Source organism: Corapipo altera, unplaced genomic scaffold, assembly GCF_003945725.1.
Source record: "Corapipo altera isolate COAL_440 unplaced genomic scaffold, ASM394572v1 61129, whole genome shotgun sequence".
Lineage (NCBI taxonomy): Eukaryota > Metazoa > Chordata > Aves > Passeriformes > Pipridae > Corapipo > Corapipo altera.
The window spans coordinates 442,032-497,798 of record NW_020884955.1 but is presented as its reverse complement, the minus strand read 5'-3'; the positions used below and the strand labels follow the sequence as shown (position 1 = coordinate 497,798).

The 55,767-nt window shown below is 41.1% G+C and overlaps 2 protein-coding genes across 3 annotated transcripts in view; one reads left to right on the top strand and one right to left on the bottom strand.

The window, feature by feature from the left end:
• The window catches only part of DGKQ (diacylglycerol kinase theta), an 88,553-nt gene extending 87,053 nt beyond the window's left edge, over positions 1–1,500 (bottom strand). The window contains exons 1-2 of the mRNA XM_027663692.1: positions 1,399–1,500; positions 303–443 (exon numbers count right to left, since the gene is read on the bottom strand). Of these exons, the coding sequence (XP_027519493.1) occupies positions 303–443; positions 1,399–1,500 (243 nt within the window). The remainder of the gene's footprint in view (positions 1–302; positions 444–1,398) is intronic.
• Positions 1,501–16,912: 15,412 nt separating this feature from the next.
• Positions 16,913–54,018, top strand: ACO1 (aconitase 1). 2 transcript variants are annotated; one of them, XM_027663662.1, is made up of 21 exons: positions 16,913–17,017; positions 28,537–28,657; positions 30,451–30,619; positions 33,611–33,748; positions 35,756–35,825; positions 35,934–36,117; positions 38,781–38,920; positions 39,888–40,059; positions 40,504–40,604; positions 41,576–41,692; positions 42,929–43,088; positions 46,319–46,454; positions 46,939–47,023; positions 47,305–47,461; positions 48,031–48,155; positions 48,409–48,513; positions 49,187–49,329; positions 50,726–50,873; positions 51,292–51,414; positions 52,388–52,573; positions 53,314–54,018. In XM_027663662.1, exons 2-21 carry the CDS (start codon positions 28,561–28,563, stop codon positions 53,425–53,427), a joined length of 2,670 nt encoding a protein of 889 aa, XP_027519463.1. In that variant the 5' UTR covers positions 16,913–17,017; positions 28,537–28,560; the 3' UTR covers positions 53,428–54,018. The 2 variants fall into 2 exon arrangements, with proteins under 2 accessions (XP_027519463.1, XP_027519464.1); XM_027663663.1 differs by lacking the exon at positions 16,913–17,017 and adding an exon at positions 17,291–17,409.
• Positions 54,019–55,767: the final 1,749 nt, after the last annotated feature.

Here is a 55,767-nt window from a genome sequence, read left to right as displayed (position 1 = left end):
ATCGACGCTCTTCCGATGTGCGGGCTTTCCACAGTCTAGCCACCCTCTCTGTGGAGGAATTCCTCCTGATGTCCGAATTCAAACTGCCCTGGCACAGCTTGAGGCTGTCGCTAATTGCCTGGGAGAAGAGGCCGACCCTCACCTCCTTTCGCGTAGTTGCAGTGAGTGGGAGGTACACCCCGAACCTCCCTTTCTCCAGGCTAAACAAACCCCGGCTCTCTCAGCTGCTCCTCATGAGACTTGTGCTCCAAACCCTTCTTTGCTCTCCTCTGGACTCAGAGGTGAGACCTCCAGTGTCTTACCACAACATTAAACTGGAGAGTTTTGCTACCCCGTCCTCGTACTGTTTTAGAGCACACAAAGCTCCACGTCAGGATTTCTGATCCTACACTGGGAGAAGATGATTTGCCATAGGGTTTGCCTTCTAAACTCAACATCTCTGCCTTTATGAAAAGACATAAGGGGTTCTGGTGAGCAGTCTCCTTCCTCTGAAACATAGGGGCTTTTGTCCTTTATGTTCCCTTCTTGTTGCTAGTTTGGAAAGCATTTACAGGCCCGGATGTTTCTCTGTCACTAGTGTACGGAATGCTTGTTTCTTTGAATGTTATTACATTAGGCAGATGGAGTAGGTTGGGACAAAAAAGGAGGCTATGCCTTTGGATTTTTTGTATATAGATGTATGCTGTCCATGTCTGTGCTCGTCTGACTGGGTCCTTGATCTCAGCTTTTGACAATCTCTTTTGACAATCTGAAACACGTCCAGATACATTCATTAAGCCATGAAGGCAAGAAAAGAGTAGTTAAAATTTTCATTCTTGGCTCTGACTTATTTGTATTTTGGTGAAAGGTGTAATAAACCATCCTGTTGTCCTGTAGACCAGCAGTGAAGTCCTTCTAAAACTTCTTCTAATTCCTCCTACTCTTATTTTACATCTCCTTTCCATGTTGTTAATATGAATGTATTTATGATCAGGAGGATTTGACCTTCTCAAGGAGAAACAATAGAAACAACTTAAGTGACCAAAAAAAGCATAACATGACCTTTTATGGTTGGAGAAGGAGTGAACAATTAGATACAAAAGCTTTGAAATATTTCTAATTGCTCCTAAAAACATAGTTTAGAAAACATACCCAAGATACTTCAGAGATTTATCAAGATATACAAGAGAATAGGGAAGAGGGAAGCAGTGTGAAACCTTTGAAGGTGTTTGCCACCTTCAAAATGAATGAGCCAAAGCCCTTAATGACAGGTCCCATCTTCCACAAACTCAGCCTTGCTTTGGTCTTTGTAAAGGTCATAGTGCAAGGCCTCTTGGAACATTTCTGGGCACACAGAGGAGAAGACGATGAGGAGGAGCCAGTGATGGATTTGCCAGCAGTCAGTGATGCCTGACCAACCTGATTGCTTTCCATGACAAATGGATAAATCCGTGTAGGAGGAGACACCAATGGATCCTTGACTTCAGCAAGGTTTGTGATTTGGTCTCCCACAATACGCATGTACCCAAACTGTTATGGTCCAGCATGGGTGGACAACTATAAGGGTAAAAAACTGGTTAGATGGTTGAGCACAGCAGGCAGGGGTTAGTGGGTGAGTGAGTCTGTCCTGGGACCTATTGCATTGAGCACCTTTATCAAGAACATAAAGAAGACAGTGGAGAGCAGATCTGAACATGACACCAGGCTGGGGGAACAGTCATTACACTTTTATGCAGAGGGACCTGAGCAGGCAGGAGAGATGAATGATATCGTAGAATCAAAGACTGGTTTGGGTTGGGAGGTACCTTAAAGATCATCTGACTGCATCTGCCATGGGCAGAGACACCTTCCATTAGACCAGGTTGCTCAAAACCCCATCCAACCTGACCATGAGCACTTCCAGGGATGGGACATCCACAACTTCTCTGGGCAACCTGTTGCAGTGCCTCACCACCCTCACAGTAAAGAATTTCTTCCTGATATCTAATCTAAATCTACTCTCTTTCAGTTTGAAGCCATTCCTCCTTGTTTTATAACTATGTGCCCTTGTAAAAAGTCCTTCTCCAGCTTTCTTGTAGGATCCTTTCAGGTACTTGAAGGTTGCATTTAGGTCACCTGGGAGCTTTCTCTTCTCCAGGCTGGACAATCCCAATTCTCTCAGCCTGTCCTCAGAGGAGAGGTGCTCCATCCCTTTAATCAGCTTGGTGATCTCCTCCGGACTGCTCCAACAGGTCAGTGTCCTTCCTGTGCTGAGGACCTCAGAGCTGGACCCCAGAGTGTTCCAGGTGGGGTCTCACCAAAGCAGAGTAAAAAGGCCCCTCCCTCACCCTGCTGGCCATGCTGCTTTTGATGCAGCCCAGGATACAGCTGGCTTTCTGGGCTGCAAGTGCACATGGCTAGCTCATGTCCAGCCTCTCATCCACCAGCATCTCCAACTCCTTCCTGGCAAGGCTGCTCTCAATCCCTCCTTCCCCCAACCTGTGCTGATAGCGTGAGTTGCCCCAACCCAGGTGCAGCACCGTGAACTTGGTCTTGTTGAACATCATGAGATTGCCATGGGCCCACTTCTCAAGCTTATCCAGATCCCTTTGGGTGCCATCCTGTCCTTCAGGTGTGTCAGCTGCACCACTCAGCTTGGTGTCATCTGCAAACTTGCTGACAGTGCACTCAATTCCTTCATCTGTGTCATTAATGAAGATATTAAATAACACTTGTCCCAATATGAACCCATGAGGGACAGCACTTGTCACTGATATCCACTGGGACTCTGAGTTGTTGACCACTACCCTCTGGATACCATCAATTTCTTATCCATCTAACAGCCTACCCATCAAATCCATCTCTCTCCAACTTAGCAAGAAGGATATTGTGGGGGACCCAAAGGCTTTAAAGAAGTCCAGATAAATGACATCTGTAGCCCTTCCCTTGTCCACATCAGTATTTGGTAATTGAGAGATAATGTATTGGCTCATGCAATTAAGTGACTCATGAAGTATCAGCTTTGTAGGCAAGAGAAGTTTCAGATTTGTAGCTTTTTTACCTCTCCAAGTTGGTTGATGATCAGCAAATCCTGATCTTCATTTAAATAGGATACCTTTTTTTTTTTTTTCCCAAAAAAATCTCACAACTGAAGAGATAAGGAGAATGTTAGATCACATTTGTGCACTCTTTGTCTGCAATGGAAAACAAAAGACAAATTCAACTTTTTATACCTACACTACAAAAAAGTATAGGGAGGTACCTAGTATGTTTTCTTTTTTGCTTCATAGTAGCTTTACTTCCTGAAAAAAAATAATTCTTTATGACAGCTGTTCTGATCACACTAGAAATAAATCAAGTACAGACTTGTTAGGTAAAGGCACCAACAACTGCCCCTGACTAAGAGAAGCAAAAGCTCTATATGGAAAGCTGACACAAAGTTCTGGCTCAGTTCCAAGTTATGCAGTAAGATAGCTGGTATGTCTTTCAGCGTTTTATTTATTTTTTTTATTTATCCTGATTAAGAGATTACACCTTTTTAGGTAAAAGGTATAATATAGAACACATTAGACTACACAATCTAAAAAAAATATTACATATTAATATTTATATATCATATATATACCCAGTTTTCACATGGGTACAAGAAGAAAATGCTCCAATTTAAATTCATCCATCTCCTGTGGGGAAAAATCATTATAGTCAGCACTAGTAAATATTTAACAAAAACATAGAGAAATTTATCACAGGCAGACGTAACTGCTGAACTCATATAATATTTTAGCATTTACACTTCTTGCTATCACAGGAGCTTCTCTCGTTCTGCTAGCAAAAGTGGGATTTGTCAATAATAAGCCTTATCAGAACTGAAAGTAAAGAAAACTATGTAACAAGATAGTGAAGTCAAGAGGCTGAAGTTTTATGTCCAATCAGCTAGCAAATATGATGATATGACAGGCAAGCTATTTGTGCTTCAAATACACTGATTTTAACATTTAATAGCTTATTTCCAGCTCTTGCATTTTAGAACAAATAAATTTCTGACAAAGAGCATAAGAGATTTGCTCAGAATTAAGGAATCACTTCTCTGGGAGAAAAAAAAACAACCAACCAGCCAAACAGAAAACCAACTACAGTTTGTTTTATTTATTGTAAAGGATTCTCAGTTTAATTTGTTTGATCATGTTTTTTCCCTGGACTTAGGGAACATGTAAGCAATTCTTGTGAATAGAGTAGCTTAGTCAGTGCATTTTGAACTGCAAAATATGCAGAAACATCCACATGTTACAGATTTTTGTTAAGGTTTGGTAAGGGTTGTGCAAACTGAAAATAAAATGTCCAAGTCTGATGTTGTTAGAACCACATAGCAGCTTCTGATTCTACACTCTAATCATGTATCAGACACCCAGTATATGAAACACCATTTATATATATATATATATATAATTTCTTTCATATATGTATATACACACACATGTATATACATACATATACATATTTATATGTAGCCTTATTTCTCTTTATGTCTGATAGAACCTGTCAGTCCACAGGATAAAAGTACTCCTTCACCAGCAAGCATATAAGGAAACACCGCCTGTGCTAGACTCCAGAGCGATGTGGTCACACATGAGACACTCCTTTGGCTGTGTCACTGGTGCCCACATGGCTGACAGGAGGTGATGGTCTAAGGGCTTGACAAAAGCATCCCAGACTAAGGGTCCTGGCAAACAGCAAACCTTTTGAGACAGCAACTATGGTCAGTGAAAGCAGAGTCTGCAGCCACCATCACTCACTCTGTCCTCATGAGGGGATATGTTTCAGGCTCAGATGCCTTTCCTGACTGAGCTCGTTTCCATTTAACTGTTCTCAGAGTGTTGCACCTGAGTGTCCTCAGTTCATACCTGCATGAGCAAGAGGAGCCATTCTCCTCTTGCCAGGAGTGGCAAGCTCCTAACCTTCCCACCTTAGGAGTCCCTGCCTACTACAAACCCAAGCTTGCCCTTTAGCCATCCCACTTCTTAAGCAGCTGTTGCAGATGAATTCTTTCAAGAATTCATCTTCATGAAGTTTAAGGGGTTTATTGATGATTATAAAATTAGAATTAAACAGCTATTAAATGATAATTAAATAGTAATATGATTAAAAAACAGCTGTATAGGAGAGCTCAATGGGCTCAGGGTGGGGCTACAGATGTCTATAGCGTAATGAGATGGATTTGTAGTCAACTTGCCTAGGTGCAGGAGTACAGCTAGAGGAGTTGTAATTTTGTCTAGTCCCAGCTCAGGTTGATTCTGTCACCTCCTGATAAGCTGTGGCCTAGGTTCCTTGGTTCCTAAGAAGATAATGGCCCGTTACAGTTCTCTAGGTTTACGCACCAGGGCTGATTTTGGTTGGACCTGCTTGTCGGTGCTGCCCGAACCGAAATGCTCTCACTCATTCAGAGCACATGCACCTGCCACCACAGCACAGGGCTCCAGCACTCACCTCTGCACAGCTACCTCCTTGGAGCGATCCTGTTCTCCTGCCCATCTTTGTGGTTGTTGGGACGGACTATGACATGTAATATTCAGCAAGGAAGTTTATTGGAAAAGAAAAAAGGAAGCAGCAGCAGCCACAAGCTGCAATTTACAGCCTCTTAAATGCAGCTCTTTTGGTACACGTATATCACACAGATAGGTCAGCTTAAATACACAAACTACAATTCTCACAGCTAATAGGTAGATTTTAGCTGGACTTTCTCTGGACTTTCTCAGTCCTACTTTCTCACAACATTTCTGTGCACCTGTCCCTGTTTTCCTTTGATGTTTTGTGGCAGTAAATCTGCATTATATGGGAAAACTGTTGTTTAAACTTGTCTTAAAATGGCTTCTGGTGGTCTCTTTGCAAACACATGCTTCTTCTTCCCAACACCCCCCATGACAAGTGTTATCCCATGCAGGAATGTCCTGAGAGATATCCTGAGGTGTTCTCATTGGCCCCTTTTAACCCCTTCCTATTGGTTGTTAACCCCTTCCTGCGACCTGTAGTTGGTTACTCTGTGAATCCTCCTAAGCCTATAAATGTAAACCCCCCAACAGTAAACTCCCTCTTGCCTCCTCTCCACGCTGGTGTGCTGTCTCTGTGCCTGCCATGGGGCCACGTGGGTGGAGAGAGAGGAGAGCACCTCTCCCCTCCAGGCTCAGGACCTGAAGAAACCCCTGATGCTGGAGTTCCCTTTCCCTATCCTTCAAGACGTCGGAATGGTTCCTCAGATGGAAAAGGAACTAGAACTGGGTCGCCCCACACCAGGGGGTAAAAGAGACCCAGAATGTTTATATTTTTCTCAGTCACTCTGTTCAAAACAAGTCCTTGTTCTCGTGAGACAGTGTTCCCTGTTCCCATGGGACAGCTCTCTCCTGCTGCTCCTCTGCTCTCTCAGGATGCATCAGTACGTTGTCAGGACCAGGGCCTCCATTCTCAGCCAGTTTCTTGTTCCATACCAGGGGTCCCGGCCCAGCTGAAATTCCCCACACATCTTCTCTGATGATGTGTGGTGTGCTGACCCCGTCCCCATAGCTTCCACAGCAGGCAGCCCTGCACCTCAGCCAAACCTCCGCCTCCCCTGGATGAGGCCAGTATCACCCTGGGAAGATGGACAGGCACTCCATATAACCTCACACCTGGAGGGCCTCCCATCTTCTTCCGGAGCAGCATTTGGGCTGGTGCTAAGGGGCATGCTGTCGTGCTGGCTTCAGCTGTCCTGCACTGTCTTCAGCAGTATGTCTGTGTCTCTTTGGTGTTATGGGACTGCTGGGCCAGCTCCCCTGCACCAGCTTGATCACTACTCTCCTCTGGTACAGCTGGATGGAAACAAACACCCCCTGACCAGGAAACCACTGATTTGGATCTGCTGTGTTTCAAAATAAGGAAAACAGAAGCAGGAGTAGAAGCATATGTGAACAATAAAAAAATGATCTGTTAAGTGCTAAGTCCCTATTTGCTCCCCCTGGTTAACATTACACTTCCTCCTTCTACTCTGTAATAAAGTTTATAGCTAAGGTGGATTCTGTTGATTCATGGAAAGATACATCCTGTGAGTGGTGCTGAAAGCACTGGTTTTGCAGGTATCTATTTCACTGAATAACACAGGATAGGAGAGGACTCTGGAGCTCAGAGCAAGGGCAACCTCAAAGTTATACCCAGCTTCGGTATGAAAGCAATTCCCTGCTTTCTGCCAGGAGGGCTGCTGACCTGCTCTATCACCCTGTTACACAGACAAAACTTTACAATGTGTAACTCAATTCAAGATTTCAGAAAGAATGTGAGTTCTCCAATCCATGCTGCAAGTAAAACAATTAAAAAATCTGCTTGTGTGCCTTGTGATGTAACTGGGTGAGACAAGCAGGCGATTGTGGATAGAAACTTTAAAGGTGTGCAGGGCAGCCAATAGCTTGGACAACAGCAGGGCAGGCAGGGGAGGCAATGTGGCAGTGACCCTTATCCCTGCGTAGGCTGATGTCTTCAAATACCCTACAGGCCAGAGGAAATGAACACCCAACTTCAAAAAGTAGTCCACTGCTAGGTTAACAGCAATTCTGCACCAGTGCATTACTGCCTGGGGACAGGCACCAGCACCTCCAGCACCAAGGCTGTGATGGGCCTGGAAGCAATTCCTGGGAGAGTAGCTGAGAGCTTTTCTGCTCAGCCTAAACCCAGGGACCCATCTGCAGGCTGGTTACAGGGCAGAAAAGCCATGAACCATGCAGATTCCCATCATAGATCACTGGCATTATGGAAGTCTAAGCACGGGAGTGCTGAACTGCATTAAAAAAAAAGTGAATGAGATTTCATTGATGGAAATGAAGCATTGAGAGGCTCATAACATACAAATTAATGTTTCACAATAAGTCCCATTGGATAGCTTTCTCTTGACACAATCACTGCTTTTGATTAAGGTCTGCGGTGAATGAGGCAGTCTGTTCACTGAAACAGAGATTAACAATGGAGGTGCTATTTGCACATAGAGCAGTAGTAGAGGATTACCCATTCTCATGGCATCTAAATGTTGTGCTAAGAAACAGGGTAAAAAACCACACCAACCTCTGTCTCCTTCGCTGTGTTATCCTCGTGTTCTGTGTGAGCCCTGTTGGTTGGTGCAACTACTGAAGTAGATCCTACTGCAGGCTTAGTTGTATGGAATGGTTTGAAATACTTGCAAAGAGGCAAAAAAAGACAATTTGTTGAAACAGAAATAGTATTGCAGTACCTGATGTGATGTGTAATTTAGCTCTGTGCTCTCACCTTCATTAGGAGGCAGGGATACATTTACTATCTGCCCTCAGAGGCAGGAAAATATGTCAGGGAAACATCCATCCTGACTGTCCCATATCATAAGTGATCTGGTTTGGTCTGGTCAGTGGAAGCCTCAAAGAAACTAAGTGGTATATTCTCAAATTATAACTGCTGTTTTTATTCAGCACGTTAACTTGCTGCAGGAAAACTGAGAAATCAGAAAGCAAAGTACGAGTGCAAACATTTTTTGAAAAATAGGCAATATCCAATTTTTCATTGAAAAGTAGTTAAAAACAGGTAATCAGTCATGTTCAGGCATAAAGATAGGCAAAATATTATGGACAAACATAGTCTACCATTAGGGTGGAGCAAAGGAATTTCTGATGCTTTTCTCTGCATCTTCACTCTTTGAGCAAAACATACAGATATAGGCAGTATAAACTACGGAATTCTTTTCAAGAAGCATGTTTTTTAATGCTTTCTATAATGTACCAGTTGTTTTTTACAGCTATGATTAAGTGTTTTCTTTTCATATGGGTGTCAATTTACACTCTTTGAAGAAATTATTTCATCAGCAGTTCTTCTGGCATGAATACGTAAGTGGATAATCACAGGAGAGAATGGAATCCTGGAAAGTTAAGAATTTCAGGTTGAAAGCAAGTTTTTCTATCACTTCTCATACTTCAGAGAGATCAGTGAGATTTATTTTCAGACGCTTTCTTCTCCTCCTCCATCTCCATATAAGTAGGAAGCAGGAAAGAATAGTGAGCATTTGCTCTTAGCTCCTGCGCTGAATCTGGCTCCACTTTCCTCTCAGTTCTGGAAAAAAGAGTTTGGCACAATTTTCTATTATGAATGAATGAGTTGCCCAAGGGTAAAAATCATATTTGGCAAATAAGGCCTAAATAAGCACTGAATTGAACATCAGCACAAGGTGTCAGCACACAGATGAATGACACCTAAGGAAAGTGAAATACTCCCTGCTGCTGTCCTTGTGTCTTTCATTATTAATGTGGTAGCTTTTATTTGTTATTAGAGCAAGACTTTACTGCTCCATTTTAGTACTATTATTATCCACAGGGACTCCAGAGGTCATATATAAATGCAGAGCCTTTGCTAAGTTAGTAAGATACATCTGGATGTTTTTTCTGATCAGAAATCAGGAATCAGAGATACAGGAAGAAGAACACTGTCTTCAGGCCCAGGTGCTCAAAGGTTTACGGTAAGTTTTGTACATAATTTTGTGCAATAAATCCCTCACTGTAAGGTAAAATATCATCTGAGCAGTCTGTAAAAGGGAAAAGTGACAGTATGCCTTGGTTGGTGTAAGTCACAACAGCTCCTCTAAAAGCAAAGTAGCTACAACACTGTGGATCTTATCAAGTTGAACTACAGACTTTGAGTGTTCAGCTGGCGCAAAAATAGTCAATATTTGTTGAATTAATTACTATGAGATTTCTCCTTAGTTTATGGCTAGTATGGAGGTGAAGAAAGACACAACTAATGAAGTATCTAGGACTCTACCAACCCAGATTAGGACAGCCTTTGAGATTAGAGACTGCACTGATTTCAGCTGCCTTGCTAAAGGTAGGTCACAAAGGTTCCCTCTTCTCCCTGACTTTGGGATTAACTGATGCCTGAAAATTACCGTTTCTTAAAGGGAAAAGGCACAGGATTTTTCAAGTTTGTGTGCATTTGTTCCCTTGTGGAAACAGCACATCACTTTGGCTAAATGTGCAAAATTATGCAGATCTTGTAAGATATTCTGAAATACCAGCCAGTCCTAACCCATGATGCACACATCATTACAGAGAACTTTGAATGTGAAGTTGTACCTGCATTGCAGCAAAAATGTAAAGCAAAGTGTTATTGTTTCTCCCTGCTATTTAAGTGGAGTAACTCCTGAATTGTGAGCTATAAAAAAGAAATTCATCATCACTTTACTTCTTAGAAGGGAGAGAACCTATTGGAACAGGGCCCATGAGAAGTGGGTAAAGCAAGTTCCAAATGTCAGGGCAACTACAAATGATTACTAGTCACAGAATCATAGAATCAACCAGGTAGGAAAGACCTCTGAGATCATCAAGTCCAACCCTTGATCCAACTCTGCTGTGGTTACCAGACCATGGCACTAAGTGCCACATCCAGTCTCATCTTAAAAACCTCCAGGGACAGTGAATCCACCACTTCCCTGAGCAGCCCATTCCAATGTCTGATTACTCTCTCTGTAAAAAATTTCTTCCTAATATCCAACCTAAACCTCCCCAGGCACTGCTTAAGACCATGCCCTCTTGTTCTACTGCTGGTTGCCTGAGAGAAGAGACTGATGCCCATGTGGCCACAACCTCCTTTCAGGGAGTTGTAGAGAGTGATGAGATCTCCCCTGAGCCTTCTCTTCTCCAGGCTGAACAGCCCCAGCTCCCTCAGCCTCTCCTCACAGGACTTGTGCTTGAGTCCCTTCACCAGCCTTGTTGCTCTTCTCTGGACCTGTTCCAGCCCCTCAATGTCCTTCCTGAACTGAGGGGCCCAGAGCTGGACACAGCACTTGAGGTGTGGCCTCACCAGCACTGAGTTCAGGGGAAGAATCACTTCCCTGGACCTGCTGGCCACACTGTTCCTGATCCAGGCCAGGATGCCATTGGCCTTCTTGGCCACCTGGACACACTGCTGGCTCATGTTCAGCTTCCTGTCAATCCAGACTCCCAGGTCCCTTTCCGCCTGGCTGCTCTCCAGCCACTCTGTCCCCAGCCTGTAGCGCTGCAGGGGGTTGTTGTGGCCAAAGTGCAGGACCTGGCACTTGGCCTTGTTGAACCTCATCCCTTTGGAATCAGCCCAACTCTCCAGCTTATCCAGGTCCCTCTGCAGAGCCCTCCTGCTTTTCAGCAGATCAACATGCCCCCCCCAACTTGGTGTCATCTGCAAAATGGTACACTCAATCCCCTCACCAGATCATCAATAAAGATCTTAAACAGAACTGATAAAGATATTAAACAGAACAGTAGAGGGAATGTGAGGGTAGTGCTGTACAAATGCTTGAGGCTGTTACATTTACCAGTCACCAAATGCATGCAGTAGGAAACAGATGCCTCTCAGGTGGAGGTTAGTGACTGTGTGCAAGTTCTTTAGGCAGGTACAGCAGCAAAGTGAAAGCAGGTACCTTGGACTAGCCACATGGTAGATGGTAGAGCAGCCTGGGCTCCAGAGTTTGTTTTTTTCTACCAACTTTCTGCATTATTTTCTCCCCTTTCATCCTTTTTCAGCTGTATAAGATGAGTAACATTTTCTGTCAGAGTCCTGGGCTCAGAAAGGGAGTGCTAGTGCAATTGCAATACAAACTATGAACAGTACAGGTCCAGGCTAACTAAGATTATTATACATTGCAGATACACAAAAAGTTTAAAGAATATTTGGAATATGGGTTGTTTTCAGGTGAGCATTCCCAGGGACTTAGTCCGGGTTAAAGTTGTCTACACCATTCCAAATATGCAGATAAATACACTGGTGGTCATCAAAAACTTTTGCATTTACTGCAAGTTATACAATGTCGAAAGGGACAAGAACATTCCTTACACTTCTATGATGTGAACAGTTTGTCTTTCTAATGCTCAGCACAGCAACCATAAGAGATTACAGCCACTGGCCAAAGATTACTCACTTTGGAAGAAATTCTCCAAAAGCGTTATGTAGCTGGCATTGAAGGCACGGTGAGGACAGTCAAGTGACAACAGTTTTGCTTGTCTCAGACAAGGTATATAATCCCATCCTCGAGTACCTTTTCTTCAGTTCCTCTGTCAGAGTCAAACAAGTGCTTTTATTCTGCAAGAGAACTGTACTGTTCCTTGACAGTGTGAGTTTCTATTCAGGAGCAAGATCAGGATCCGAGCCCCCAGGTCAGTGCCCTCTTACTAGTAGCGAATGATACCGCGCCTCCGCTTAACCCCGTTTAACCAGTAGATGGCAGAACTTAAATCTCTGTTTTGCTACTGAAATTGAAATTCAATAAACATTATGGTAATTGTGTGAAGACTTATTTTAAAATAGAAAAGTAAGTAAATCAGTGCTAAGACCGGGAGAAAATTATAATATATTTGTTAAAATATGCCAACCACATAATTTCCTTTAGAGGATGCACAATCATCTAATTAAAGAGGGAGATGCAGCAGGTCACTTAGGTCAATAACCAGAACCCATTCTGGTTTTTCTGGGATGTCTTCTGAGACATGTTACCCTACGTCTTTTCAGACTTGCACTACTGTTGCACAGCAACAATTCAACACAGCTTAAAACAGTCGTGACTGACAATGAAATCTGAGCATGAACTCCTTTGTGAGCCGCCAAACAAATTTATTTTCCCATACTCAGGACAAGCTGTAGGCCATAACCTGCAGGCTATCACACCGGTTCTCACACTCATTCACAGATGGCTTCCTGGAGCAAAACTGAGTGCTGAATTCATTTGAATATATAAATTCATATCATGCTCTGTAGAACATACTACATTAAATGATGTACCCTTAGGTGCTGCTTATGGGGACACAGCACTCCAGAACAAACCTCACCAGGCATTTTCATTATACTGTAGAGAGCCAGGAAAAGCAGGAGGATACAGGCAGACACTTCTTTGGAATGACCACTTCAAAGGACAAACAGCTCTGGGTCCTCTAGGCTGACAATTCCATTTTATTGCCTCCCCCTCATCTCTGTCCTAGCTCAGTTAGAGACTGATTGCAGCAATCCTGTGACTGCAGCAATCGTGTAATTGCTGCAACTTCAGTGATCAGCTGAGACTTCATGGAGGATTGCCACAACACAGAAGTCTACTGCCATATGTTAAGGCTTTATTGGCTGTAATAAGCTGAAAGCTGCCCCTTGGGAATTTAAAGTGTTTGTAACTTCTTGATAGGATCGGAAAGAGTGAAATATGTTTAGAGACAAAAAAATGAAGTCAGATAGGAATTAAACAGACATTATATGCTCCCTGGACTTCCAGGGCACTGGTGAATAATCTTACAGAACATTCTAGAAGGAATCTGAGCTTAGACTGAGCTTCTTGTAAATGGATTTCAGTAAAACAGAAAGGACAAAGGACTGACACATAGTTCCTCATCTGCTGTGAAATAATTTAATGAAAAACCCTAAAAGCAGGAAGTCACGAGTACTGGGATGTTCATGACTGCAGTTGTTATTCCTATCTGAGTCCATCTTCACAGCAAGAACTGAAAGTAATTGTCTTTAACCCTGATTTAGCCCAAGAAAACTCTTGGGCATCCTTGCAATCTGATTCTAAAACCAAGAACTCATTTCAGTAAACATCTTCCTCACAAACAATGGATCTAATGTAGTTCTCACCTTCTAACAGACTTTAGAGAGAGGTAAATCCTAAACCAAACTTTAAGTTATTGTAAACTCATCCCCACTGGGAAGAAGGACAGCCTCAAATACTCATAATGTAAGTGTCAGCCTGCAATAACCTTCAGACAGCATTACCATAAACCCTTGAACAATCAGCCTCTCTTGCAATCCCCTGATGGCCTCTGTGTCCTTATAGAGAACCAAGAGAGGCTGAAGCAGTTTTGCCTCTCTTTCTGTTACATAAAATCTTCCCTCCTACCCCTCAACTTCAGAGACCTTCCCTCCCCACAGAACAGAAAATACAAACCTTGCAGATGTGCAGCGATAGAAGTCAGCCCTGATGTATGGATTTCCCATTTCTGTTGCTGACCTGTGATTTCACTAATCTTTGCTTTTTGCCCAGGAGACTATAGGTTAATCAGATTTATCAGGTTAATAAGCAATTCCTTTGGTATGTAAGTATGAAGGATGTTATTCATGAATCAAAACTTAGTGACAGATGTGGGCCTTGGTTCTGTTAGAAAAAACAACAACAAAAATATCACAATCCTTTTATTTTTTAAAGGAAGTGACCCAAAGAGTTATTATAGGACTTTATATCACAAAGAGGAACACAGTTGAAATGCTTTTATTACTATTAATTAAAAATATACAAAAATTAAAAAAATCTATCCAATAATGAAATATCTGCAGTTCTAAGGAAAGCACTAAGAGGTTTTAGAAAGTCTTTGGTTTTTCAGACCATCAGAGTCATCTACTAACTTGGGGTGTCCTGTAGAAAATATGGGCCTTCACCTTCAACAGCCAAACTACACACATGACTTTGTTCTACCAAACTTAATTTTGTGAACCTCTCTGGCCAAAGATGTGAAAAGAATATCATTAATGAATGTCCAGTTCCATGTTAACCATGTGTTAAAGCAAATCCTATGTTCTAAAAACTAATTTAATTCTAAAAGAAGAATAATAAAAAAAAAGTGCATTTGAATTAGAGCATGTGGTATTTGTCCTGAACAGAAAACAGGTCAACCTGGAAAAGATTTTGAACAATAACTCAAAAATACTGTATGTTGTAGATTACAGGCCATTTAGAGGTATCAAGTCAGAGAATAGCAGGTTTAACTACAAGGGGCCCCAGAAGTCTTAACTGTTACAGTAAAATCAGCAGCAGATGTGCCAAAGCCAGGATTCAGTATTTAGTTAAAAAAAAAAAATAATTCTACACAACGTATCTTGTTGTCCAGACCACGGGGTCTTTACCACTGATTTCTCCTGGTCTGCCAGTTCGAGCTAGGCAGTGTGTGTTGGCAGGAGGATCTGCCAGCAGAGGTTGGTGTGCAGGAATGCAACCCACAAACAAGCAGGAGAGACATTATGGGCATTTTCTGTGTTTCATCCTTCTTTCCAAGCAGAGCTCAGTACTTCCATTTTCACATTTTGCATCAGTTTGCTCACCTGAGACTTGCTCCTCTGCAGCAAAGCCAGCAATCAACTCAGTTTGCTCTTAGCCAAAGTTTTCTTCAGGTAAAAACAAAGCATTACTGGTCTTTTCCTTAACTCTCATTGGTTAGCATGTCCCCTAGCCACTGCTCTCCAAGAGCTCCCCCAGACTTGTAACACATTTACATTCCTTCCATGCAACTCTCCTTTACTATGTATGCAATTATTTTCCTAGAATTACATGGGTTTTAGTTTACTTTGTTGCTAAGGAAACTTTCCTGTTTGACCATCCAGGAGCCACTCTGGCAGTCACACCTGCACCACGTGAGCTGGGACTAAGGTCCTTTTGCAGTGGCTGGCTCCAGTGAGCCCATGGGTGCCCCACTTGACTCCCTACACACCCTACTCTTACACAATCAGACCAGGTTTCCTCACCAGATTGACCCCACATTTCCCACACCAGAAACCTCTGGATTCTTAAAATACTTTAATTATAGTGCAGCAACAAAATAACAACTCAAGCTGGGTGCTTTCTAGGAGAGACTGTGAGCAAAGCAAACCCTGGGTTTACCTGCACCGTCTAAAAGTCTGTGTGAAAGTCTGGGGTCTTCAGCTGACTCATCAGCTCCTGCTGTGTCTCTCAGTGTCTGGTCACCTGCCTGGCCCACAGGTCCCTGTGTCCTTTGTTGTGCAAAGGGTCAGGCACCACCTGAACCTGCAGCTGGCACTGCAGCTGCACATCGAGCTACTTGCACTGAATGTACTCAACATTATTCAGACCCAAATTGTACATCATTCTACTGGGGACACACTGGACACTGATAAACACTCCACAGGACTCGACCGTGGGAGTGATGTAAATTAGGTTCTCTAGGAATGTCCTATACTCTGACATTGTTCTTCAGTATTGACGTCACGATATTGATCTTGACCAGTTTGTAAGTAAAAAGCTGTTTTTGCCAACAGCCAGGCCAGTGAGCTTCTCCCCCAGCCCCAAGAAGATACGTCAGGTCCCACTCCTATTGCACTGATGCAAGGATGAGGATGCAGTCCTGTGTGTCAGTGTCCTGAGCAACACCTGTTGTCTTTCAGGCCCAGGCCATATGAAGAGTGGCTGAGGTCACTTGGTCTGTTCAGCCTGGAGAAGAGAAGGCTGAGGGGAGACCTCATCACAGTCTACAGCTTTGTCGTGAGAGGAAGAGGAGGGGCAGACACTGATCTCTTCTCTGGTGACCAGTGACAGGACCTGAGGAAATGGCCTGAAGTTGTGCCAGGGGAGGTTTAGGTTGGATATTAGAAAAAGGTTCTTCACCCAGAGGGTTCTTGGGTGCTGGAACAGGCTCCCCAGGGGAGTGGTCACAGCACCAAGCCTGACAGAGTTCAAGAAGCATTTGGACAATGATCTCGGGCACACTGTGTGACTCCTGGGAACGGTCCTGTGCAGGGCCAGAACTCAATGACCCTTGTCAGTCCCTTCCAACTCAGCATACTCTGTGATTCTCTGACCCCTGGACTCTGAAGCCAGAGCAAGCTCACGGGCTCGGAGCACGTGGCACCTCCCGCACACCGCAGCCCGCGCCCCGCAGCCCATGTTACAGCGCCCGTCCCTGGGCTGGCTCTGCCCGCAGCAGATCTGACCTTGACCTCGGTGCCACTCCCCTGCCCTCTGCACTGACAGCTCTTCCTCTCTTCCTCCCACATCCAGGGAGGGGCGCCGCTCGAGGAAGGCAGCGGCCCGCTGAGGGGCGAGCCGGGGCCAGGGCTGCGGGCAGGAAGGGGAAGCTCGCCCGCTCCGCGCCCCCGCCGTCCGGCTGCCTGGCTGGCTGCCTGGCTGCCCTCCCTCGCTTCCCGCCTCCCGCTCCAGCGGCTGGCGGCCATCCCGCCGCGGCTCCGGCCTTGGGGCGCGGGGCGGGGCCCGTGCGCCACCGCCCCTTCCCTGCCTGCGCCCGGCGGCCCCTGACGGCGAGCGGCGGCGGTCTGGTGCTCTTCGCTCCCGGTGAGTGCGGGCCCGGCCGCCCCGCTGCGCTCCCGCCCGGTGCCGGCGGCTCGGGCGCCTGGGAGCCGCGTCCCTGACACCCCATTGCCCGGCGGTCCCGGAGAGAGGTGGCGGGGAGGGGGGCGTCCCTCGGGGCCGAGCGGGGCCGGGTGCGGGCCGGGCCGGGTGCGGGCCCGGGCGGAGGGCGGGGACCGGCGGCTGGCAGGGCCCGGCGGCTCCCGCGGCGGGCGCTGGAGAGGGTCGCTGTGTTCTGCGGGGGGAAGGCGGAGCGGCCCCTGAGGCACCATCTCGGAGCGGCGGCGGCAGCAGCCGTGCGGGCCCCCCGCGGCTCCGGGCCCCGGCCGGCAGAAGTCGGGTCTCTCCAACGCCCGGCTTTGGGCCGGCTCACGCAGGTACCGGGACCGGCTTTGGCAGAGCGGAAAGAGAGGAGTAGATGTAGCTTGATGAGATGAGCGGGCGTGGAAGAGAAGTGGTGCTGCTCTGTCCTCGTCTGAGTGAATTTTCCTGCTGGAACAACTCGAGCCTTGTCTGCTGGTGTTTCAGTAGTGTCTAAGTAGTAGAGGATAGTGCACAGTGCACGTAGAAAGCACACAGCAACCCCGCTGTGTTGCAAAAACCCCAATAGATCTGCAACATAAGTGAGACAGGGAAGGGATGGAAGAAACTTATTGTGAAGTGAAGCCTAGAAAGTGTCAGGTTTTAAGTATTTTGTGAGAGAAAATCGTCTGTTTTGGTACAGATTCATGGTACAGACAGCAGGTGCAGGTGCTCCATAACAGCTATGGAGGTTGTAGCCCAGATTGCAGCTATTTGCCTTTTAGTCTAACCTAACTGAGGACTGGCTGTGGAGATGCCTGGTTTCAGAATCGGGATCAGGTGTATGTTTGGATTGGTCCCGTGTATCTTTCACCACATTGCCATGTTTCATAACACCACCATAGTTCCGTTTTATTTTTTAACTGAAGGTTGTGCTTTGCTATTTAGTTTCCACCCCTAAAGCTAGTGGGGGGGGGGGGGGAGGAGGAAGACGGAGAGGTCTGGAGTTCGGTATTCTTTAGTATCAGCAGGAAACTTGGTCTAAAACAGAGGATTCTCTCTCCAAACAATTGGAATTGAATTAATATCTCTGAGCACTCAGTGCTGTTGCTATTGTTCAGACTAGCTCTATCAATCCACAATACCTAAGTAAAGGAAGACCACCACAGAGAAATATTAACACTGGAATGTTTATTTAGTATTGCTTTGCTTAAAAGTGATTGTGCTCCATCAGAATGTCCTAATAAACTTCTGGGGATTGTTACTGCTTCAAAGAAAGTAAGGGGAATGTAATGGACACAGAGTGGGAAATGCAGCTGATTCTTGTGCCCTCCAGGATCTGTATGGTGTGTGAGGAATTATTTGAAAAATTATCAATATTTTACTTATCTTGAATCTTGTAAGATGGAGGAAATGCCTGAAGAAGCCAGAAATATGAAGAAGTCTGATCATTAAACTGGGCTTTGCAGACTATATCATACAGACTACCGCTGAACTGAAAAAACTGTAGGGCTTTCAAGCTGCATTTTTTTGTCATATCACATTTGTAATTTAGCATCTTTTTTTCTCTCTGGTTCCTTTTGGCCCGAGGATGATACACTCGAACTTTGATACTATTCAATGAAGTTTTTATATTAAAGGTGGAAGGGCTGAAACAATAAATATAGAAAATTAGAGAAGAAACCATATTTGAACAGTAAGAAATGCAGCAAATCTCTTTCACTGAGTGTTTTCCAACGTAGACTGTCACAGTAGGATTTTACCATTTAAGAGCTGGAAATTTTCTCCCTCCCTGCAGTAACAATCCACTTAAACTAACTGGAAAGATATGATTTGAAGAGTGGTTCCTTTCCATCTTTTTAAATACAGAGGAGGCAGAGAGTCTGCTCCATTTGTGTGAAAAGGAGGTAAGATTATTTCAGGGTTCTTGCCTTCAGTCCTGCTTTAGGGATTGGTTAGTTCTCTATGTATTTGGTGCTTCCTTGGAGGAGTTGGGACATCCCACATTTGTAGGGTCAGGACTTGTGAAAGGGGGTGTTTAGTTTTTGTTGTTTGGGGTTTTTTTCCCCTCTATCTTTTTTGTGTGAAAACTGCTCCAAAAAAGTTGAATTAGAAGTGTTTTTTGGAAAATTAATTTGCCTCCCCATGGAGCCTGGCCAGTAAACCCTGCTAACAGTTACTTTGAATTTATGAAATTGTATCAGATACACGCTTGTTCTGCTTACAGACTGAAGCCATTGGTGTTTGAAAGCTGGATTCGTCTAGCGTGAATAGTTCAATAGCTACTGAGATTGAAAGCTACAGGTTTTGGTGTGAGAAAATTATCTGTATTTCCAGATCACAAATTCACGATTTGCCTTGAAATGGTGTGGAAAGTTAGGACTTCTTCCCTACAGTGTCGTACTATTTCATACATCCCCTCATCAGTTCTTTATCCTGAAAAGACTCTTTCTACCTGCATATCTCTGATAGCTCTGAAACAGTTCAGATGGCAAGCTGCAGAAAAAGGAGGTTTAAAGGTGCAGGGACTGGTGTGATGGTAATGGCATGAGCAGAGAGCTGATTCACAGTACTCTCCTTTTGTTTCCCCTTCCCATGCACCTCTGCAGTGTTTCATCACCCCTCACATGAGTCTTTTGAAACTAACAGACCAATACTGAGATATCTTTTAATCTGCCTACTGAAATTGAACCCAAATTTCAGAGCAAACCATTGTACACAGTTATAGCGCTCTCTGTATTCCAAATTTCTTGCAGTTGCTTCCATGCTGTTTCTGTTGTTTGTTTGTTGGGTTTTTTTAACTAACACTGAAAGCTAACTCTTTGTTAAAACTGGTCCAAGCTGCATATTTGTTAATGAACAGTCTGAGGCTACTGACATAGGGTAAAAGAGAAGCAAGTTTGAACAGGGATAGGAAGTAGGTTAAAGTTCAAAGTTACTCTTTCAGGCTTCATTTTTCGATGTTGGTAGTCTCCAGATAAGGTTCCCTGTATTCTCAGGCATATCACTACTCATTTTTCTGCAGCAAAAAGGGAAATTAATCTCTGCTTTTAACTGGGACATTCAGTGGTGAGTCTGCTGACACAGCACCCCCTTAACACTTACACCTCCTTAATTATGATCTGGATTTTGTTAAGACTAGATTGCATTCCAGAGGCTGTCAAGGATGTGTGCTTGCCTAGGTTACCAAAAGCATGGTGAGATCTATAGAAGTGTTTTGACTGTCCCTCTAAGCCTTAAGTGCACAATAACTGCTAAAGTGAGGGAACAGGTAGCGTTTGGTTTTCTGGAAGGATGACTTGCATGAGTTTAATATCTACATCTTGGAACTGGGCATGCATCTAAAGTTCCAGCTTGCTTGGAGCTGGAGTTACTTTAAGACCTAAAGGTTTGATTTTACAAGCTTGATCTCTGAATTGAATTTTCAGTCCCTACATGTGCAATACAGCACTGCTAACAAAGAGAAATTGTCAAAGTGCTTATGACAGCCTGTGAAATACATGAATTACAGGAATATGCAATTAGTAAGTAACCTGTCCAGTGCATTGGAAGTGTTGCACATTGTGGCTCTGAATAAGTAAGTATTTCAGCATTGCAGTTTTGGCTATCAGGAGAAAGCAGTAAAATCTGCAACCCTGTTTCTTCAGTGTGAGTGAATGAGTTCCTCTTGAGCATTAGAGTTGAAATGGGCTCCCTGAAACTTTGCCTAGAGATTGTTTAAAAAAACCTCCTTTATGTATTACTGCATTTTCTTCCAGTGTGGAACAATGGTGTGGTTTATACCAGCAGAACAGTTACTCAGTCATCAAATTGTTAAAGGACTTCTTTTTAAGGATCTACATGTAATGATCTACATGTGATGAGAAACACGAAGATTCTTTCTCCAATCTCTCTTAGCACTGAAATATCATCCCACAACAGTGTATATTTTTTGCATAGTAACCTCACCTGTCACAGGTAGAGTAAGTGTTAAACAGTAAGAGCTTCTCTGAATCACAAGAAGCCTGTGTTTATTGCAACGATAGTTGCACTCATCTGTTCTTTGCACGTCCAGAAGTAATTATAGCATTTTATAATTTTGTAAAACAAGACTCTACCTGTTCTAGTAGTGCTGTTGAAGTCTATCCAAATGCTCAGGACATGTGTGGGTTTAGGGTTTTTGTGGCTTTTAGGTGTTTTTTTTTCTAATTTTTTTGTGGGTGGGGGTTTTTGTTGTGTTGTCTTTGTCCATTGGTACATTGGTCCGTCGGCACATTTCCCCTGGGTAACAGAAGCATTTTTCTTAGGCAACTGGGATATTTAAACTAAAATATACAAATATATTTATTAGGGTTCTTTTCCCAAACTGAACTGAATTATGGGTGGATTTACTTACCAAAATTTTACTCCTGCAGACATCTGAGTAGTATTGGAGAGGATGCCTTTCCAAATCAAAAATGCAGACTTCTGTCAACATGCTTAACCTGTGTATTTTCCTCCCTTGGTTTTCAGGGAAGGTAGGCATACACAGAGCATGCTGCAATTCCAATAGAACAGAAGTTCCTACATGCCAGACCTGCTAGGAGATCTTTGTTCATGGCTAAACCATTTGTAACCTCTGTAAACTGGAAGCAGTCATCAGTCATTATTTTTAATGAAGGCCTGTTGCTGAGTAGAATGTGAAACCATGAGAAGAGCTGTGTAAGTTTTAGAGGCTCAGGGCAACTGAGCAATAGCCCTTAATTTGAGAAGTGCTGTTCAGATATATGTAACTCCTAGTAGTGTCACGAAGTGCGTGCTCAATATTGTGATGATGAATTTACAGCTCAGTAACCCACTGCTCTGCTGCAGCTTCCTTTAGATTTTTTTAGTTACTTTTTGCTTTTTGGAGGTGCTTGTTGCGTACTTGGCAGCTAAGTGCAGATATGTGTACATACATACGCACACAGTTGAGTAGACAAAACTAAAGGAAACGACTTGAGGGAGTAGGAATGATAGTTGCAATGGAAAGTGGTAAGATCAGATTCAGGATGGGTGGAAGATGTTCCATATGTCCTCTGCCTTATCACCAGGCAGTCCTACCAGCTCACCTCTTGTTTTCCAGTTTTCGATTGGAAGCTTCAGCACAGAAACACCGTATTTTGTCATATTTCTTCCCAAGTTTCCTGCAAGTACCAGCAAGTCTGAGCCTTCCTCTTTTTCTTGATGACTGATAGAATAGCATCTTTTCTTTGCCTGAGTGTAACCTTTTTAGCATTTCTAGTGTCTGGCAGAGTGTTCAAATTAAACTGCTTCTTTGCTGAGTGCACGCTTCCCAGTGGTGGTCAAGGATTTACTCACATTTCAGGAAAAAAGCATTGACAACTTGAAATCTGTTTTAGTTAAGCTATTAGGAGTTTAGTTTTATGAAGAAGTGTTTAAAATTAACCTCTTCCCGTTAATAATGTAGGCACCCTCTCATAATTTGAAAGACAGCAGCTAAGAAACCAAAGATGGAATAGAAAAGGCAGTTGAACATGTTACCTTTCCCCAAGTGTGATAAATAGAAACCCAGAGTCGGATGATTTCCAATTAGAATTTATTATATGATAAAAACAAATTCAGCAAATTCAGGCAGGGGTTTCAACAACTCCCAACGCCTGTCACACCCAAAGAAGACAGTTGTTCTACATTTATTTCCAGCTAATTCATGAATATTCATTATAAATAAGCAAAAACATTACACATTGTGAAGTCAGACATTCAACAGATGTTTTTCTTAAACAAGAATATTATCTATAAGCATCCATAATATATTGTCAAGTCAGACATTCAGCAGATGTTTGCTTGTTATCTATACAGAGTTATAAATTTTTAAGAAAGGTGCTATTATCCAGCTAACTAAACAAAATTCTTTCACTATAAATCTTACACAAGGTAAAAGGGAGGTAACTTGTATGTCTTTATAGGGGCCCAATTAAGTTTTACGATTTGTTTTTCTTTTCTCTCTCTGGGTCATATTGACCTTACACTGTTTTTCTTTTAATTAGCCCGAATCATTTTCTCAGTTTATCACACCAAGTGAGATTAATATGTCTGTACTAAAATGCTGGATAACTGTGCCTGTTCTGTTCCTGCTTTATGGCCTGAAGCTTGAAGGAAGTCATCTCATCTAGAATCTTTTTCTTTCCTTTTTTACTTTGTGCAGGTCAAACAAAATAAATCCGTGTCCTTAGTTTGTCCTCAGGAACTTATGTAATAAATGTGATTATTTCTATTTCTAATCGGGAGTCTTTTGTAAACATTTATGTCATATACTACAGAAAGAGAATGATTTACTGTCAGCATGTATTTTAGCAGGAAAGTACTCTGTGTGCTACAGTTTTCTCTTTTTCTGGGTAGCAAGAGATAAGTAGGGTGCTCTGATATCCCTAAAAACCCCCAAACCCATATTGTTGCTGGTATTGATCTGGCTACAACAAATGAATATAAGAGCAGTTACGTTTTTTAAAAATAATCTTTTTTTTTTGTGATGTGAAAGAGATTGTTTCTTTTAGCCTGGTTAGCTGTATTAAGTTTCAGCTTCAACTCTAAAGAGAGTAGAATAGTATGTTGAAGTGATGTCTAGAACGGTTTTCAGATTTTTTGCTGGGGTATAGTGAGAGGCTAAACAGCAAATTTTTTCCCTCTACAGTTTTTGTGAGATAATTTCTGCAAATGCAAAATTAGAGGATATATAAGCATGCTTTCTCAATTCCATTAATTTCAGTAAAATTTCATTTGTTATCATTGGTCCAAGTCACACAACTGCTTTTAAAAGGGTCTGAAGTAGAGTTTAGGAGCCGCAGTCAATCAAGAATGTGCTTTAAACTGAACCAAGTCCTTTTCCAATCAATGTTGTTATGGTCTGACTAGTACTGTGTTTGTATTGGACACTCAGAGAAGTTACAGCAGCTGAAGGTTTGAAATCAGCACATGAAACATACGCTTAAGTCTCCTGAGAGTGTTCTTCTTTTAAAAAAAATAAAAAGTCTTAGTTGCATACTTTAATCTTTTTTTGTGGAGATCCACATGAGGCTTCAATATGCTTTGAATGTATTTGATTTAGTTAACTATCAAGAGAAGACAAGGAAAGAGGATGGACAAACACCTTTTTCCTTCCGTCCCCTTGGGCTTGTGCATGTTTATTATGTCCTGATCATCATGATCTTCAGGACAATAGAGATTCCCACACACAGTTCAGCCAGCCATTTTTACACTGATCTTTTGGTGCTAGTAAATATCTGAGCTCTCATGGTAAAAGCTGAGTTTGCTGGCTCACTCAATGAAGTGAGGAATGTTGTTGCACACAGATTTTGTTAGTGCAAAAGCTTTATTAGAGTATTGCAATGTAAAACTCGTGTTTCCAGAGAAATTTGAAGGTTATGACCTCACTGAAATAAATTTGCTTCTCCTGATAATGTTCATGGTTAGAATCTTTCTGCAGTGTTGCTTCTCTGGGGGAGAGAGAATTGGAACTGGTAGAGAGGAAAGCTAGAAATCAGACTGGTTGATGATCAGACAGAGTGATGAGCTGATGTACAGTCTGGATGAATTGAGAAATACTCTGACAAGAGATGGAGCTGGGTAGCACAGTGATAAGCTGTTGCGTTGATGTAACAATATTTATAGTTAGGGAGTACAGATTTAAAGATGACCAGCATTAGTAGGAGCCGAATTGTGGGTATTATTAGGCACAGCAAGGGCTAAAATAAAGGTTGTTTGTCTGGTACACTTTATACAAGTACTTTAACCTCTGAGAAGGTTTCAGCAATGAGATGCTCCTTTTTTTTTTCCCAGTTGAACCATTTTCAAGGTTCAGTCAGCTGAAACCACTGGAGTCCTAGGGCTATGTCGAGAATTGTACAAACACTACAACAAATGAATATAAGAGCAGTTACACTAAAGAACATCTGTCTGGATAACTGGAGAGGGGAAATTGCTTGGGCTAGAGTAGCTACTGTTTTCCAAGGCCTGGATGAGCACTATTTGTGTGGGTGGCTGTTATCATTAGAAACTTCTTAAGAGGAATTCTGCCTTCCTGAGGGCTGCTATTCCACATTTTCAGGTTCAGATAATCCACAGTTTCAGATGTGACCTCCCCTCAAACAGTTTTAAGGTTGTCGGGCAGAAGTTCAGGTGCTTGTTTTGGTATGTCTGACCAGGTCATGTGCACTGTGGTCATGCACTGGCCATGGCCAACACGTGTGACCCTGTGTACTGCACCAGTCCCAGGCAGACAGATGTCTTCTCCTCCGTGTGCTAGCCTGTTTGCGTGTTTACATTTTGATGCCTGCAAAATAAATATTCTGTGCTGCAATCGCAAGTTAATCTGTATCAAGTTAATCAAAAAGTTAATCTGTATCTGTCACAATGATTGGTTTAAAAATTTTTGTATCCTCAGTATGCAGAGTCTTGCTCCTTGGCGTCTTTTTTGGCAGATGACCAGCTTGAGTTCAGTGCTGCGGCCACTTGGTTTACAATTTACTGTGTGGAAATAGTAGTTGGTGTGACTGAGCCTTCTCTGGCTCTGTGAAATTTGCTACAGCAATGCTGCTAGTTGGTATTTTTCTAGAGACTTTACCTCTTTCTAGGTATTTCTGGATGGCTTCCAGGCTTGTAATAGAGTTAGTTGTTCATATCAGTGGGACCAGGAAGGTGAAAAGAACATGTGATTGTGCTTTGGTCAGCCCACAGTTTGGCTTATTTGTCTAATTCAGTTGATGAGAGGAAGTTTATACTGTGGTACTTCATACTGTGAACTAAAAGAGCTCTGTTCAGGGGAGAGGGTGATATCTGGTAAAGAAATGTTTACATGCAGATAATGCATCTTAGCTTTTTGATTTGCTCAGGCGTGGACTTGGATGGGAAATGTTAGAGCTGCAATTTACACTTGGATGAGAATATGTGAACTGAGTGCAGTGGACTCATTATGGTCATATCAAAGTAATGATCTGCTGGTTTATCTGTTAGGGGATATTTGAACATTTCCTATCTTCAGCTGCTCTTAGACTTTCCCATTAGAAGCGAATATGCATTAGTTAATGTTCTCAGCTTGGAGGCAAAAAGGTAAAGCTCATCAGGAGCGTAGCTGGCAAGGAAAGGAAGGAAGAAGTTAATTTTGATCATGCTCAATCATAGAAGCACAGTTTTCTTAGAGAAATAGCTGAGTGGTCCATGCTATTTAAAGATAATGACATCTAAGACTTGATGGGCTTGTGTGTGAGATGAGTATCTGCAAAGCTGGGAGGAGGAATCTCGGAAAATAATTCATGGATGGGAACGTGTGAGGTGATACGTTTGAGAGGGTGTGTGTTTGCAGTCTGTTCATTTGCCAGCCTTTCAACTTCCCTGGCCATTCAGCTTTTCATCTAGAAATATCCATCACTTTTCCTTTCTTTTATAGTATCTTGCTGCTTTACACCCTGGACCTTTCTTTGTAATCATTTTTGCCGTCTCTCCTTGGTTGTTGTGTTCAAAGTATATGAATTTTTAATTTCAAAAATAGTGGAATAATTTAAAAATCCCCCAGAAATATATTCCATATAGTAGTGTGTCCTGAACAGTCAATGAAACTGGATGGTGAGATAAATTAATTCATTCTTTGACCTTGCTTTATCTGTTTGTGCATCTTTTTTGCACCAATCTCCAATCTCGAAGGATGTGTCTCTCATGCCTTGTTGTGTTTGGGGTTTTTTTTGTTGTTACTTGTTTGTTTTTTTTTTAAACTGAGGCAAGGGAAGATAATGTTACTTGAATGAAGACAGAAACAGTGCTGTGGAAAAACATCAGCAGATCTGGAAATCAGACCTTTGATTATTTCTCTTCTAAAAAAAATTTTAAGCATGACTGGGAATGTTGCCAGACACTGCAAGAGAATTCTTCTTACTGTTAAATCATTAGCTTGATCCTTGGCATGTGTTGGCCTAAGCCAGTGCTCCCAGAAGAGGCCTGGGCAGAGTTCAAGTCTTCAGCGTGTCCTAGGAACTGTTCCATTAGGCAGTTTGCATGCAGTTAACCTTATCTGGAGATTGAGAGATATTTGTATAGTGAATTTAGGCCCCTCTGTGCTAGTTGGCCTTGATATTGGGAATATCTCAACTTCTGTAAATGAACCCTAAATGACCCTAAAGGTCCCAGTAGAATGCACTACCCAGTAAGGCATTAGGATAGCCACGAAAAAAAAAAAAAGAAAGACAAAATATCTCAAACTAAAATCATGTTTACAATAGAGTCTACCTAAATTTTCTTTTTGTGGTGACCTTAACAAATCTCTGAAATCAGGAGGGTTCCTTTTTTTCATTTGATAGGGTTAGTATTCTTAGTCTGTAATACTTCTTCTCAAATAAAACAGTAGTGTTTTCTGTTTTGGTTTAATTGGTTTTAATTTTGAATGCAAATGCCTGTCTGTTTAGCTTTAGCTCAATGCCACTTCTGCTAGTTTTGGCTAGGATACAGTTAATTTTCTCCCTAGTAGGTAGTATGTGGCTGTGGTTTGGATTTGTGCTGGAAACAGGGTTGATATCACAGGGATGCTTTTGCTGCTGCTGAGCAGGGCTTCCACAGAGACAAGAGCTTTATGTATTAAAATGTCTGTATCTCAACCTATGAGTTTTCTACCTCTTACTGTTCTAATTGCCTCCCTGACCCCTCCAGGAGAGAGTGAGGAAGTGACTGTGTGGTGCTTAGTTGCCTGGAGTTGAATCACAACCCACTTAAGAAATGAGGCCACGTTCTCATGGTGGCTCATGAATCACAGAGGCACAAAGAGCTGTCTGGAAGCAGTGAAAAGAAGACAATACTGAAGACACTAAACTCTCTTTGTAAAATCGTGTTCAGAGAAGGGCAATGGAGCTGGTGAAGGATCTGGAGCACAAGTCTTAAGGAGTAGCTGCGGGAGCTGGAGTTGTTTAGCCTGGAGAAAAGGAGGCTGAGGGCTGACCTTATTGCTCTTTACAACAACCTGAAAGGAGGTCGTAGCCAGGTGGGGTTGGTCTCAACGGGATAAGAAGAAATGGCTTCAAGTTGCACAAGGGGAGGTTTAGATTAGACATTAGGAAAAAAATGTCTTCCAGGACTTGGAATAGGCTGCCCTGGGAAGTGATGGATTCACCACCCTTGGAAGTGTTCAGCAGATGTGTTGATGTGGCACTTGGGGACATGGTTTAGTGGTGGACATGATAGTGCTGGGTTAACACTTGGACTAAATCTTAGAAGTTTTTTCCAATGTTAAGCTTCTGTGATACTAAACCATATGGTATATCCGTATTTTCACTATGCTTTTGTCTCTGAGGAATTGTTGCACGTATATTTGTAGTGAAAAGGGCATGACTAACAGTACCTTATTGTCTTTTTGTACCTTATTGTCTTTTTTGTACCTTTTTGCCTTTTTGAAAGTTGGAACAGATACATTGTGGACTGTGGGACATGTACTTTGTATGCAGGACACGCGTAATGAAAATGTCTTTGATTTTTCATTTGTTTAGGGATTCTAAGGGTCTTGAACAACCATGAGCAACCCATTTGTACAGATTGTGGAGCCGCTGGACCCAAAACAGCCTCTGAAGAAGTTCTTTAATCTGAGCAAACTGGGAGATGTGAGATATGGTACGTTGACAACATAAGGAAAACATTTTGTGTACATTGAACAGAACTAGAACAGGTATTGCCACATTAGATGATATTTGATCTCTGAGGAGAACTATGAATTCAAAAGATATTTTTTTAAAACAAAATTTGAGGAAAATTTACTTTTGCAAATTTAGAACTATAAAAATATTGGCAAGATCACAGTAATATTTCCTCAAGATACTGTGCACACAGCAATCTTGTTTTTCTTGAGTGGATAAGGAGGACTAGGCAAAACTAAGAGCACAAGTTTTCTAATATACTACTAAGCTACCGTGAAAGGCTGGAAAGGATCTAACACTGATATGACTGAATCATTCAGAAAGATAATTCAGCTTTAAAAACAGTGGTGGTTAGAGAATCCTTTCTGAGGAGAATCCTTTCTGAGGAGGCTTTTTCTTTAGTTCCTCTGACACTTCACGGATCTTTCATGTGGCACTGGTAAAAATTTTACGGTCTGTGCCACTGAGTTAGAAAGGGGGTACCTACAGCTTAGAGCTGTCTATGTTGCGTGGTTTTGGTCTTTCAAAAAGGAAACAGGTGATTAAGGAAAATTTAGGAAGCAAGAGGCAGAACATTTTCTCTGAATGTCAGCAACAAATATCCATTACAGGCTAAGATAGTGTGGAAGTGAGAAATCAATTATTGTCAGACTCGGTGTGTGAAAAGCAGAGATGAGTCTTAAGAAGTAGACAAATACACGTGTGGCATTACCAATTGATCCATTCAGGGATTGCAAGAGTGATAAAATCCAGATTCTTTAAAGAAAAAAAGATGCAATTCTCACTACCCAGCAGAAAAATGGAATAGCTTAGCAACAGAAGAATGGGGCAGGGAAGGGCAGGAGAATATTTTGAAAAAAACCCAAACCAACAACAGCAACAATAACCTGCCAAAAACCCAAACAAACAAATACCCCTAAAACAAAACAAAAAATGACAACAAAAGCAACTGAAATTATTCTGAATTACTGTATCCTGAATAGCAGGTTTGTTTTTTTTTTTAATAATATCAGTAATGAAGTCTCACTGTGATTGACTTTTATGTCTCAGGGCCCCTGTGTAGAAAGTTGGGACAAACTTCTCAAGAGATTTTGAAATATAAATATTCTGAGAGGCAATCAAACATCTATTATTACAATGGACCAGGGGAGCAAGTCTTGAGTAACTTGTGTTTTTTTAATTCACACCCATTGCTTGTAGTAAGGCTGTCAGTACTGCTCCAATAGCATTTTGTGTCATCTTCTACAAGTATGTCTAATCTGAAATAGATTAACAGATACACAGTCTAACTTCCATTCAGTTTCATTTTCCATCTCTTGAGAAGAAGAGACTACACAGACCACTAAAGCTGTGCTTTCCAACATGTCTGGTAGAAAATTATGTTTTTCTAGTGCATTTATATGTCTGTGTTCAGTGGCAAGAATGAGAGGAAACTGCAGAAAAACAAGGTGAGCACAGCATGTTTTCCAGGTAGCGTTGCTGTGGAGGGTGGAAAAGCTGTGGAAAAGTCCTTTCAGCAAAGATGTCTATGGTCTCACAGGAGCTGAGATGATAAATCTACTCAAAGAATTGAGGGGAAGAGGTCAGTAAGTACTGACCTCCTCACAAAGCCAGAGGGTAGAAAAGGGGATTTGATAACTTGGGATAAAGCCTTGTGAGAATATGGGGTCAGCACTTGAGGAACTGTCTGCCCCAGGCATGGAACTTTGCACTTGCTGACATATGCCTTAAGGTAAAACTGAATTTGTTCCTTGCCTCTTCCCCCTGCAGCACGCCTGCCGTTTTCTATTCGAATCCTCTTGGAAGCAGCAATCCGTAACTGTGATGAGTTCCTAGTGAAGAAGGGAGATGTTGAGAATATTCTCAACTGGAAAGAGGTGCAACACAAGAATGTTGAAGTGCCATTTAAGCCTGCAAGAGTTATTCTGCAGGACTTCACGTGAGTTTGATGCTCTCCAAAGCTCGGAAGTGGGGCTTTTGAGAGTGCAGCAATGCTCAGCTTGGGGTGGAGGGGTGAGCTGAGGGAAAAAAAAAACAGTGAGATATTTGGAAAAGCTTTTTTCAAGTTTCCTTGATGTCATGCTACAGACAACATTTGAAGAGGCAGACACTCAGGGTAAAAGCATTGAGTGAAACTCTTCTGGGATGTAGAAATAAATATCTTTACATAACTTCAAAACAGAGGGGAAGAAAATGTGATGGATTGCATCCAAATGCATTTGGATTGCATCCAAATGAGGCAATCCAAAGTTTAGAGGTTTTGTTCTTTGAAGGGAAGGGGAGTATTGTATTTTTTGTGTGTGTTTTTTGGTTGTTTGGTTTTTTGTTTGTTTTTGGTTCCCCAGGATCTCTTGCTTTCAATTTTCTACCCTTTTCAGTTCTCATTTGTAACCCGCATCATTACTTTCTCTTCCAAGTCAGTATTATTTCAAATATATTTTTGTAGACTTCTCTGCTATTAAAAAAAATGAATGTCTGTTTTTCCCAGAAGTGCAAACTGAGATTCCTACCTAATGGACTCTGAAAACTGGGACTTGTTATTGCAGTGTGTTTAGCCCCCATGTGTCAGTAATAATCATGTAATAGTCCCTGGTAAATGTGGAAAGTCAATTTTCAGGTTGAACAATAACTTCTAACTATTTTTAATATGGCATTTGACTTGCAAGTTGACTGTTCTTTGTACCTTCGTCCTCTGTCTTTATAGAACAGTTTAGTTCATCCGTGGTAAGCTCTGTGCTGCTGTGCTGCCAGTTGATTTTCTTTCTCAAAAGTAAAGGGTGGTAGCTGTCATACCTTCTGTTTGGCATTTTTGTAGAGGTTATCCAAGTGCTAGAGACCCAGTACAACTCAGCTCCTAAAGACATTAGGAAAAAGGGGCTAAACCTCAACCGAAAGAAGTGCTGATTTCCTGGCTATTTTTTACCTGCTGGCTGTTGTTAACACTTCGAAAAGCTGGAGAACAGAGAAAGCTGAACTTTCAAGTAAACGTTGTTTCCTCTGTTACTGCAATTCTTTCTTGCCCCCTGCTCTCCTGCTGAGTTTTAAAAATTTGCCTAGAAGTCTGCAGGGCAGCTGCATTCCTGAAAAATGAGCTCTTGGACAGGCCTCTGAGGAATCTTTTGAATAAGGCAGCTTTGGCAACTTTCCAAAAGCCATACAATTACACTCAAGTTGTCCTCGTTTAGAATTATCTAATTTCCCTGTTTGGATCATTCTCTAATTATTCGGAGTTCCTCTAAATGCTGGAGATGGATGTTGTGTCTCTTCCATTTCAGTTGTATAACATTCATAAGCTGGCAAAATAACTCTTCCACTGCTTCCCTCCTACCCCTGCCCTCCCCCAAATTCCCCTAGGTAGCATTACATAATATTTGCTATTTTCCTTGTAATATGCATATCCTGGGAGGTCAAACTGCTTCACATTGCTGAACAACATCAGTTAATTGTGTTAAGGTTAGATAATGCGGACCCTTTTTGCTGTTTATTTTTTGTAAATATTCAGGATTTTCAAGGTAAAATTCTGTGGAAATTACAAAGATTTTACTGTTCTTGTTGCGCTGTTTCTGATGTATGCTCAAATGGTAATAGCTTCCTTATAGTCAGAGTTGAAAACATAAACTCTTACTGCTTTAGGGTGCTCTTACAGAAATGTGGTGTTTTCAGTGGGTTGCTGACTGATGCCAGATCCTTGAGTGCACATCAGAGAACTCTTTTTGTCTCAGCAGCCAGCAAAATCAGACAGGCAGATATGTAAGAGGGTTTCCCAAGTTGATTGACAATATCATGGTAGAAGCTGCGAAGCATCAGAAGCTTCATTAAAATAAATATTGAGATGTGTGTGATCTGTTAGGTAAGTCAGGTGTTGAAAGGCCAGAAGTTCTGGTTATTCACTCCTTATTTGCTTATGAATAAACATGCATTGCAAATGGAGGATGAATGAGAGACTCTCAGGTGCATTACTTTGACCTTTTGTACAGTTTACTGACGTCTCTTAGGAAGGAAGGAAGGGAGGCTTAATTTAGGGATTTAAAAATCATTTTGGTTGAATGAGACATACAAACATAGACGAAAAGATCTGTTAACCTTTTTCTGAGTTATTTGGAGTTCAGGGGGTTGCTGGATGGTCACAAGATATGTGACAATTCATAACGATATGAATGTTGGCTTGTAGCTGTTTTGAGTGCCATTTGTGATATAAGGTCTTTTGTCAGTCATAAGTACAAGAATTTGTTAGTAGGAATGCATGGTGCACCTTATTTCTGCCTTTGTGTTTTCCAGTGATCTGCCAGGACAGTTAAATCCACTTCTGAAAATACAGTTATTCTGTGAAGGTGTTTTGCAGTCAAGTCCTTTGTAACTTAGGAAATCTCATGCCCTGCTCTGCCAGTTTCACCTGAAGTGTGGAACATACAGGTTACAGAGAAGGTTCTCCCGTGCCTTGCAAAACTTGGAAGAGATGACTCTTGCCTTAAAATCAACTAAATAAACACAGCAAAGAATCAAAGAAATAACATTGTTGGTTTCCCTCTCCCCACTTCATTTTTAAACTGGGGAGGAGAGAGGGGAGCAGAGCAAAAGAAGAGAAACCGAGGTCCCTAAGGAATGCTGTCTAGGAACAAATTTCCAAATTCTCAGCCAAGCCTGTAGAACTGCTTCTGTTACTTGATGAATTTTGAGTTTAGCTTTTTATTTTTGCAGTGCTCAGGTTATAGGTACAGTTCTGTACCATTTGCTCTTCTGACTTTGTCTTCCTAAGGGTCCCTTCCACAGAGAAATGACCCCAAGACTGAGAATATGGCTGTGGTTTGCTTTGCATATGACAGTAGGTGTCTGTTCTGCATCTCCTGGATCTCAGTTGGGTTTGGTTTGGGGTTTTCTTTCCCCCTCTTTTCCGAATTGTTTCACCATGCTTATTTACTCTCTGTTTCAGCGGGGTGCCTGCCGTGGTTGACTTTGCTGCGATGCGTGATGCTGTCAAGAAACTTGGCGGGGACCCTGAAAAAATCAATCCTATCTGTCCTGCTGATCTAGTGATAGATCACTCCATCCAGGTTGATTTTAACAGGCAGTAAGGATACAAAATTACTCTTTACTCCTTAGAGGTTGTAAATAAAACGTACTGATCATCAAGGTAGTTCCACTGGTGATATTCTTAGCATTTGTACTATAACATCTTAGACTTTAAGGAGTATTGAAGTTAGATTGTTTTATCGGTTGCTGTGGTTTAGAGGGGCGAATTTTCTTTTTTCTATGGCAGACAAGATACTGCTTATCTCTTAGCAGTACAAGCCTGGACTAATGGAAACTAGAATGTTAATAGAAATAGGCTCAACCCAGACCTGTGATGATTGTAATTTTCCATAATAATACTGCATTATTAGTAGTTGCTCAGAAATAGCTTTTTTTCCACATACACTTTTTTGACCCTGTAGGGCTTTTTGGAAAGGACAAACATAAATGTCTCCTTTCTTCTTTACTTCTCTAAGAATAGACCTGAGCTACCATAGGCCCAGCTCTGAGGAGCTGCTTGCTGCTTCAGTGCTTCCAAGCAGAAGAGCTTCAGCTACTGCTTATCATGTCTCCTCTAAGCACAGGGCAGGAACATAACGCTTTTCAGTCCTCCCCATGCTACAAAGAGACAAACACTCACTAGCAGTCACTAGACCCACAGTGAAATACAAGACCCCTGCATGGAGGTCCTTCTACACTCCAAGGTACATAAATATGGGCCTACTGAACTGATCTTCCAAACAGATCCTGCAATTACATGTTTTATGATGGTTCCCTTCCATCTTTTTTGTCTGCAGTTACCTTCTTGCTAAAATACACTGTATTTGTTGTCCTACAGAGGAAGGAGTTTTGAAACTGGCCACTTAAGTAATAGGATTGCAAAGAAGAAAATTCCTGGGAGGTGGAAATTAAAGAACATAAGAACCCTTTCTCAGTATTTAGAGGTTTATTTAAAATAAACATACTGAACTTCTGGGCAGAAATATACTGCCTGCTGCTCAGAAGAATGTTGTCAGTTTTCAAATATAGCTTTCTTCATACTTTTTTTAAGTGTAGACTAATAAACATAGAAATCCTCATGGTTGCCATTTCGTAGTTGAGAGGGGAGAAGAAAGCCAAAGAATTTTTACTTATGTAACTGTCAAAAATCAACTGCCATTGACATTTTTTCTAGAGGTACTGCTTCTTAATCTTAACCCTAAGGAGTTTAGATACAGATGCAAAATGAGAAATATGCACCTGAAGACTGATCTTGGGGCTAATGGATGTTCTAGCACTAATATATTAAACTGGAAAGCTAACCTTTTTTCTTTCTAATTTGCATTACTCTGTTTTTTTAAGATATTTGGGAAACAGTATTTGTTTGTGAACAAGATATGATTATGTCTTTACCATAGGAAAAAATCAACCATTATGATTCTTTTTCTATATTATTTTAATAAAATTCATTTTATGTTATCAGTAGTATCCAGGACTTAATATAGATCATTTTTTGGTAATCACTGTTTTTTGTCACAGCCTCATTTTGTTTGTATTAGACTCATGTATATATAGAGAGAACATTGGCTAGCTCTATGCTTCAACTCCTTCAAACTCTGCAGATGTAAGTTAGGCAGCTTTTCACTTTTTCAAGTGGAAAGTTTGTTAACTCTGCTTTGAAACAAGGAGGCTTCAGACAGCACCATATCATAGTGATAACCTTTTTTAACAGGCATTGCACGGCAGTTGTTTTTGTTGCCTTGCTGATTACTTCTGATTTAAGTGTTGGAAAATTCTTATTTTCTAATGTGTAGTGTTGTTTTTCTCAAGCTACAAGTTTAGTGCTAATCTGCATATGTAATATGCAGATTAGCACTTCCATTTGAAGCAGAGTTCAGGTATTAACTCTTAAGATTTCTTAAATTCTTTTCATTGGTTGCCTGCAGTGATATTAAACAGATGTGATTGGTCAGCATTCACATTAGCTAATAAATCTTCTTTTCTTTCAACATTTGGGTATATCTGACCAGACATAAATTTCAGTTGAATGCTTTTGATTCTGACAGCTGATTATTTTCACTTGCAGATCAGACAGCTTGCAAAAAAATCAGGACCTGGAATTTGAAAGGAACAAAGAAAGATTTGAATTCTTAAAGGTACTGAAAAAAATAATCTTATTTGTGTGGAAAAAAGTACAGTGAATGGAAGTTCTGTCAGTGCTCATGTGCACTGAAAATTTTTGACTCCTGTTCCTTTTGTTTCAGTGGGGCTCTCGGGCTTTTAAAAACTTGAGGATTATTCCGCCAGGCTCTGGGATCATCCACCAAGTGAACTTGGAGTACTTGGCTAGAGTGGTGATGGATCAGGATGGCTACTACTATCCAGACAGCGTGGTGGGCACTGACTCACACACCACCATGATAGATGGCTTGGGAGTGCTTGGCTGGGGTATGTGCAGAAGTGTATTGTGAATATCTCTGAGCTGAATAAGCTGAGTTTTGGGCTCTGGTGAATTGACTCTGGGTGGCAGGTTAGCCCCCAATCACTCCCTCACTCCTCCTGTTAGCAAATGGGGGAAGAGAACTGGAAGGGCAAATGCAAGATAAAACTGGTGGGTGGAGACAAAGACAATTTAAGTGAAGAGGGGTGAGTGCAGGGAAAGGAAATGAAAGAAGTGATGCAAGGACAGTCAGTCACCACCTCCCATCAGCACACCAAAGCCGAGCTAGTCCCTGGGCAGTGGGTTCTTTGGAAAAATTGTCCCTACCCCTCCCCTCCCAGGTTTTATACCTGACATGGTGTTTTATGGCATGAAGTACCTCATTGTTCAGTTTGGGTCAGGTGTCCTGGCTGTGCCTCCCACAGTGTCTTGCCCTCCTAATGTCTTGCCCACCCACTTGTTAAGTAGCAGAATGAGAAACGTTCTGCTACATATTGAGACTGTGTTAGCACTGCTTAGCAATACCTTGGTGTGTTGTCAACACTGGTATGGTCGTAAATCTGAAACACAGCACTATATGGGCAGCTTTGAAGAAAAGTTACTAACCCCAAATAAAAGTAACTTGATAAGGTCTCTTACAGTTATTTAAGACTTTTTAGGTAAGCTCCCTGTTCTGGTAACAGCCTCAGATGATTTCTGCTACATGTGTTGTTGGGTTTGTGTTTGTTTGGGTTTTTTACATATTTTTTTCTATTCTGCATTTAAATCACAAGGAAGTAGATAAGGAATATGTTAAATAAAGGAAGGGGATTGAAGCATCATTGACTATCCAATTGTTTCTTAGTCACTTGGCTACTTTCAAAGTGTTGATGTATCAAAAAAAGTACTGCAGATACTAATCTCTTAGATTGAAGGTGCTGAAAATTGAATCTGAGAGAGTTAAATATGGCCAGAGAGGACATTGTGAAAAACAGGAGTGTGAAGTATGTTCTTACACCAGTACTCTACAGAATACTTGTTACAGGAGTAAATATAAATAATTTATTTGGCTCATAGTGGTAAACTGCAGTGCTTGAATTATTGAATAAATGAGTACCTATGGAATGAAAGTATTTCCAGTCATCCCACATGGTAGCAAACACATCAGTTGAGCTTTTGTTTTCCTGTGATATGGTGATAGGAGCTTATTGAAACAGCTATTTTACAAATACAGAACACGTGTTTTTCAAGAGCATTTGCTAGCATTTGTTCACAAATGTGCTTGTGAAGTTCTGAGTACCACATGATATGATGGGACTTTGTGTTTTTAATATCCCACCTATACTATTGTAGCAATATTGGTTGTTTGAGACTTTCTATCAAGGGTGAAAGAGTTCCTGCGGGCTTAGAATACAAATAGAAACAAGTTCAATTTATTTAAAGCATGAGAGCTTTGGGATTAGGCACTTTTCTTATGCTGTATTTGATTGTACCATACACAGAGACATAATTTAGATGATGTTGCAGCACCAATAGCTGCTTGGAAGAGTGTGTCTCTCAACCTCATTTTTCTCCAGAATTTGAAAAGTAAGGCTGGGCATAGTCTATACCATATGAACCTGAAGTGCATACTCTTGGATCCAGCATTTCTTTCTAGTGGCTGGTAATAGTGAACTTGCTTCATGCTTGCCTGTGGTAGCCTGTCAGTCATGTTTATTAACTTGACTGTTTAAAAAAGATTCAACACCTAGTGAAAGGATTCACGTGATTGGATCTGTCACAGAATTATCTTTTGTATTAACATAGGTATATTATTTTGCATAAAATAAATTGGAAATTATTTTTCAGAACCATTCTTAGATTAAGTGGGGAAAAGGATTGGAGTAGTGGTTTGGCATACATAAGCAACTATTACAGGCAGTTTGTTCTAGCTCAGTATTAAGCTAAACAAAAGGTAGAAGAAGGTTTGAAAGTAGAAGATAAATGTAAGAGGGATTTCTATGGGCAAAAAAGTTATATATCTGCTTAGTGCTAAATTGCTAGTAAATGTCATGGGCTTATTAGATTGCATATGACTATGACATCCTGATTAAATTAGCAAAATTAGGTAGTAACTTGAATTACATTCCTCTAATAGTGAAGGTATGCTTACACAAAGGTTCCCACCTGCACATGGCCAAACCCTGTTCAAGCTTAGTAGACATAAGGGAAGATATTTCTGTCTTAACAAGTATCTTTTCTGTTAGTATTCTTTAGTAATCTTCCTTTCCATCCAAATAACTTTTGAGTTTTTGTTTGGTAACCAACATTCATGGTCTGCATACGTTTCACTCACAGCACATCATGTTCAGTGCCATGTCAGTGGTTCTTGGTTAGTGCATTGCACACTTAAACATTAAATAAAACTTTTACATCTGCTATTCTAAAAGTGAAGTATCCTAGAGTAAGTTACTTAGATTTACCTAATATCCTATCTAATGATTTGGGAATAAGGATGAAAGTATGAAACAAAAAGAAATTTAGAAGCCCAGCCTTGCAGAAACTGCCCCTTAGCAGAAGACTAAGACTGTCTGCTTTTTCTTCTCTTTTCACCTTAAACAGAATACTCATCAAGCAACTGATGTCATATGTTTATCTTTGACACATTACTGTCTTTCTGAATAGTTGCATTGTGTACTCCTGTTGCATGCAGGTGTGGGTGGCATTGAAGCAGAAGCAGTGATGTTGGGGCAGCCGATCAGCATGGTGCTTCCTGAGGTGGTTGGCTATAAGCTGGTAGGAAACCCTCAGCCACTGGTAACATCCACTGACATTGTGCTCACCATTACCAAGGTAAATTACCAAGGTTTGATGTTTTTCTATTACTGCTAAGAGCTATGCATGCTCTGTAGGACAGAACCATTGTACTGCAGGCTTAAGAACCCTGTGTGTGCTTCCATGTAGTAATTTTGGACTTTTTTAAAGCTCTGTCACTCTATGTGGGTTGGAATGAGCTGTACGAGGACAATTCACTAGGCAAATCTGTTTTCCAGAAGCTCAACAAAACGTATGTTGGGTTTTTTTGGAATTCAGTAATGTTTTTGAACAACAGTGCTTTCTCCTCTGCCTCAAAAGAAACACCTTGACTTGTTTTTGCAGTCCCCACTTAAAATAAGGCAATGCAACCCCCCCACAAAACAGACAGTAAGCACTCCAGTCTGATTTCTTTGATGTGCAGGTGTTTGACTCGTCATATGTTCATAGTACGTTTGTTCACTCTCTGCATTGTCACTGAATTAAGAGTATTACTGGGTCAGCACTGATGCTGGAGGTCAGAAATCTGGTACACAAGTTCATCATGGGATGCTGTCTCTAGAGAGACCTCTAAATGGGGAAAGCCAACATTTTTTTATTGTTTCATCCAGATGTGTGTGTGTTCAATTCAATTCATGTACTTGTGCAGTTAGTTCTCCCTGTTTCCTCATCTTCCTGGATTTGCTGGCTGAACATTCCCCACACAGTTCTCCTCTTCTTAGAACATGATGTTGACAAAATATGGTTGTTACAAAATAGAGTCTAGTTTAAATGAGAGGAAGAGCAAGGAATAGAAGGAATACATCCTGGTGTTGTACCTTATTACTGGAACTTTACACCTCTGTGTTCTCATCTTCATAATTTAGTTTACCAAAAGCTTCCTGGTTTCAAATGGCTATAGAAACCTTCATAAGAGGTTGCTCTGAAGCAGAAATCTGGATTTCATAACAGACATGATCAGCTTGTTTGACGCATAACAATGACAGGCACTGTATTTTTATAACAGCACCTTCGCCAAGTTGGAGTCGTGGGTAAATTCGTGGAGTTTTTTGGCCCTGGTGTAGCCCAGCTGTCAATTGCTGACCGAGCCACCATTGCCAATATGTGTCCAGAGTATGGAGCAACAGCTGCCTATTTCCCAGTGGATGATATTAGCATTGGGTACCTGATACAGACTGGTGAGTGTGAGAAGAGACCACAAGTTAAAGGTGTATTTGAAAGCAGGCCTCTAGGTGGCCTCTAGTCAGCAGTGGGATTGAATCAGGTGGAACCTTTTGAGCTTCAGTTCATTTTTTATTGATGTTTCCGTACTGAGGCTGTGTCTTGCTCCATGTTTAGGAAGAGCTGGGTGTTAGATTGTTTGGCAGCTAAATGTCTGCTTAGCCCTGCCTGAACTTGGCTTGTCCAGATGACAGAAGTAGGAACCTAAGATTTTGTTCTGCAAAAATCACTAAGTCTGCTCAATTTGTTTTCAGTGAATCTCTAATATTTTTTTTTTAAAGAACCTTTGTACAATGTGAACAGTGAAATAGCTTGTTGTGCATTTTTTTCTTGTTCTGTCAGATGGTAGTTCCTCTGTTACATTTGCATTTTGTTTTTGCTATATCTGGCTTTCATCTTAGGACGTGACAAAGAGAAGGTTATGTGCACAAAAAAGTATCTTGAAGCTGTGGGAATGCTAAGAGATTTCAAGAACTCCTCTCAGGATCCAGACTTCACACAGGTTAGAAACTACTCTGCCTTCTGACTCCTTGCTTTATGCCCTGTCCTATTTCATTGTGACAATTGTATGTTTTTCGCAGAAAGTAAGAAATAGTCAAGGGACTCCTTATCCTTTGGTTTGGTTCTCAGACCTGTCTTATCTTAAGGCCCAGTGGAATCAGCTGGTTCTTCAGCTGTGAAAACTTGGGCATAGGTATAGAATGGCTCTCACCTGACCTCAGGCTGGTGCAGATTCTGCAGTTTGTTCTAAGTAGTTTTGAGAAGTCCTGTCCAGACTCAAATGTACCTGTGAAAATAATGTGGATGGTATCTGTGTAAGCCTTGTTACAGTTTTACCCTTGTTCTGTTCAGCAAGTTTACTTTGTGAATCAGGACACTTACAAGCTCTGTGGGGTAGCCACAGACCACACAAGTCATTTGCTATGCAAGAAAATCAAGATCTTACCCTGTGTCCAGCAAACTCAAGAATATTCCTGGTTTTCTCTGCAGTAAAATCTTGTCTTGTACCTTGTGTTTAGGCTTGCATGATTATTCAAAAACTTTAGTAGATATGGAAATATGCAGCACACTATAAAAGCAATGTTGGAACATGGGTAAGGAATAGATGAATAGTCTGCTTTGGTTGTCAGTACCAGGATTTCTTTATATCATTGTTTTCCCTGCTGCTAGCATGTAAAAGAATGAATTAAAACATTATTTTTTATTACTTAGATGCTTTGGTCACATTAGGTTTTTCAGTAACTGTAATACTTTTGATAGCCATACCTGTAAGGTGGCAGTGTCTGAAAGTAGAACTGTTCTTTTTCTTCTGACCTTTCCCTTCTTGTGTGTCTTTGATAATTTCTGTGAATAGACCTAAAGATGTGCAGACTTAGCATCAGTTCAACAGCAGAGGTGAGAATACCTGTGACTTAGCTGGCTTCAACTTATCATGCAGTGCTGAACCACTCTCTGTTGGTGTTATTTGAATAGGTTGTTGAGTTGGATCTCCATACTGTTGTGCCTTGCTGCAGTGGACCAAAAAGACCTCAGGACAAAGTTGCTGTGTCAGATATGAAGAAGGACTTTGAGACTTGTCTGGGAGCCAAGGTAGGGACTGGGGACATTTGAGCATACAAACTAGTGCATGCTTCTAAAAGGTGTCTGGTGTTCAGGAACTACATTCTGACGTTAACTTGTGCATTATGTGTTTGCCTATTGAAAAGTTGGAAAATGAGAATATTTGAATGCAGTTTCGAACATGACAGCAGCAGTGAGTAGTATAAAATTGGGGTTTTGCTTCTCTTGTATAATAGTGTTCATGTCCTACTGAAGTAGTAATTCTTCCTGACCTTATGTCTAACACAGTTGAGACATACACTACAGATTTCTGAACTAGCTGTGGTGGGGGGTTGTTAATAGAGGAGACAAAGTACCTAGTGCTCTAGGCTTAACTACCCAGCTTTCCAAGCAGGTTATGCCCTGAGATCCACAGCATAGTTTTCAACTAAGTATTGAATCTGTTCAGCAGATCAAAACTGCATGTGTCCCTGTGACTCTGTGATGGTGGTGGTAAAGACAGAAAATGATGTCTTCACTCTGCATCATCCCGTCAAAAGTGGTTGTTGGAAGAAGAGCAAGATTTATTTTTAAATTAATCTTGCCAGACACTTTTCTAAATCAGTTTGAATCCTTACCTTATGCAGTAACCATCCTTCTTAACGGCAGTGCAGAACTCCAGTGATTTAATTCAAGAAACCTAAACTATAGCAATTCCCAATAGTTCTTGTTTTCTTACATTTTCCAAATTCCATTAAATGATCTTATGCTTTCAGATCTCTAAATGTATTTTTCATGGTATGAACAGTGCCTTCTTGCTATATTTTTCCTGGCCGTTAGGCTTTTGTCTCTCAGATCAGCTCCTGGCATCAGTTTGAGCTGTTTGATAATCATGGCTTAAAATTCTTATGTGTTTTGGCTCAAATCTCAGGACTAGCTTATGTATTAAGACTATATGTGATCAGAAATCTGGAACACACAGAAGCAAGAAGCCACCTGAGCAGTCTGAGGAAGGATATATTCATGCAGGAGGAAAACACAAATTTTTCTTTGAAGGTTGCCTCCTTTACGAGTAAGCAGAGAGTGGGATAAACTTCGGAAAAAATTATTTTTGCCCACCACTTTGATTGACCAGAGACACAGGTCTTCCCCACTAGACCTAAAAGCACAAGCATGGGTATAACTGACAGATGCTTCTCATTGGTGAAAAAAACAACTCATACTAATTTTTAGTCAAAGTATTTATTTTTAACCCGACATCCTTTTGGTTATTTTCTCCTCCTACAGCAAGGATTCAAGGGATTCCAGATTGCCCCAGACCGACACAACAGCATAGTTAAACTTAATTTTGAGGGCCGTGACTTCGAGCTTACTCATGGTTCAGTAGTGATTGCTGCCATTACAAGCTGTACAAACACCAGTAACCCCTCAGTTATGTTGGGTGCAGGTAAGTTTATTTGCCTAATGTGCAGTAGGTTCTCTGTGGCTCTGGCTGTGTGCTCTGTGGATAAAGACAATGACAATGCTGATGTAATTCTACATTCTAGCACAAAAACAGTGCTGGTTTTGTCATTTGGAGTGCTAAAAGTTTCTAAGGTAGCAGAAGGACTTATGGAAATGGTAGCTATAAATCTAGGTTGATGAAAAAGTGTTTTTCCTGCACTATCTTCTATATAGAGCAAGATGGAATTTAATAAACCAACACCTCTGACACTCTTTAAATGCACAGAAGCTGTTATATAGAGCTGAGAAGAGACTGTTGAAGGTCAAAGCTACAAGGAGATGGACAGTGAAGAACTGTCTATGGGTTTAAGTCTGAGGGTGCTGTGATGTGTCAGCAGAGTACAAAGCACACACTTCCCTAGAGGTTGCCCTATATAGTTGTTGCAACAAGAGTCTGAGGGTATGTTAGGGATGAGTAGAGGAGGAATATTATGTTCTCAGGGATGGCCATCTTTCAGACCCTTTTCATTTACACCTTAACTGCATCCACAGAGTGGTTGAAGGTGGACTTTGTATGCCCCACTACAGAAGAGTTAGTCTGACTTAGCTGTACTAAATTTCTGGTAAGGAGGTTTTTCATTTTTAACCTGGCTAGTCTATGCAGAAAATTTCTCATTCCTAATGTGTGCTTCTGGCAACAAATATGAATGAAGAGTGTCAGCCCAAAGAGGTCAGTATATACTAAACAAGTCTGGCCACTTTCCCAGGTGCTTGGCTACATGTTCGCATATTTGTTTCTTTCCTCTGCAAGCATATGCATAGATGGTACCTGTCACTATAGGAATGTCACTGCATTAGGATTTACTAGACTGTCAGACTGTTTTTCCTACAAGGAAACTTTTTCCTACGAGGGTCAGAAGGGATGTGCAATGGGCAGTACAAAGGCCCTTGACCAGAGGGCCTTGACCAGCCTTCCTGATTGAAGTCATTTGTCTTCTTTGTTCCTGTATAGTGCTGGGAAGCTTTTGGCTTGTTGACAGCCTCTGTCAACAGTCACTTTGGTTTTGGTTTTGCAATATGATATTTGACACCTGTTCTTAGGGTAGCATCTGTCTTTGGATACTTTACAGTACCAGCAGTTCACTCTCTTACCAGGCACAAAAGGTCTTTTAAATTCTAGCAAAGGGACAAAAGTCCATCATAAACCAAGACGTGGGGCAGAAAGGGAAGCAGAGGAGAGACCTGCTTGTTTCCTTACCCCTTTGAGAGGAACAGAATTGAACAAAGTCTCCCAATTTACCTGCCCTTGACAGGACAGCCAAATCAGCATACCTCTTTCCTCAGGTCCATTCTGATCCTGATCACAGACATAGAGCTGTATTTTTTTCTTCTGAGAACCAAGAAGTAGGTTTTTTCCAGGTAGACTATCTTTGCTCTGCCCCATTTCCTTAGTTTTAAGTGGGTGTATCCCTCAGTTGTGCCACCTGTTTAGGATAGTTTCCTCAAGTATTTGGCTCCCATGTTAATGGCATGCATTTTTAACCCTCTCTGAGACAGCAGGCATACTGATCTTTCAGTCAGCTTGGCTTAATAGCTCTGTGGGTTTAAAGTGTGGAATGCTCTGCGGATACATGGAAAGTTGGTACTTTGAGTGCATTCACTGCTGCTAAATGTACAGCAGCCTGAAGAATATAGTCCTCATGATCTTGTGCTCAGATTTAGTGGATACTTTTTCCTTTGCTGCCTTTCTGTACAGCAGCATTTAATTTTTGATATTGGCAAGGAAGGAAAAAGTAATTCTGTCAGTCTCTGACAACTGTTTGTAAATGACAGTGTTGAGAACCTCTAAGATATGCACAAGAAACACGATAATTTAGTTTTCAGGGTGAAGTCTGAAATGAAAGCAGATAAAACATACAGTGTTCCCACAATAAGTAACCAAGCTAAAAAAATCCAGGATACGAGTAGTTGTTTCAAGCTACTGCTATATATCCTGTGCACTAAGCAGGGGCTGCGTGTCTGTGGGGATAGTGATGTATACTGTAGGAGCCTTGACAGTCTAATCTGACTTTACAAGGTATTGGATTAAGGTTGCTCAAACCAATTTAAGTTCTGGCATTTCCTTACCAGTTTTAAGAGTTTGACTTTGCCTTCTTTTCAGACCTGGTAGGAGCAAGAAGACAGAAGCCAACACTTTCAGACAGGCTGTCAGTCTCTCAGGTCCTATGATGATTACTTGTTCATGGTCACATTTTCAAAAATATCCAAGGGCTTCAGTTTCCACAATTTCCTTTGGTACCTAAGGAGCCTCAGCAATTTCAGGAGTGGGACTGCATCTTTAAGTTCATGTGTGCAGGCCATTTCACACAACACTTAAAAGTGGAGGTCTCCAGGTCACGTCTAACAGAGCTGCCAAACACCTGGCAAAGACAAAATAATTTGATGACATCTTCCTGTTGGAGGTCATGTTGGATCAAAGCAGAACTGATGTATACTTTATCTAAATGGATGTAATGTGTGAGAGAGAAAATGCAGCATGGGAATGTGAAGTTTTGCATAGTTTGCATATCTACTACTTCTTTTATATTCATACTGGAAAAGGGCTGGAGTGGACTAGTTTTCTGAACAGTCATCAATGGACAATTTGTTTCAAAAGAAGGAATTTAGAATGAATGTGTTTCTAGTAACAGGCTCCACTAAAATATCTCCATGTGTGTTACAAATCCAGGAATGATAGATCAGCACTCTTGCAACAAGCTGTAGAATGTGAGACAGCTAATTTGTGTGAAAGTCCAGAGTTAGTGCTCTCATAGCCTTCTGCTTCTGAGAGCAGCAAGTCTTATGTTAGCAATTATTTCAGCACCTACTAGACCACGGTAAGCGGGAACTTAATAATTCTTCATTGCATTTTTGTGAGACACTTGTCTTACAAACAACGTTCTGAGTTTTGAATGTCTACATGCTGCCCTAGTGTGAGTGCATCTTGTTTAATGCAACTTCCAGCAAACTAGTGGAACAGAAATTGCCTTCTGGATCTACAGTTCTACAGAGCTCTTGAGCTCTAGCTGATTATTAGGGAATTAGTGCTGTTGGCTTGCTGTACAATTTCATTGCTGAAAATGCTGCCTTTTCTGTTCCAAGTCATTTAATAGGACTTCTCTTAACCTGAATCTACTGATTTGCCAAACTGTCTCGCTTCCAGGGAAAACTGCAACTATCCTTTGCATTTTTCAGGATTGCTGGCTAAGAAGGCTGTTGAAGCTGGTTTGACGGTGAAGCCGTACATTAAAACTAGCCTGTCCCCAGGAAGCGGGGTCGTCACTTACTATCTGCGGGAGAGTGGAGTTATGAGTTACCTTTCCCAACTAGGGTAGGAGTGCTTTTCTTACTGTTTTCCTATGGCTGCTTAACTAAAAGCACTGTGAACAAGTAATGGAATAAAATATTTCTCTGTGCAGCTTAAAAGATATTGCGGGTACCTTATGGTGGGATCCTGCCTGAGTTAATGCATTGCTGTTGTGCTGGCTGGCTTTGTACCAATGATGAAGAAGGCCTGCTGTAACTTCTTGAAGACTTAACCCATTTTTCCTGCTTAAGAACTTATTTTCAAGGCTAATTGTTTTGAAATAGTATAAATTACACTGTATTGTTGTTCCTTTCGCTCCACTCTTTGTGCATGGACAGTCACTGCAGTGATAAAAGTAGAGGACATCCTCAAAAATGCTGTTTTCAGAAGCAATTAATTTGTTAAAGCAGTACATCTTCTAAAAGTAACCATAACCACCTGCTAAAGGGTTAAATGTCTCGCTCCAAAATATCTTTCTGTTCACTGATGATTTTTATGCTCTTCTTAGGTTTGATGTGGTGGGTTATGGCTGTATGACATGTATTGGCAATAGTGGGCCCCTACCAGAGTCTGTTGTTGAGGCCATTACACAGGTAAGCAGTTTTTCCTGTACAGCTTATCTAGGTAGGCTGTTCTCTGCTGTGTGCTGTTCTGAGCCGTGTTATCCTGTGCACTGGCTCTTCTCACCTCTTTGTGAAGTCAGTTCAGTCTGTATTTTCTTTTCTGTGGGAAATGTTTTGCAACAGTCTGGAAGGAGACAGATTTTTAACTGTCCAGTCATTGCTGTTGCAGTGCACTGAGGCTCTACAGACTTGCTGGGTGTGTGAATTCTGCTAGCATCTCAGCTATCTTTGTCTCACACTCTCTCTTACAGGGTGACCTCGTTGCAGTGGGGGTGTTGTCTGGCAACAGAAATTTCGAAGGGCGTGTCCATCCCAACACTCGTGCTAACTACCTGGCCTCCCCTCCACTGGTTATAGCCTATGCAATTGCAGGGACCGTCCGGATTGATTTTGAGACAGAGCCTTTAGGTAAGACAGTGTCAGGATGCTTCTTTTGACAGCTTATAAACAAAACTGTTTGGAATTAAGCTCATCAGAAACATTTGTTGTAGTGAAGTGCTTCAAAGTACTAAGTATCGCTGGGAGGCAAAACATGCAGTTGTTAAGAAACAGAGCAACAAGGAGTCTGTAGGATGGAGAAAGCAGGAAGCCAAGCCTGAGCAATATTCTCATTCCACTGGGGCATATTTTTGGTTATATCTGGGTGATGGTAACCTGACTTAGCTTTTATAAGCTTTTATAAGCAACCTGATTTAGTAGACTTTCCTTGAGCAGGAAGTTCAGCTAGGCAACCTTCAAAGATCCTTTCCTACAAAAATGATTCTATGAATTATTCTAGAATGCCACTGGAAGTCACAGATTAATGTACAGGCATTATCAAGTTTATGACACACTTTTCTGTCAAACCCCTGTAGGTAAAATAAAGTGTGTCTTGTGAGTGTTAAAAGGAACACATAGCTAGAGGACACAATGATGAGCTTTTCTTTCTTCTTAATGGAAAATTTATGGAAGAAACATGACAATACCATTTTCTACAGGAATAAATGCTTCGGGGAAGAAGATTTTCCTGAAAGATATCTGGCCAACAAGAAACGAAATTCAGGCTGTTGAGCGTCAGTTTGTTATTCCTGGGATGTTCAAGGAGGTTTACCAAAAAATAGAGGTGAATTAATCCTCTGGGCAGTAATTTGATTGATGTACTGTGCTATTCTGAAGTGTTAAATAAGATGGTCTTGATAATGAAATGAACCTTTTTCTTCTATTGGTGTTCTTTTGTTCTAGCAAATATTTAAATGAGTTTTTTGAAAAAAAAATGTCTTCTGACTAATTAATTCTTACAGTCATGTTCTGAAAATTGCTCCTTAGTATGTTGTTTCTGAAAACTTAAAAGTCAATGGGAGTATTTTGTTTTTCAGACAGTAAACAAATCTTGGAATGCCTTAGATGCTCCTTCAGATAAACTGTATACTTGGAATCCCAAGTCTACCTATATCAAGTCTCCTCCTTTCTTTGATGGTCTGGTATGTACATGCTTTCCCTTTGAATCAAGCCAAAGTGTGTAGTGACCTTGACTAATTTTAAAGGTGAAGCAAAGACAAGGGGTCTGAGGGCAAGGGCATCCATCGCAGCTTATCAAGGCTTTGGTTCTTAGATGTTAGAATTGCAATGTTGTGTTCGTTTTAATACAAAGGCGTGAGTGAATCTGAAAATTGTAAGGATTCCCTGTCAATTCAGGGCTTTTGAAAAGTCCCCTTTGCCTTTTAAGTTGAAATACCTTAAAATGGCCATAGAGCAAGTGAAGAACAAGAATAGGAAACAAAATGCACAGTTCTGCCTGTTTGCATTTTGCACCAAATGATTCAATGTTCAGATTGCTGTTTCAGTATTAAAAAGAAAATGTAGATTTTAATGCATGCAAATGCTTAGGAACCCTGGATTTTCATGCATGTATCACAGGAAGCCTCAGGTAGTTTTCTTATCTCATCTGTTTTCTTCATGCATGAACCTGCTGACAGACAGCCGGGGAATCATATTTTGTTCAAGAACATGAACATTTTTGATAGGGTCGTTTCTTTTCTTTCACCTAACCTATATAAGAAGGGAGACTTTATTTTGCAATTTGCACTTTTTAAGAAAGGTAAAGTAATTGTTTTTCATATAATAATTATTTTGTTTGTATTTATGATGGCTTAGACTTTGGGTCTTCAGACCCCGAAAACAATAGAAGGTGCTTATGTCCTGCTGAGTTTTGGGGATTCTGTGACAACTGACCACATATCTCCAGCTGGGAACATAGCCAGAAATAGTCCTGCAGCCCGTTATTTGACCAGCAGAGGGTAAGCACTACTTCTTGTTTTTGTTATGAATTGAGAAGAGGAAGCAAATCACAACTGCTATACCATGTTACAGGCACACATACCTTCTGTCTGTTCACATGCCCTTGTCTGCCTTGAGGGCTGCCCAGAGAACACATAAATTAAGAAAGAAAAACATTTCTCTTTCTGCTACTTCAGCAGTTGTCACCAAGTGTAAGAACTTGAATAGCATATGTGAATCTGTTAGCACTGTAGAGTTGATGACATTTTTATAGAGAAAGGGGAAGAAGATAACTTTCACGCTGATTTTTGCGGTACGTCTATTCATAAATAAGGGAATCGGGATTTGTCTCCCTATCAAAGCAAAAGGACCATGGTCCTTAGTGCCAGAAATTGGGTTTATATTCATTTCTAGCACGTGCATCTATTTCATAGATCAAGGCTCTTAGGAGCTGCAGAGCATCCCGAAGTTTGGGTTTCAGTTCAGCTGCAAAAACTGGCAGATCTGTTGTGGCTGGAGTCCAAAATCCTGTAAAATACTGGTCTTTTACTATGGCCAGTCTGTCAGTTTAGTACTTAAGATTATGACTTACCAAGTTTACCTGTCCAGTTTTAACAGACAATATAATGCTTTTATTCTCTGGTTTTGCACTTCTTACAACCTTAGTGGTGTTTCGAGGAACAGCACTGACTTAAAAAAAAAAAAAATCAACCCACTAGACCTAAAAATTTTGAAGAGAAAATGGATTAAAACAGTGTAATATACTGAAAACTAACTGCTCTGGGCTCTTTGACCCCTGCTATCTCTCACTTCAAAATCCGAATAGTCCTACACACATTACAAAACAGATGTTGTATGTCGTAGCTGCTCTTTGGATGTAGCCCAATGCAAACAGCCTAATTTTCTGTCACATTCTGGCACATTTTTTGTTTACTGGTTAGGCTGCAGTGTCCCATCATTCTCATATCTCTGCTTGCAAATGAACTTCTTCTTCTGTAGTTCTAACTTTCAGCAGGGGTCCTTGCTGCCTTTTAGGTATTTAGTACAGTGCTCTGTGTCTGTTCTAGATGCTATAGTAATATAAACAACAAGGAGAATTTTCAGTAGCCAGCTATTAAGAAAAGAATTGTTGCATCTTCTGTCTTAATATGAATTATTTCCTTGCATCACTACTAGATCCTGTTCTCTAGGGCAAGGATTGAGAATACTATGGAAGCTCCTTTTTATGACCAAACTGTAACTGTGTTTTAATTATTTTTCCTTTCCTTCCAAACATCTCAAAAGTAGAAGTATTAGCTAATTGCCAAGCTGTACATACCTGCTTCAGAAACACCAGTTCATTGCTTCCGTTTTTTGAAGCCCGGAGTCCTTTAATCTAAAAACAACACCATTTCCATTCTTCTTTTCCTTTAATAGCTTGACTCCTCGAGAGTTCAATTCATATGGCTCCCGCAGAGGGAATGATGCTGTCATGGCCAGAGGGACATTTGCAAACATTCGCTTGGTCAACAAATTTATTGATAAACAAGGACCTCAGACTATCCATTTCCCTTCTGGGGAAATAGTAAGTACACATACTGCTCTTAACTGGGGCTCATTGACAATAGAGTGTTAGTGCTGGCTTTTCTTCTTACAGGTTAGGTCATTTACTCAAGTGCTTTTCACTAAAGCTAATTGAGGGAAGAGGAGCTTTATTGACCTCGGGAAACAGGTCACAAGTATCTACATAATAGGTTGCTTTGAGGCATGTCAGTGGGGGGTATAATCACTGTAGAAGCAGCAGGGGAAGGTGCAGGCTTGTGTTGGGAGTAAGATCAGACTAGAAGCCACAAAGTGCTATATGGTTAATATCCTTAAAGTGCTGCTTGTTGGAAGGCGTGGGCTTCAACCGTTTATGTGGGGACACTTTTCTCCTCTTTTTTCTCGGGAACTGTTCTTCCACCCTCAAAAAGTTTATAAAGTGTTTACCATTTTTATTCCAGCTGGATGTGTTTGATGCTGCAGAAAGATACAAGCAGGCTGGTCATCCTCTGATTGTGCTGGCTGGGAAGGAATATGGTGCAGGAAGTTCCAGAGACTGGGCAGCTAAAGGACCATTCCTCTTGGTAAGTGGCTACAGTAAACTAGAAGGAAAACAGTACTTGAAAGTGCATTAACTTGTCAGGAAGACTAGTTTATGAGCAACAACCTGGGTGGCTCATTCTCACTTTAGGTAGCAAGAGCTGTTTTGAAATCTCAGCTGCCTCCAAGAGCCACAGCAGAGTTGCAAAAGCTATTTAAGTATTAATAGATCTTGTTCAGACTGGAAGGCTTGACTGATCTTCAGAAATCCACAAGCCTCCACCAGAAAGGCCAGTTTCTTTACTTGTGCTCCCCATAACCCCATAAACCACAGGTCTGCTTCAGCTGCCTCCTTAAGCTCACTTAGCAGAGAAGCTAGAAAGTGTAAGAGAAAAGTAGTATCACTGAAAAAGAAATGTAACATGGTCTATTAGACCTTGGGAGCCTAATAGAGATCCACATACAGTGGAATATCTCTTTCTTTCTTTGTCTTCCAGTCCTATACTGTTTACCACCCCAAACTCTGGTTCAAGCTTTCTTGGTATGGAATTTGTGTGTATTATTAGAAAAAGTTTTATGAGAGTTAGTGTTTAAGTTCAGTTAAGTTTTTGGAGTTTTTTCTGGTGATGCTTTTTTGTGCTAACTATTTACATGTAAAATTTCAGAAATTACTTAAACTGCACCTTGGAGCTTGTAGTGTAGGAGGGCAACACTGAATTAGGAAGAGTTATGGAAATAACTACTGGTGCTCTACATAAGACATGTTAAAGTAGTATGCAGGATTCCTGAGAAAGCATGTGTAACTTTTTTTGATAGTTAGGCTTCTTCTAAAGATGTTTGAAAAATTAATGTATAATCAAGTCATCTGGACAGTTTGCTGTCAGAAACACCTGCTGATTCTACCAGTAGCTGGTAAATAAAATGGAGGGGACCACAAAAGAACCAATTTTCTTCTTGTGAGTACAGAAAGGCTGTCCTGAACCATGAAGATAACTAAATCTGTTTTGTGTTTCCCAGGGTGTCAAAGCTGTGCTTGCTGAAAGCTATGAGAGAATTCATCGAAGCAACCTAGTAGGGATGGGAGTGATTCCTCTGCAGTATTTACCTGGAGAGGATGCAGGGACTTTAGGACTCACTGGACGGGAGCGTTACACGATTATCATTCCTGAAAAACTAAAACCACAGATGAACATCCAGATTAAGGTATGACACACCAAAGAGCTGAATTTTCTGAATCACTGGAATGTCATCCAAAATTAATTGTCTCTTCAAAAAATATGCTGTCCTATGTCAGTCAGCTTCTCTCACTTGAGAAAGGGACAATTGAGATGGTGGAGAGTTAGAAAAAAGTAATTCTAACAGGGATTAAACTGAAAGAGGGTAGAATTAGACTAGCTATATGAATAACAACATATAAGGCACTGAAACCACTGCCCAGAGAAGTTGTGAATTCCTTCTCCCAGGAAGACTCCAAGGTAGGGTTGGATGAGGCTTTTAGCAGCCTTGTCTAGTGGAAAGTTCCTGGCCCGTGGCAGGGGGGGTTACAGGTCATCCTTATGGCCAAACCATTCTATGATTTTATGGTTTGCTATGATGGGATATAAAAGCATGATGCTCAAACTGTTTTATTTAACACAAAGCCATCCTGTGTTTTGGACCAGTCTCTCAAAACTCACTATAAATTCTTCTGTCTCAGTTATAAATGAGGCAGCAAATGCAATGAGACTCCATACCATGTTTATTATGGTTGGTTTTATACCACTTCCCTCTTCAGCAGCTACCTGTAGTCTAGTGTGAAAAGAAATAGTGGTGCCTGTTTACTTTAGCTTTCTAAGACAATTTTCTAAGATGGCAAAACTATCCTAGTGGTCCTTATTTTTCTATGATGTCAAGTGTCATGTGGAAGGTTCTGCTGCTTAAATGATTTTCTTTAACCCCAACAGCTGGATACTGGGAAAACCTTTCAGGCCATCATGAGATTTGACACTGATGTGGAGCTCACTTACTTCCACAACGGCGGCATTCTGAACTACATGATCCGTAAAATGGCATCCTAATTAAAAAAAATTAAGCAAAAAGGTCCAGGTTCAAGCCTGCTTCCAGTGAGCGCAATAAACCTGTAGTAATCCTGCATTTGAAAGTGTGAACCATAAAGTGAACAATTTTTTTTCGTGGATTGTATTAGAAGGCTTGTTTACAATGATGAATTTCTCTGTGTATTGAGAAACTGGACAGGCCCATATAAAGTAAACAGCATTTATTATTTGTTTCGTATGGCAGTTGGCTTGACTTACCTTAGAATACAGTGCAAAAGTCATTAAGATACTGCTGGCATCTGTAGAACTATTGGAGATCATGTGCTGATTTCATATATTCGGTCCATTTAGTCTGACTCTGAAGTTAAGTTTTATGCTCGTATCAGTGATCTAAAAATTCACTGACAGTATAAAACACTTTTATTCCTTCCCGATTACCCGATACTGACTTGCTTTCTTATTCAGTCATCAGAATCTGAATCTAATACTGAAATTATTTAGCTGTTTATTAATTTTAAAAATGTGAACTCTGTTTAAAATCTAAGCCTTTGTGGAAAGGTGGACTTATTGGGGATATTTCTAATGCATAAAATTAAATTTATTTTTAAGAAATTTGGTGGTTTCTATCATTTTATCCTTAGTACTGGGATGCAGAACAAAACTTTGACTTTTCATGTTTCATTTTTGTTTCATTAGTCTGCATGAGACAGGATGAATACAAATACTATCAGATACTGATAGTCTTCTGTAACCCAGCAGAATACTGGTGTGTTGTACTTCCCTCTGTTTTGTGCCCTCAAGAAGACAATCTCCATAATTTCAAGATCCTCGTCAGCAATTTTTATGGCAGTTAGCAACCAGTAATTACACCAATGCATTCACTGAAGTCAGTGACTGCCCATTCAACAATACCACATGAATCTGTTTACAGTGGTAACAAATCTCCTGTTACTTGGAGATAGACAAGGTTATAGTACTAATTCTCAACTGTATTTAGAGCAACTGCCACAGCAGGTAATACAGTGCAGAAATTCTTTCAAAGTAATGTCCTAATGTATTTTCAGTGCAGTCAGCTCTGGCTATTTTTCTGGATAAAAAAATAACTATTTAAATAGTACTGAAAGAAGCAAAGAGACTAAAGAAGGGCATAGAGATTGCACTGTACCTGCTTGATTACAACAAACAGACCTCCACTAAGATGTTGCAGGATCTGGAGCATCTCTCCTGAGGACAAGCTGAGAGAACCAGGACTGTTGAGTCCAGTGAAGAAAAGGCTCAGGGACATCTCTACTGTTTGTGTACAAATATCTGAATGGAGGGCACAAAAAAAAATACAGCCAGAGTCTTTTCAGTGATGCCTAACGACAAAGCAAGAAGCAGTGGGCGCAAACTGAAACCCTGGAGGTTCCCTGTGAACATTAGGAAACACTGTTTCACGCTGAGGAACCAAGCATCGACTGGAAGAGGCTGCTCTAGAGAGCCTGTATTGTGTGTGTTGTCGTCTCCATCCTTGGAGATGTTTAGATGCTGTCTGGACATTGTCCTCGGCAAACTGCCTTGAGTCACAAGATGACCTCTAGAGATCCCTCCCAGCTGAGATCCCTCAGCTGTTCTGTGATTCAGTGAAGCATCTTAACAGAGAGTTGTTAATATGGCCACAATCTTAGTAATAAATATGCAACTTTGGGTTCAATGAAAAAAAAATCAGATGTTCTCAAAGGTCAGATAAGAGTGCTGGTGTTCTTCCCCACCCCCCCCATCCCCACTGTGTACTGAAGGGAAGGCTTATTATATCAATTTGAATTCTTATTAATGTGTTACCCCGTCAACCTTTATTACTTATTTAGGCTGAGCTGCAAAGTTTAGACGGAAATTCTTGTTTTCAAAGAATAGGAAAATACCAAAACTTCTCAAATTCTGTAACTTCCCAGTAGTTATTACTCTAAGCTGTGAAATTTAGGGCTGATTATTTTTTATGCCAAAAATCCCAAAGTAGGTGGTCCTTTCACAGAGCAAACTGATACTTAAGGACTGTGATTTTCCAAGTACTTTTAATTAAAAAGTGCTAAAATGGCCTTTTTCAAAAATCTGTTATTCCTACTATTTTTGGAGAGAAGGCATTATCCAAACATAAATCATCATTATTCATTGTTCGAAGTGCATACAGCTTTCACAGTAAAAGGCATGGACTGGGGTGGAACATGAAGCAGTGCTTAAAAAGTTCTTTTGCTTTTAATGCCACACAACACTTTAACAGAACGCAGGCCTCACTGACTAGGATTTAGGTAGTTTAAACTGGTTTTGGACTCTTAAAATTATGTTCCTTTTCAAGGTGGGTTTTGGGGTTTTTTTCAGAGTTCG

Bases quoted from the DNA above. Each gene is read 5' to 3' on its own strand.
- ACO1 (XM_027663662.1), top strand. From the start codon at position 28,561: ATGAGCAACCCATTTGTACAGATTGTGGAGCCGCTGGACCCAAAACAG. The intron at 33,749-35,755 runs GTAAGGATACAA...TTTCACTTGCAG, and splicing joins CAGGTTGATTTTAACAGGCA to ATCAGACAGCTTGCAAAAAA. The intron at 47,024-47,304 runs GTAAGCAGTTTT...TCTCTCTTACAG, and splicing joins TTGTTGAGGCCATTACACAG to GGTGACCTCGTTGCAGTGGG.